We start from the raw sequence: 60,948 nt of genomic DNA, 5'->3' as shown, positions 1-60,948 counted from the left end.
TATCCATATGATTTATTTGCATCCAAAATGATTCTTTCATGTATGCCACGAAATAATACACAAAGATCTATTTCACATGTTTGATCACCACATTTCATGTGCCTAGACATGTATTAAATAGCTTGTAGACAGTCACATGGACACACCATTGTACAGGTTGTCTGCTCTGTTGTCTGCGTGCGGTATTCTAGACACATACAGACGGTAGCTGTCTAACCATTGTACATGCCCTTATGATGGTATGGTTTCAATATTAAAAATTGTAGTGTTATATTTCCAATTTTTAAGAATTGCAATAGCATAGTTCCAATTAATCCAAAATACAAATCTCTCTTCAAAAAATAGAGCACCCTTGAGCCTAGACCTGGGCATCCTCCGGGCCGGGTCGGGTTCGGATCGGGCCAAAAAAAGCCCGGTGTTTTTTCTAGCGGCCCGTGCCCGACCCGACCCGGTGGCCGGGCTGTAAAATTGAGCCCGCACCCGACCCGACAGCCAGTCGGGTCGGGTCGGGTTCGGGTCGGGTTCGGGTCGGGTCGGGCCGGGCCTATGTAAAATGTCGGGTTCCTTCGGGTTTTTCGGGTTTCGGGTCAAAATTTTTAGCCCGTGCCCGGCCCGTCAGTCATACCGGGTCAAAAAATTTGACCCGAGCCCGCCCATCAAACTCTTCGGGTCGGGTCGGGTCGGGCTATTTTCGGACGGGTTGGGTCGGGTCCGTCGGGTCGGGCAGCCCATGCCCAGGTCTACTTGAGCCAAACCCCGTAGAAACCCTAGGAAAGCCGGTTCCTCTATCAGCGGCGGCGCAGCATCCGCGAGGAACGATGGCCGGCTACCGCAGCCGGAGTCCGAGCCGAAGCTATAGCCCTCGGAGGCGATACAGCCGGAGCCCTCCTAGGCGCAAGCGCTACGACGACCCCCGTGACCGCTACCGCGGGGGTGGGGGCGGCGGTGGCGGAGCCCGGCGTGGGTACGGTCGGCCGTCGGCGCAGTCCGGTCTCCTCATCCGCAACATCTCCCTCACAACCAGGTGAGTTCTCTTTGTACCCCCGTGCCCCCGGGGTTATGTCTCCCTGTGACCTAGGGTTCGTGAGCCTCGGCGCTATCTGGTTTGGTCGATCTGTGGAGCCGTTAATCCCAATAACCTCTTTAAATTGTGTTGTTGCCGCATGCAAATACATCCAATTGATGAATTGATTCAGTTGTATGATCCATCGTCGTTTTGTTGCTCAGGACAGTTTAATTAGTCATCGACTCACTTTGTATCCAATGACCTGTAATGTGTTACTTGATGTTGATGGTCGCTATATACACAACAAAACAAATACAGTTTCTTGTTTCTTACAGATGATGTTCATTAGTTGAACGATGGTTCAATTGTTCGATTGTGATGACCGATTGTTTGGTTGTTTACTTGCTGATAAATGCTTGATTGAACCTCACTGCAATGGGCATAAATAATTAATGAGGTTGTTTACTGAAACATGCTAGGAGCCTAGGCGAGAAACAAGTCCATCAGTCATGACAGATGCTTTGGATTTTGGAAACCATTCACTAAGTGGTCTGCACAGTGCACATGATGGTGTGCATTCTTAGTTTGACATTGAATCAGTCCTTTTCAAGCCATTGTCTTCAAGCCTTTAACAGTTTGAGTTAATTGGGATTTTATTTGATGTATTGGGATGGGATTTCCAACCATTTTGGATTTTTAAGAAAATTGATTACTGTTGCAGTTATGGAGCTGGTGCTCATGATTACTGATACTATGATAGTTAAGGAACATATCTTGTAGTTATAAAATCCAATCCTTTCAGGTTTGTTCAACCATTGAACCATATTGGTCATCAGATCTATGAATTTCAAATGTTTCACCATCTTACTTAGAGGTTGCCAGCACCACCATGTACAATCCAGAACAGCTTGATGAACTGTTTTTTCTACTCATTTGCTGCAGGCCAGAAGATATTCGTGTTCCATTTGAGGAATTCAGCCCTGTAAAGGATGTCTATCTTCCAAGAAACTTCCACACCAGGTGAAAATAGCTTTATAAGTTCCTTCAATGTTTTGTTTAATCACATGTAAGTCTTTTCATTAAGGCTATAATAGTTGTGCATAGACAAACAATTTTTTTGGTATGACAAAATAGGTGAATTATGTGGGACACACCCATTAGGAAACTTAGACATTATACTACTTTTCAGAAGTTCATTCGAAGACTATTAGTTTGAACCATTTGGATGTAAATGGTAATATAGTATAAATGGATTCAAAACTCAATGAAAATGCCTTGTTATTTTTGTCGATAACGGTCCTGTATGATATCATGGTTGAGTTTGTGTTGTATATTCTCTCTTTGATAAACAGTTATTTTATGTGTCTTTGCCAGTTCTTTTTTAACTAGTGATTGAAATTAACAGCAAGCTGTTGGAACAATGAATTATCTTTTTCTGAATTACAATAAGTGTTGTCTTTCTTCATTCTTAGTCGATGTTCCAATTTTACAGAGAACTTCGTGGTTTTGGATTCGTGAAATTCCGATACCCTGAGGATGCTGCGGTGGCCAAGCAAGAGATGAATCATCAAGTTATAGGTGGCCGAGAGATTTCAATAGTTTATGCTGAAGAGAATAGAAAGACACCCCAAGAAATGCGCATGAGAACAAGAATAAGGTAAGTTCATCCTTTATACATTCTCTAGATTGGCCTTAGTGGTAGTAAATCTTAAACTTGTGTCGTGCTTCTGCTGTAGTGGTAGGTACATGGACAGAAGGTACACAAGGCGATCACTATCTAGATCTCCAAGGTCTCATTCTCACTGTAAGTATAAAGCATTTCGTAAATTTATATATTTACATTCTTCCATTTTATTGTAAAATGTAACATCCTTTTCCTGGCAGCTTATTCACCCACACCATCTCCGGATAGGCATGACTTCAGGTTTGAATTTAATTTCTAATTGAACTAGTATGTTAACAATCACTCTTATGGATCCTTTCAACGCCTCATTGTTGGCACATAAGGAACAATTGTATTTCTTGCCCCCCTCCTCCCCAAATAAAAAATGAAATAAAATAATAATAATAATAATAATAATAATAATAATAATAATAATAATAATAATAATAATAATAATAATAATAATAATAATAATAATAATAATAAGCTTGTTATGGACATACTGTTTATCATGACCAAACCATTAGGATTATATGCTACATTGGTTGCAGTGTTTCAGGTATTTTATTTTAGCATATCTAGGGTTTAAATTTTCTGAAATTTCCAGCACAAAGAAAGAGGGGGTCTCAGCTTGTGTAGAAGGTTTTGTTTTGAGGTTGATAAATCCATCAAGCCAAGCCATGTGGTTAAACACCTGTGATCTCATTGCTTTCGTGGTGGTTACTATATTCACTTGAATTTAGGTAAAGCAAGCAGGAAATAGAAATTATAGCCTCATTCGTAAACTATATGATGTTTTAGAAATCAGACCACCAAATTTAACAAGCATTTGAAGAAATATTTGGATTTCTTGGATGAAAATAATATCATTCGATCTGTCATGAAAAATGTTTTCATAACATAGTAACAATGATACAATGTCAGGCTGTTAATTGTTGTAAAAGCAATGGTCAAAGTTGCATAATGGAGACTCAATAAATTTAATTTACCTTGCTTGTTGAGTGGTTAATTAAGTTTTTTTGCTCCTTAGTCATTCTTACTACTTACGAGTGACTTTATGACTCAAGAATGACTGTTGCTCGTGCAGAATGGTAATTTCATTTTATAGCAAAATATAGCAACAATAACAAGATTAACAAACATAGCTTTCCTATGTTTACACTTGGGTGTGCATGTCATGTTCTTTTTTTTTTAGCAAGCATGCTATGTTTCATTAGCAATGTGGTTTGTTAGATTGTTTTATAATTGTTGATTGATCTAATAATATATGTTCTTGACATAAACTATGAATTTTGCTCAGAATTGTGTTGCTCTGGTTTTGCTTATTATCCAGTCAACAAAGAATATAGAGTCTAAAAGACTAAAAGACAACCATGATGTTTGGAGCATAAAGACCAAAGTGAAAGTACTAAGACCTCCAGAGTTGGAGAATGTGAAAGGGACTACTGTTAAAGATAAAGTGGTACTGTCACCCAGACTGTAAAGATAATCTTGGCTAAGAAACCTGGGGAAAGAGTTATTTTCAAGTGAGTTGATTCTGTTGAGCCAGCACCTTAATGCATTGCACATTGCATGTTTGGAACAAAGTCGGTAGCTTTTATTGATATGGGACAGGTAAAAAATTGATATCTTGCTTAATTCAGTTGTCCTGGGATAAAAGTGTTACTGTACAGTTGCTGTTGATAAGTGTTCAGTTATATAAAATTTAGTTTGCTGATGATTTTACTTTGTTCTTATACTTGCTAGGTATGATATGCTTTTGATGTACTGCACCTTTTGTCTCTTGCGTGTCATCAATACTCAGGAAGTTGAACTTTAACTATTTGTAGGGGCCGGGACAGCCGTGGCAATTACTTGCCTGGGGTTTCGTACTCTCCGCGTCCTCAGAATAACAGGCACTACAGGTCAGGTAGTCGATCTCCAAGCCCAGATGTGTGCAAACCTCAGATGTCACCAATCACCGATGGGCATGGACCAGCTGTTGTATCCAGGTCCACACCTCACTCTTAAATTAAATGTTGCCTTTTTTATCTGTTTTGTATTTTTTGTGTGATAATTTCATATTTACAAGATGGCGTTTCATTCAGCCCCAGATAATACGATGCTGTTTGGGATGCTCTGGAATGAAGGTGGGAGGATGGAAACTGCAGACAACGCCTTCTTTTGATCAATCTTCCCTAGAAGAGATCAGTAGGTTTTTAGTAAAACGTGCTTGTATGGGCGATGCTTTTTGTTGAAACAAGCTGTTCCCTTTGTGACCGGCTTTTGCGCTTTTCAAACTGATGGTACCCTAATGGAATTTTGTGATTTTTTTGCTTGAATGATATGTCATCAATTTGGCAAGGACATTTTACCTGTCGTAATAAATTACCCTGGCTGCAAGATCAATTATTGTTCGCTGCAGTGTCATGAAGGCATCTTGATAAATGATAACATTGGCTGAGAAAAGCTTTGAATGGAAGTATTGCCATTTGAGAGCAGGTATTATAACCAGCGGGGAGCCGGCGATATCCCAGGTGGCGGGGAGAGAAATCAAGAAAGAGAAGAAACCAGGCGTCTCGCGACGCGCCGGCTGAGAGCCGGCGGATGCGTGCGCTGCGTGCTCCCATTTGGAGAGCCGGCGCGTGCGCTGCGTGCTCCCATTTGCTACGCTTCTGTTGCGCTTGCAGTTTATTGGCCACATGCACTGGCCGCTTGCCGTCGCGGCTGCAGCAGCAATAAATGCAGGCCACGATGGCGTTTCATTTCGCCCGCTGTCAGCGCATCCATAAGCGTTGCTCTGAGGCTCTGTACTTAGGGTGATAAAATCGAGTTGAAACCGTCCTATGATCAGAAATGAGCTGGTGGAAGTGGTACCCGTAAAGTCTGTGAATTTCGTGCTTGACGGCGCTTTTTCCTCTAATGTGAACTGGGAAAACAAGCATCGTGGAGTTAACGGGGAACACTTTGAACACGATGATCTTCTGCGCTCGCGATCGAGCTAGCCCAGTGCTGACATTGTGACGTGCAGCGCAGTAATGTCGTTTGATACAGCTCCGGCTCCGGTTCTTGGGGGTTGGCTTCACCGGGTTTATTCATTTCGGGCACTGATTTTTGCCACAGTGAGCAAAGATTGTTAAAAATCAGAAGCGTTTTCAAACTGGTAGCCTTACCAAACGAGCCATTAATTTATTAATTACTATCGCTCGTTGTTTTTTTTATCAATCAAAGGGAGACCGGAACCTGAGCCCCCCCCCCCCCCCTAACTCGTGCAAATTTAACCTAAACTCCGAATTTTAATTCACTATCTCCGAGAAACAAAAGGAGAGCTCGCAATTCAAATCTTGAGAATTAACTTGAAATCTGAACCAACATACCGAAGATTTGGAGACCAATCGGCACTCCAATCAGGCCTAAAACCTCGTAAATGCCACGTCTCCCTGCTCAGGTGCCTAATCAGAAGAGGTTGCTTCGCCTTGTTTCCCCCGTCCGGCGGCGGTTCCTCTGACTGGATCGATCAGAATCACCGGCGGCGGTTCCCCGGCGAGGGCGAGGGGAGGAGGCGGCGGCGGGATGGAGGTGCCGTGGCTGCTGGTGGCCCACGGGTTGGTGACGGCGCTGGTGGTGGTGTCGTTCCTGTGCGGGCAGTGGCCCATCTTCGAGGGCACCTTCGTCCAGAGCATCAACCACTTCCTCACCTTCGGCGCTTACCACTACCTCCTGTACGTTTCTCGCGCCTCCCTCCTCCGCCTCCTTTCGCTCCTGCCCTCTGCTTAGCGAGTGAAGGGGTTGTTCGCGCACGCGCAGACGGTTCGTGCAGGTGGTGTGCGGCAACGGGGCCAGGGATCTCGTCCTCGGCGTCGAGCAGTACTGCTGCGACCGGCCCAACCCGATCCTGCAGGTACGTGGTAACCTCATTCAGTACTTGAATTGCCAGTGATTGGGGGGAAGTGTCTTGAATGGTCAATGATGGGGGAGAATTGTTCATGACGAAAAGGCATGTAGTAAAGAGTTTTAGGATTTTCGGTTTCAGTTGTGAAAGCTTGATGCTGCTTGATTATGGATAGCTGTCGAATTGTTGCTAGGAATCGTCGGTTAATCGATATGGGTTTGGTGATTGATGCTTTGTTTGGTAGCCCCGATGCTTGATTTAGCTCTGCAAATGCGGAGCTTTTTCTGAACCAGAATGTAGTTGATCGAGTATGTTTGGGTTTCGGTTAGTTACATGCTTAAGGTAAACCTGCTGCATTTTCCAAACATGCCGATTGAGGAAGGGATCCTATCTTCTTCAGGTTCTGTGAAATTGTTAAAGGTTTGTGTTACTCTGTTACTTCGCTGGTGCAGCTTGGATATGCGAGGTGTATGGCTTTATTTGGAGGTTAAGTTGGAGTGAACTAAACGTAGTTGAATGGGTGCACTGTTGAGCGGGGACATGCCAATCACAATTGGTCGATTGCAGCCGCCACACAAATGTGTGAAGCTGTGATATGTGAGTACATGGAGGAAGATCGTAAAAGGAGGGAGGTAAGAAAGAGCTATCAAATACAGGAGGAGCGGAGAGAAAAGGATTTGGAAGGCGGGTAAAGTGAGGACTGGAAGAAGAACAAGTCAGAATAGTGATATATGTTGCTTTCTGGCGTCACTTGGCATGTAAAAATGGCATGCTTGAACAGTCGATCTGAATTTGAACTCCTGCAATGAAATAGGCAGCACAGTGGTTATTACGAATGGACAAAACTTAAATATAATTCGCATAAACTTCAGTTCCCGCTTACATTTTGATTCCTTGTTTTCACTGAGTTTTTTTGTATTGACTATTCCACTAATATCTTTGGACACTTGAGCTGATACAAAGTACTTGACATAATGAGCTTGCAGTATTTCTCCTGATGTGTTTTCTGACTGCATATAACATTTAGAGTCTGCAGCAGCTCCAAATCAGTAGTTTGTGACTTCATTTCTTCTCTCAACTGCAGGTGTTTTATGTTGCCATAATTGGGGTCACATATTTTATATTTGTGCAGACATCTTTCAAGTATATTCCTGGGTATTATGTTAGTGGATGGCACAGGTAACTTGCAACTGCAATTACTAATTTGGGATAGTTTGCATTGTCTATTTCTAATGATGAGAGGTCTAATTGTGCAGATATTTGAGCATCGTTGCTGTTGCTGTTGGTGCTATACTCTTCGTGCTCACTAGCTTTTCTGATCCTGGGACCGTTACTGCTGAGAATGTCTCTCAATATGTATCTGCCTACCCATATGACAACATTATCTTTGTGGAGAAAGAATGCTCTACTTGCAAGATTCCTAGGTATAATTTACTAACACGTCAGCTAATTATTGCATGCTGAAGACAGTGGAGTAGTAATCTGTAAGATGATAATTAGCTGTTTACTTAAGTACAACTGTAGAATTTCACGGATGAGTTGCAATGAGTAATCCTACACATGTGCAACAGATAGAACTGATTTCTTTGAAGTCCTTTTGATTTTGTTAACACTCTAGGATAATAACTTCCATTCTCCTTTAAATATTCATCATGTCTGTTACCTTTATTTCATATCTTAAAAGTGATTCGTTAGCCATGTATATGCAGACCAGCCAGGGCAAAGCACTGCAGAATATGTGATAAATGTGTTGCTCGATTTGATCACCATTGCGGATGGATGGTACTTACACTTGCTGCTTGATGGTATTGCTTTTGCTTTGTTTATGTTCTGAATTTGTCCTTGTTGATACAGAATAATTGCATTGGGGAGAAAAATACTCGCTATTTTGTGGCCTTTTTGGTTTGGTGAGTCTTGCTCAGTTTTTTTTTCAGCCTACCTTATAAACTTTATATGGCCTAAATGGGAAATTTAAAGGCTCATACCATTTCTAACAGATAATTGTTTATGTTTTCATATGTTTACCTTCTGCCTGTCTTTTAGAGCCTAAATAAAAATTCCTAATTCAACATGATTTCCAATTAAAGCTTCTTTATGTTACTACGTACCTTCATTATGAGTACCAAATATCAAGCCAACTACAACTACCAACAATAGGACATCAACCAATGTCAAAAGACAAATAGGCGTCTCAAAATAGATATGCTATCTGACTTTGGCTTCAAGATTAACTTATAATAGGTTGGATCATTGGTTGAGAGTGTGAATGTATTCCTAGACCAGCTAAGTTCAAGTCCTCGTCAAGGCGAATTTGGGTGGCAATTTCTTCTTAATTAAAAAGTCACCTAGTTCCTCCTAGGGTTTCTTGTTCTGTTCTTTGTTTTTATGTGAAACGCTTAGCCTTCTAGAAATCTACTGCATAATTTTCCATTGTAGTGTGCAAAATGCAGTTGTTTAGATGTAGTGTTGATTACTGATCTATTTGTGCTGTAGCTTCATGGTTTTCATTCTAACTTATAGATCATCTTATCTTTGTATTGCCAAATCAATCAGGGAGATTTAGTCAGCACTTGACTATTCTGCCTAGCCAAACACTACAGCCTTTTTGTTATAGTCATAATTGTGTCAATTGTCTTAAGTAGGAAGCATGAAGCTACTTGATCATCAAAGTGACTCACTGACCTGAAATATTTAAAAAGTCTGTTATTGATGACTATCAAACATTTTTTTGACAGTCTTCTCATTTTCCCCTAGATGTTTTATTATTTACTTTGTCTTCCCTTTGATAACAGGCATTTTCTTCTATGTGTGTATGGCACAGTAGTCCTTTGCTTCATTCTTGCTGGTGAAATAAAAGAGAGGAAAGTCATCTACATTCTCACAGGTTACCAATGCCTTTTGAGAACTTGCTGCCTTGTTCAACATGAGCAACCTAACAAATCTGCAATAAAACTTAATCATTCACATATGAGAATTGAGTTCTCTTGCTGGAGGGTTAAACTCTCCTAATAGCGCTTCTTAGGAAATTGTTTGCCATCTTGCTAAGCCTCTGTAATTTCTGATTCGATTATGAATGACCTGCATTCACTGATAGAGGAATCTATATAAAGTACAAACTATGCTAAGTAACATGACTTATTTTAATGGACCTATATTTTCGCATTTGTATTGAACTGTTGTTGGATTTTGACAGCTTATTATGGTATTAAGAACTCATTCTCGGGATTATTTCCACATGTTGCACAGGTACAATAGAGGAACACATTGAATCCAATATTTTTTTTTCTGCTCTGCTGAATCTTTTCTTTTTACTCTGGTCAATTTTGCAGTGGTTGCTTGCTCTGCATAACACACAGATACTTCTGAGTGTATTTTTGGCTATACTAGCATTGCTTCTTGGTGGTTTCTGCGCGTATCATGCACATCTTTGTTTAACAAACACAACAACCAATGAGGTAAGAAAAAAATTGACAACTGAACCTAAACATTTGAACTTTGAAATTTAGTAAAAAAATTCTTTCTCAAGATGTACTCTTTGTGTCATGTTTAATGAAAACTCCACCCTTTCTTTGTTGTAGTCTTTAAATATTTCATTTCAAAGACTAGCTTCCCTTACTATCTAGACATGCCTTTTTGTTTTGGTGGACAAAGTATAACTTTCTAGTATTTCGAAAAAAAAAGTATAACTTCTAGTATTTCGAAAGAAAGTATAACTTTCTAGATGAAGCATATATCATTGTAGGCAGATTTTGTAAATAATCAGAATATCAGATGCCTCTCTCAAGGAGACATGAAGTGCTATACCAAGTGGGAAAATGAATTTAAATAAAACAAACAATAGTTTGAAGGATGTTTCTAATACAAGAAAACGCCTGTGGATTCTCCCCCACAATCTTCTTCAGTCATTCAAATGGCAAGACTACATCATGTGGATGAAAAAGGAGAATGAAGCAAAGGCAAATGCTGCTGCACTCAAGGCCAGCATGGGCTCAGCTAACAGCGATGCCCACAAAACTCCTCCAAGCAAATGGAGGGCATTCTTCGTAAGGTCCAGAAGACCGAGTGTGGAACCAGTTGTGAAAAACAACATATATGACCGAGGCATGATTAGAAATATGTTCGAGGTGATTGTCCCTTTGTCAGAGCGGAAGTCGTTTTCCCGAAGGAAATCAGACTGAGACCCACTGTTATAGCTGTTGTATCACCACACTGTTGTATATCCATGTAGAACTTGCAAAAACATTTTTTTTCATATCATAGAGGGAATACTTTCAGGATAATTTGCAGGACTGATGAGTTAGCATCAAAATATAGATAAGAAGTTTTGAGATTCCACTTGTCTGTAATATTTTGCCCTTCCTGAAACATCTGTAATCTGTCAGAACAATAGAGAGCACTTATTGCAACAAAATAGGATTACTGCATTCGAAAAAAAGAGAGGAAAAACTAGGGGTGCAAATGGGTGACCTATAGGTGCAGCTCCAACCCTCTTTAGTTTTAATATTTGTACTACTTCTCCAAAATGGGTCCATTTTGGAAAAGTAGTACAAATATTTAAACTAAAAGGCTTAGAGGTGCACCTAAGGGTCGTCTATTTGCACCTATAGCAAAAACTGTTGAATAGAAGATACTTGATTTTTGAAATCTCAAGACTGTGTTTGAACTTCGAAGTAAAATCAGATCGGTGGTAGGAAGAAAACCGTGTGCAACAATTGGTTACATAGCTGATTAGCTGTCAACGGTGAAACTTCCAATGCAGCACATCAATCACTGGTCGTGGTTCATGGAGAACATACTGAACTGTTCAAACTTGAAAATAAAATAAAAGTAATCAGTAAGTACTTTCACACGGCATCTGATTACTGCTCATTGCTGTTTTCTTGGAGTTTCAGAGATGGAGCTCAATTGCGAGCCACCAACGGTGGGCACCCATAAAACCCAGAAAATATATATCTATACAGAATCTAAAAGGTGGAAAATGAATGCCTCAATTTTTATCATCCACCCCTTCTGTAACCTCCTGCATATACAAACAACACTCCCGAAACCGCAACCCTCTTTATGCGCGGCGAAAAAAGAATGAAAACATATTTTTGAACCCTTTGCCAAAAGAAATTGGAACTATGACCCGTTTGGCCCTGATGTGAACTAGAAAACATCACTTGACATAGTCTGCGTCATCAAGAAACTGAGTATACTTTGTCCCGTTCAGCATCTCGCTCACATCCTCCCAGTTCTCGACGAGGTCCGGGAGGGGCCTGGTGTGGATCTTCACATGCTGGCTGGACAGTTTGGTCACCGGAACTCCGAGGAATTCCTGCACCCGGGACAATGCCTGCATAAATCACAAAAAAGCAATATGTGGTGTGAGTAATCTTGGAGCTAGTCAGAGGCTGAGAATGCCGTTTGTTTGTGATCACTACATTTTTGTCGCGGATCACATCCTCGTAATAGAGGATCATGTGGCGCGTTTTTCGGAAGTGGCCCAAGCAAGTTCTCATGGAATGTTCAGCGTTTCTGATGCTTGGGATCAGAGTTGACACGTCCATCTTTGGTTTGAATCTTGCGAGTATTTCAGCCTGCCCAAGCAAAAGGTACGGACAGGATGAAATACTTTTCAGAGAGAATCAGGTGAGGTAGTTTTCAGTAAGAGCAAAAGGATATCAGATAAGCCATCTTTTTTGCTAATACGATAGGTTCATTTTTTTTCTTTTATTGCATCATATTCATACCTCCTCTTTTGAGTGAACGTGTGATTTATGGATGCCATTCAATTGCTTTGTTCTTCTATCGTAGTTGTTAGCCAACACAGAGATAAGCCTCCGTAATGTATTCCTCCTGAAGAGAAGAATCACCATAGCCCCTTTGCTATTTAAATAATCAACAATGTCTTGATGGTGCTCCATGAGTCCCTGCAAAACATGGAATGAACTATCTTAATGCAGTCCAGTACTTTTATGCCTCATATCTAGCATTACTCAGGGCAAATGTATGATTAGTAGGTTTTGAAATTATCAAAATCCTTATTGCTAGGTTTCAGGTTTGGAGTCCAAAAACATAAATATAGTCAAAGACTCAAAGGTACATGATAGGACCTATCCTGTATTCCTGTGCCATTTCTGGGCTAACCCAACAATATGTACTTTAAAAGCAGCTCACTGAGCAACCTTCACACAGACCACAGTAAAGTGGGGAATGCAATGATATTTTACCTGATTTAGCATCCACTTCAATCCAAATGCTGCTGTGCATTCATTTTTTGCTGCACTAGTGAGCCAGTCCATGCTATACAATTTATCAAGAGTCCCCAAAATAGTCGAGATGTTTTCTCTTCTATCTCTCACTGAGAAGATTTCACCATTTGAGCTGACATTAGGGTGGCTGTTCAGCAAAGTCTCAAACCACCCACTTCCTGATCTTTGCATAGATACAATAACAAAGAAACGAACTGGGGTACAAGCGCATTCGCCCCTTTGAAACAGGAAATGAGTGCAGAAACAAGAATCAGAGAACATAACATACACGAATTATATGCGTAGAACATGGGAGAGGCCATCTAGCTTCAGAGGAAGTTACCTGTCATAAGTCGTAGGTTTTGGGAAGTGCAAATATCGCCTCTGCTCATGTGGAACTGCAGGTTTTCTGCAAATATTTTTTGTTTGTTCTTCTTCTTCGCTGTTCAATTCTTCTTCATTTTCGAAAGTTAACTGATTAAAGGAGAAGTAGCAGACATAGAAGCCGAATAATGCAATGAAGAAGACGAGGATTGATCGTAGAGGAAACACTGGACCTTTAGAACCTTTTAATGAGTAAACACTCTGCAAAAATGAGAAATAAATGATTAGTGATGTTAATTGTTAACAATAAGTGCAACGACGAAACAATATTGTATATATCTTACCATTCTGTCTTGCAATAGCATCTGCTAGATGCACTGTCTGCCTGTTTTCCCTACGTAGCATGTGAGCAAGAAATCGATGTGTCTGGTCTTCATTGGCAGCACACCTCACACCTTTTGCGAATTAGCTGTACTGCATAATCTGGATTTTTATGGAGTTTCAATGTTAGCCCCTGCGCAACGAGAAATATACAAATTTCGGGATGCAAGGGCACTCAGTCCAGGGGACAGAATAAACTAATTTCTTTCAACAAGATTGACCGGTTTTTTTTAATGAACAAATTGACCGGGTATTTAGCAGGTTTCAGAACATGTTCCTGCTGAAACATCTTAAAGCTTGTATGATTCTAGACTACCTAATGCAAAGTAAAGCAACCATAAACCGTGGGTCTAGTTTTCCGATGGCTGTGCAGGATTACTCTATCATGTCAGGTTTAGCTGCATAGAGACTGAAATAACGAGGCCCCCATGTGAACAAGAATCACACATGCCCCCCCCCCCCCCCCCCGCCGCTCGCCCAGGCGACTCGGGGGGCGACCCTCGCCGCCGCCCAACCTCCTCCTCCTCGCCGCCTCCGGTGGCCGCCACCGTCGCCGGCGACCGTCCGTGCGGCGGCGGCGGCCCGTGCCTGAGCCGAAGCCGGCTCAGCTCGTCGCCTCCCACTTCCCCTCTCTCTCCCCCGCCTCCCTCTCCCCGGCCTCAGACCTTGCCGTCGCCGCCGGCCCCAAACGCGTCGCCGCCGGCCACCGGGGCCAGATTCGGGCTCTCCCTCGTCGGATCTGGGCCCCCGCGGGCCAGATTTGGCCGTCCTAGGCCGCCTTCGCCGGTTGTCGCCGAGGGGCGCCGCCGCTTCGGGGCTCTTCCAGGCGCCGCGGCTGCCTTGTCCTCCTCCGCGGCTGCTTGCCGGGTTGGTGCCTCGCCGCTCCCCCGCTCCTCCTCCGCGGCCTCCTTGCCGTGTCTCAGGTGAGCGGCCGCGCCTCCAGGTCACCGCCGCTCGCTCTGGCCCGCGTGGCCGCGCCGCGGGGACGGGGTGGGGCCGCCGCCGCTCGCCCCGGTGCGCGCGGTCGCGTGGCCTTGCTGCTGGGGCTTGGGCGCTGGGGTGGCCGTCCGCTTCGGCCTCGCCGCACCCCTGGCCGGTCCTGCGTCTGCTGTTCGCCCTGCTCCGGTTGGCGCTTCCAGGCGTGCACCCCTCCTCGTGGGGACCGGAGTCTGCGCTCCCTCGCGGGCGCCGAGGGGAGCGTTCTTTGCTGCTGTTGGGCAGCCGTGGTCCGTCGTCGCCACCTGCTCCCTCCGGCCGGGGGACTGGCCGCCCTTTGGTGCTTCGCCTGGGCGTGGGGACGTGTCCTCGCTGCTCTCGGTGGCCATGTGGCCGTGGCTGCCGCTCCGCTCTGTGGCCGCGCCGCCGTTTGCTCTGTCGGCCATCGGCTCTGGGTTGGAAAGGGGCGGTGGCGAAAGTCTTGCATCCGCTTGCGGACCGATGACGACGACGCCCTCGGACGCCATTTACCTTCTTGAAGGCGTCATCTTTTTGCCCCTTTCCTACCTCTCCAGCGAGCTTTCCGGGTGAAAACCTAGATCATGTTGGTCGGACAACAACGGAGTCTGTGGCGTCGTTTCCTTCCTGGAGGCGTTGTCTTGGAAGCTTTGTTGGTGGCGGTCCTTTGTTCTCTTCGGAGAGCTTCTGCTCCTGCACCTGCCTTCGCTTCATCTCATATGCATCGTCCGGGTCGCGCTTGGTCGTCAGCTTCTCTTCGCTGGCGGATGCTTTGCCGCCTTTTCGATCTAGCGGATGCTTTGCCGCTGTCGTCGCGTTGGTTGAAGTTCAGACGGATGCTTTGCCGCCGTGGTTGGTTGGTTGTTCGGGTGGATGCTTGGCCACCTTTGTTAGGTCGTAGACCTTTGCCCCTGGACGGTGTTTGTTTCTGCTAGCGGGTTCAGTTGTAGAGCTATGGCTTGGGGTGTGGGTTGTGCCATTTGTCCTCTCTGTGTTGCTTTGCTGCTGTCTGTGTTGTCATTGTGTTTGTGTGTGCGTTTTTTTAGTGTTTCTCTAGTTTTAGTCATTTGTGCTCTTGTGTTGATCAAGCTCTGTTTAGTCACATCAAGATTGTGTTTGTAACTGCTTTCTTCTTAATAAAAAACGTGCTCAGGCATGGTCGCAAAAAATGAGGCCCCCATGTACAAACTGTCAACGAAGGAAACAAGGAAATGCAGTTCATTTTAGCGTAGGATTCGCTGGAGGACTCGGCGAAATGGTGTAAAGGGTTGTTTGGTTCCAGGGGCTAAACTTTAGACTATGTCACATCCAAGAGAATCTTGATTTTTTTAATATTAAATAAAATCTGATTACAAAACTAACTGCAGAGCCCTAGGGCTAAATTGCGAGATGACTCTAATGAGATATATGAATCCATAATTAGCGGATGGTTACTATAGCATCACTGTAGCAATCATGGATTAATTAGGCTTATTAGATTCATCTCGCAAATTAGCACTCATCTATCAAAAAGGTTTTATAAATAAAATTACTATTGATGTGACAGGGGCTAAAAAAACTGATAGAAACAAATAGGCCTAACTTTTTCTTCCCAGTCACTATCAGTCCCCATAACCGTAAGGCCGTACAGCTTTGTCGGTAAGAATCAGTGGCCTGTTTGGATGAGAGTAGCACAAGTAGCGCAACGAGTTAATCTTCAATGCATGAAGTACTAAATAAAATTTATTTGCAAAACTTTTTTAGGAATGGGTGTAACTTTTCGTGACGAATCTAATGACGGTAATTAATCGATGATTGGCTACAATAATACTACAGTAACTATCCTCTAATCGTGCGGTCAAAGACCTCATTAGATTCGTCTCGCAAAGTAGCGCAGAGGTTGTGAAGTTAGTTTTGTAAACTGACTTCATTTAATACTATTAATTAACCGTCAAAGTCTGTGCTACTTCTAGAGTAGCAGAGTAGCACAAACCAAACGCAGGCAGTAGTTGCTTCTGCCAAAGTTTTTCCTACTGGACAAGCAATATTTCAGATGATGGTGACAGGCTGACAGCCATTTTTTTTTCGAAAAGGATGACAGCTGCATGGACAAAAGTAGTTTAGGTCACTGAAAGAAAAAAGGAAAGACAAAACAAAATCTGGTACCATACTACGGGCTCGTTTGGCACCGCTCCACTGAGGTGCTTCAGGTTCGCGCTACAGTGTTGTGGCACTGTGCGCTACTTGTCGGTGTCCTGATCCGGTAGTCCGGACTCAACTAGTGATGATGTTGCGTGTTCCTCGTCCCAAATGGTTGATGCAGGAGGCAACACAGTCACGCACGGGTTTATCCTGGTTCCGGCCGCGGGGCCGTACGTCCAGTAAAGGGGTGTGCGAGAGCACTGTACTGTCTTGCACCGGGGGTGCCTGTAGTAGGGGGTACAAGCGAGGCGAGAGAGGGAGGGAAGCTCACAGGTCTCTGCTAGAGGAGGAGTTGATTGAGGCGAGTGCCAATATCGGGGCTCAAAAGAGCGTATGTGCTCTGTGAGTGGTGCTGAGTGTTGTATTTTGCCAGATCCCGAAGATAGAGCTCGCCTCCCCCCTTTTATAGACACAAGGAGGGGCGGTGTACATGCACAGGAGATTGCGGAAGTCGTCGTCTTCTCCCCGAATCGCGGGGGTGCAGTGGTCGAGCACTGTAGAAAGTATACTGCGGGGTATGGCGCCTGGCGTGGTAGTTGTCCTAGGCGTCGTCCTTGGCCTTGCGGAGATCGCGCCGGCGTCCTTGTAGCTCCAGCGGGCGGCGTGGTGGTTGCTGTAGGGGGTACCGTCCTCCAAGCGTGGCATGGCGACGTTCCGAGGGTCCTGCAGGCCAGGGTCTTGTCCTGGTCAAGGTCGGAGCCGCTTCCGAGGGTCGTGCTCATGCCGTTCGAGGGTTCCGCGGAGGGAAAAGTATGAAGGAGGTATGGGGAGTTGGCAGCACAGTGGCTGGAGTAGTGCCGAGCACGTCTTGCACTACGTCGCAGGTTCCCACAGTGTCGCCACAGCGTCCGGAATGACGGAGCAATGACTGGAGTTGGCGGACGGGACTCCGGTCATAGCCACTGCGCGGAGTGGCTGCCTGACGCCGTCTGACCTGGATGCTGCGGAGGAGAGGTTGGAATTTAATACCTCCGTATGGCGGGCGGGTGAGCGGAAGGGCCGTTTGTCCTTCCTGTCGAGGGGTGGCCTCAAGCGAGGCGGAGACGATCCGCTCCCCCGAGGGTAGGCTCCCTACCCTCGAGCAAGGCGGAGCCAGTCCGCTCTCTCGAGAGTAGGCTCGCTGCCCTCGAGCGGGGCGGAGACGCGGGTTGTTTGTCGAAGGCCTCGGCGGGAGGCGGAGATTGCCCCGCGGATTCGAGGGGGCTCGGTTGGGCCGTACTGTGTAGGTGGGCCGTGAATTGGACTTCTTTAAGTCCTTTCCTTTCCTTTGGATTGGAAGGGGGCTGTAGTCCTTCGTGGGCCGTGTTTTGCATTTTAAGGGTGATTTAGTCTCTTGATTAGGGTGCCCTTAATCATGGTACTCGACACTACTGTATTACGAAGCTAAACCAAAGCCCGAGGAGCTACAGCCAACAGCATGGGTGAAGAAGCTGGCGAAGCTAGGAATCATGGCTTCGCCGGCTTTGCACTACAGTATGCTACAGTGCTACTACAGTGGATGAAGCCGAAGCTGCGCCAAACGAGCCCTACCATTACAACAAGTCATAGGCAAGGGCGGCGGATTGGGGCAGCATTGCGGAAATTTTGTCACGAGGTACTCGGTACCTTTATCGCAGCTGGATCAGAGATAAGACTTGGTAAAACGAAATGCACAAATTTTCTTCAGTGAATGCGTCGAATTCCTGTCGGACAACAGACGAAAGGACGGCGGAGAGCACGGTAGCAAACACGGAAATGGAGTCAGGAAGCAAGGCTCGAAACAACGGAAGGGTGCCAAGAATGCCGAAAAGCACTGATGATTCTTCAGAGGCAAAGGAATATGCTTGATGAACCAAAAGAAGAAGAAGAAGAAAAGGAGAGAAACGAAGTCAATTCTCAGGTTAGATAGAATCCTGGGAAATGCTGAAGCAACCCCAACCGGGAATCACCTGATCGGGGGTGCTGAAAGAGTAGCACAGCAGGCAGGACAGGAGACGAAACGACGGACTCGGGCAGCAGCTGGTCGATTCGTTGCAGGTTCAGAGAAATTCAGACTACGGGTACGGGAGAGAAAATATAGCCAGACCAAGAACGCCCCCAGATTAAACACCTAAACGCCCGCCCAGGCAAGACGGGAAGTCGAGACGCAGGTTATCGGTGAGAAGATCACGGATGATGGCCGGGACTTGGACTGCAGGCCATGGCCATGATCCAGGCATCCAGCACAAGCAAAGTTAGAACCGCGAGGGTCACCGACGGATCGGAGGGAGATGTGTCTTTGCTTAATTACCTGATGCAGTCCAGCTAGCCGCGTCGACGAAGCAGTCGACCCTTCCTCGACCTGCTGGAGCAGCAAGGAAGGCTTCTTCGCGAGCTTGGAACCCGAAAGTGCTGAGAGAGTGCTGCCTGCTGTCCGGGAAGAAGAAAAGAAAATAAGAGAAGAAGAGAGAGCGCGGAGAGGTGTGCGTGACAGCGACAAGCCGAAAGGAGCCGCAGCAGAAATTACATGAGAAGAGAGGAGGATCGTGCTTTCTGGATTGCTGCTGCTGTTGCAGCCAAACGCAAAGGTGGGTCTGCTGGTAACGGCTTCATCCATCTCCGAACTGCTTGCCGGCCCCGGCGTACCGCAGTGCTAAACTGCTAATACATGTCTACATCAAAATACCTACTTACCTGTCATCATGGGTTGATGTACCGGTATGTTAGCTGGGATTAGTGTAATGTTTTGTTCTTTTTTTTAAAAAAAATAGTGCAATGTTTCTCATGAACAAAATGACTAGTTACTGATCGATCGATATAATAAGCTTGAACAGGGTCGACCTCAAAGATGATGTTGTGGTAGCTTGTAGAGATGATGATCTATTAGCAGTAATGTTTAGTGGTAACATGTTAACGGCTCCGTACCTCTTGCATCGCGTGAGACACCAACCCCTGCGGTCACAAACAAAGTATGAATGCTCGGTGTGATTATGATAATCTGAGTCTCTCGGTCCCAAATTATTAGCCGTTTTAACTTTTCTAAATACACAGATTTTGTTATACATCAAGATATAACATATATGCATAGCAAAAATATATGTATTTAGAAAAGTCAAAACGACAAAATTTTTGTTATACAACAAGATATAACATACACGGAGGGAGTACTGTATACTAGCTGTAAATGCCGAAGCTTATTCCTGAGAAAAGTATACATAGTAACCTCCGGTCGAAGAAACGCCAACACTTTGATGACGCCGTGCTTCTTTTCTGCCCAAGCTTTTGTGCAAACAAAATGAACCAACTTGAAATAAACTCTATGAACGAGCGAGCGAACTTGGTTGTTCTAGAACGCGAGGAGTAGGACCAAAGCAACCAAGGACACAAGTTGTTCATATCTCCTGGTATTGCATTGGTAAAAATACTCATCCATTCATTCATTCATTCTGGTTGAATTGAATTGGAGCAGCAACGAGCTAGACGGACAGATGGTCACTCATCCAGTAGCTGCGTGCGGTGCTTCTCCTAATAATAATCCTGAGCATCTTCGTTCTTACGCAAACCGACAGGCGACAGCAGCAATTATTAGTGGCTGGCTCGCGTCTCGTGTTCAGTTTTGTCAAATCTCCTGCGCATCGCAGATAAATAAAAGGACGCACTGTCCATTTGCATCTCCTGCCGGCTGCCGCCGGGAGCCAAGTCCCCGACCCCCTGTTTCTCACACGTACTCCCTCCGGCGAACTCTGACAGCATACCTGAGGTTGAGGTACATCATTCAGGTTCTGCTACTACTAGTGCCAGAGCAGGTGGTCCCAACAAGCCCTTCTAAAAACGAGACTCCATCATGCGTAGTCCGTCGACAGCTTTTGCAGCAACGCAGGTTCCGTCCGTTTTAACCAAAATTACAGAAAAAATCCAACTTTCTTGGAGGGTGAAACTATTTTTATGTTTGACCAAAATTACAGAAAAAAATTTGTAGCACCAAATAGATATACTATGAAACTATATTTAAAATTAAGAATCTCATGATAGTTATTTGATATTATAAATGTTAGTATTTTCTTGTATAAATTTGGTTAAATTTGAAATATTTGACTCTTCAAAAAAATTGAAATAATTTACAATTCAGACGGAAAGAGTAGGTGTGATGTGCAGCTCCTAATTTCACCAATTTGGAAGCCCATTAGCTCATTTGTTAAGGAAAACAAAGTCTACATATGTTGTATACTAATATTGGGGCTGTTTGCAATTGTTTTGAGCTCCGAGGGCCTTTTTGCAAAGCTGCCACTAAGCCCCTTCCCTGGCTGCGAACTGAACAGGGTGGTTCTCATTCTATTCTTGAGAGTTAGGGTTAGAGAGTTGGGGGAGAAGAGAGGAGAGGTTTAGACCCACCAAATCCATTCAATAGGAAGTGAAATCCATGAGGGATTTGGAGCCTCCCCATCCTTGTTGGCTCCCACCTCTTGTATTGTTTCATCTCATAGTGATTTGCCTCGCCATCGCACGTGGTTTTTCCCCGCAAGGGGTTTCCACGTAAATCTGGTTGTCCACTCTTGATTCGGTATTTTTTCTTGCTATTTGTGTTGGTTAAGTCACCATCTTGCTTGCTATTGATCCATACCCTCAAGTGGTTGCTTGTATGTATAAGTTAGCATGAGAAGCATGTGTTCTTTGGTATGTTGATTTGTGATGATGGGATTGATATTCTAGTGAGCTATTGCTGCAAGTATTTTGTTGGTTGATGCATTTGACAGTTTGTGCTTGCAAGATTTGATGCTATGTGCTGTTTTAGTTCCTGCACACAAAGTGTTCGGTGAAATGTTTGTGATAGATTAGCTTGCTGTTTTGAATATTCCGCTGCTCCATTGTTATCACAGTAGGGAACAAGGGAGCATCACCAGAGGTAGGGTGGTGAAAGCAAAGGTCCAACAAGAAATTATGGAGGAATCATATCGTCGCGAAGTGGATGGTCATCATGTAATCAGGGGTTTTTTTTCCCGACCGGTCCGGTCAAACCACCGCCCTCTGGTAGCGGTTTACCAGACCGGTTTGACCGAAAACCGGTGGAAACCGGTTGAATTCAAAACCAAATTAAAAATCACATGTGTAATCGGTTCCGACCGGTATAACGACCGGTTTACCGGTCGCCATATGCGGTGGGCCTTAATGGGCCAGCCCATTTTTTTCTTTTTCTTTTTTGATTTAACTTCAAATCCCCGCAAACTATACTAAATGAACGAATTTTTGAAAAAATTTGACACCATTATATTCGTCGCACCTTGAAGTATTTTTAGGAAATTTTCATTTTTTGAATTCAAATTTGAATTTTGAATTTGGGCCGATTGGGTACTGGCCGAAACCGGAACCGGTCAAACCGGCCCGGACCGGTTCCCACCGGTTTTTTTAACCCTGCATGTAATGCGGTTTCTTTCCACCTACTAGATCAGGAAATCTATCATATACTAATAATAAGGCAGGGTGCGACAAGTGTGCTCCTCATCGGTTAGTTGCATGGTCAAAATCATCAACCGGATGCGACGAGAGCACAACCTTATGAGCTAGGCACAGGATCACGACGACGACATGAAGCCGTCCTCCAACTCGCTGCCAACACGATAACACAATTTTTGGGGCCAGCTTAAACCTCTGGGCACAACATCTATCCAAGAGCAGGATTATAATGTTTCTTATATCTATTCAGAGTCTCCCCTAAATTCTCTTATTTTCGGCTTAAGTAATAAGTTTTTGAAAAACTTAAACTAATAGTTAGGGACACACTTTTTAAGTTTTCTTGGACCATGGTAAATTGCTAATTTGATATTCGAACTTGAAAGCCGTACTGGTCAAATGACACCGTTGTTGCCTTTTGGATGCAGCAAAGCGCATCGATGCGGAGGCCGATGCAGAACGCGGGGTGCAGAAAATAATTCGCGGGCAACAAATGTAAGCTTACGCCACTATCTCAATGGAAGTATTATAGTAGTATAATAAATATTAAATATTATACTACATCAGCAAATTTGCTAACATAGCTGTCATTCATTTACGAGGAGAAAGGAGAAATTTCATAGGATGAGACTGGCCTTAGCGGAGCTACCAACGCCTTGGGGCACGATACTGGCAGCAGTATGTCCAACAGCCAAAGTTCACCAATGAATAAATATAACCAGTTTTCTTGTCTTGCATAAAATGGTTTGACGACAAAATTGGGCGACTTGCAGGGTTGGCACTGAAACAATGGCACAAAATATGAAAATGGACTAACATTCGAGGAGCTGTACACATGGATTCTACCTCAGCAAGACAAACTCCATAGCTTTCATCGTCTGTTAGATTTCTTGAAGGGTTTCGATCTTTTAGAGTGAGCATGGTCTTCTACCTCGTCGTCTTCATCTCCCACCTTTCTCCTCTTCTTGCGGCCACCGGAATCCTTCATTTTCTACATGGATAAACAATTACGATTCTGTGAGCCAGTTGTCATAGACTGTAACAGAAAACGTAGGAGCCAGGTAGCCATCCTTTTGAACAGATTTGCTAGCAGCAAGAATGGCGCAATAATCACACTGAGAATCGATATTGGTGTAGGAGGAGATACCGTTAGAGCTATTCTCTTTGCATCTGATATGGGCTCTTTAAGTATCATGATTTCATCTGGGTCCACCTTACACTGGTCAATTTTCTTGCCTGCAAAACATAGTCAATAAGAGCCAGGCTTTGGAAAGGTACCATCTCCAGTTATGCATGCAAATCGGCAAACAAAAAGTAAAGAGGGTGCAGGAAGGAAAACTGCTATTACCAAGTAGCTGCTCAATCAGCACAAACCATTGGGCTTCATACTGATTCACTAAAGATACAGCATATCCTGATCTCCCTGCACGTGCAGTCCTACCCACCCGATGAACATAATCCTATATGTGGAGCAACAAAAGATGTGTAATCATAGCATATCCAAATGTAAACATTGTAAGCTGTTGAAATAAAATCACTACATTTGAGGCAAGTACTGAAACGAACGGATGAGACCTTAGAATTCATTGGAATATCATAGTTGATGACCATATCGACTCCTTGAATGTCAAGACCACGACTTGCCACATCAGTGCAAATAAGGATATTGCAATCTTTCGCTTTGAACCTGTTTAAAGCACCCAACCTCTTATCCTGGCAAAGAAAAATAGAACAAAAAAGTTAGAGGGTAAAGGGAAGAAATAAAGAAGACATGTCACACCTCACAGAGGATTAACCAACTAAATGAAATAATCATCTAATTGTCTGTGTGTGACATTTAAGTGAAAGAAAGTAAACCTGACTCATTTGGCCACTGATAGACATAGCTTTCAAACCAAGATTCCTTAGCATGAGAGCAAGGAGCCTAGTAGATTCACAGGTGCGCACAAAGATCATGATCATGCTCTCTCGCCTCTCATTCAGAACATGAAGAAGATAACAATCCTGAAAATCACATACAAGAGGTAGATCAGAGACAAATGATGGGAATAGATACTCTGCTGTGAAGTTGAACAATATAGATCTACATAATAGGTTTTCAGAAATCTATACAGAAAAAATACAACAATGGCCAAGAAACTAAACAAAAAGAAGACACTACTTTTTAAGTACTCAAACATCGCAAATTGATATGATTCCAACATAATTAAACATATTATTTACAGTAGTCCATGGCAACACAAAAGATTGAGGGCATGGGTATAAATCACTTGAACTCAAGAAAATCATTTATACAGCAGACATCAGCAGTAGCAGCAACACATAGATGTGGGGCCAGATAAACCGACCTTGTAATCTGCAGGAACGAAATAGAACTCTTGTTTAAGTGAATCTACTGTAGAATATTTTGAGGCTGCTTCAACCTGTTCCCCAAAGAAAAAAAAAAGTTAATAAGAAAGCAGAGGAAAATGTGGACAGCTTCTTGCTTTTTAAATGCTTCGAGGGGCAAAGATAGAATGTCACCTTAGCAGGATTCCTGAGACAAGCCCGTTGCAGTTTATTTACCTAAGTTGTTGGAAAGGAAATTTCATTTAGTCGAACAAAATTTCAAAAACACAGTTTATAAAATTAGTCCACGATTATGCCAACTGATTGTACCAAAAAATCACGCTAGGAAAAAGATAATCACACAAGATAAAAGAAAATAAAGGCTTAGTGACATTTGGCAGGATAGATATGAGAGATCATCACTCTTTTATCTTCTCAGGCATTTTAAAGTGGTATCATACGATTGTGATTACCAACAGAAGCAGTGAACATGGCCGTATCAAGAATTTAATACTATCAAGACTTGCTTTCTGTTGTTTTATTAAAAAGTCTTGTAAATTAAGTAGTTTCATCACATAAACAAACCAAGTACAACACTATCCACAAACCTTTTTGGTCATGGTCGCTGAAAACAGGAAAGTTCTCCTGTCTTTAGGTATCTCTTTTAGAATGTCATCAAGGGCTTTCTCGAACTCCACATTAAGTAATTTATCAGCTTCATCCAATACCTAGCAATACAAAGGATAGATCTAATGTCAAAACAATTTCAGGCCTGCAACAATTCACAGTTTATAAATTAAGATATACGCTCCAATATATAAGGATCTTCATGTCTAAAATAAAACTTTAGTTCAGACTGATCCAGTTTTAGTTGACAGGCAAGGTACAGAATTAACTGAACCAGGATGAAGTTCATGCTATAATAAAATATGAGCCAATAACTTGGACAAATCATGGATATGAAATTTGGAACGAATTAAGTAAGATGACATGTTCTGACATTTTTTTTCAACGTATCCAGCAAGAATTACCAACATACAATATGGGATTGCTTACATAGAAAAAGTAGGTTCCAGCAACTTCAGCAAGTCAAAAGGTAAATAGATATTATTCAGCTAGATGGTTACAAAAGCTTGGGAGATGCAGTTTATCAGGTAGATAGAATAAGTATTTGTTTCTGCCCACAGTAGATGTTAGTGTAAATCACTAACACAACTAATACAATGTGTTTAATAATAATAAAACAGCATACATACCAAATACTTGATTTTCTTAAGGCTAAAACCTTTTGTATCTGCCAAATGGTCCAAAAGACGCCCAGGAGTTCCAACCTAAGTTTTGTAGGAAATATTATGAGAAGTACATTAGTTCACATGAAGACAAACAATATGCAAAATCGAATTGACTTCACAGAATATTCAGTGACAGAACTTTTGATGTCATGGAAGTGTGGAGGAGCCAAAGAGAATCAAAGCTTATATGTTTGTTGCTACTGGTTTATAAGGCATACTAAAAGCTCCAAGAGCTAAATCCAGCGGGAGAAACGGGATTTCATAAGGATGCCGATGCCATTGTGGTGGCTTTTCAGAAGTCATTTAATGTATAAGTTTCAACGTAATACATGTTGGAAACATACTGAGTAAAAAAATATTTTTTGCTATAAAAATGGGGCAAACGAAGGGCGGGCCTGGTGCAGCAGTAGAGCCTACCGTCTGTAACCGGAAGGTCCCGGGTTCGAGCCCCAGCCTCTGCACATTTGTGTGGGTAAGGCTTGGGGCTTAAAAACAACCCTTCCCCAGACCTCGCACAGTGCGGGAAGTCTACGGCACTGGGTACGCCCTTTTTATAAAAATGGGGCAAACAAACTTTAGGTCTTTAGCTTGGAAGAAGGTAGAGAAAATCATGGAATCTACAACACTAACCACAATATGAGGACGTTTTCCAATGGCTAACACCTGCTGCATCCGATCCACTCCACCAACAAGCTGGTGAAAAAAATAAAATGTCAGTAGAAACCAAAATATCCACAAGCCCACATAACAGGCATAAGAGATACAATATCTGCAGGGGGTATCTGAATGCATCTAATTTAATAATATAAGCACGTGACATGTTCAAAGAATCCTGAGAAGAAAGAAGTTACGATTATAGACATCAGACAGAGAAATAAGGTGGTCAACAAAGAATAATAAATTGGTAGCAAAATTGGCCCGGATAGCAATATACAGAAATAGCATCGAACTTGAGCGGCAATATTTAGAACGTCTGCTGATAGCACTGGTTCACCGTGTTTCACCCCAACATATAGAGCATTTGTTGTGTCACACAAGTCAGAAGCATACTTCATCAGATAGGAATGCTCTAACATTGATGAAGCATTTTAAGTGTATCAATGTGCAGCACACGCAATTTGCCACACTCAGACAACTGGAAACTCAAAAAAAAGAACACACTCGCTGGCAGCAATAACACTCACCACTACGCATCGCAAACCAATTGCTGATCCGAGCGCCTCAAACTGCTCCGCAATCTGAATCGCCAGCTCCCTGGGCCACACACCACAGTCGCATGGTCAGCAACCACGCACATTCCAAATCGGATAGTGCTCCGTTGCCGGCAAATGAAGATTTGAGGAAGCAAGCCGACCTCGTTGGTGACAGCACGCAGGCGAAGAAAGACTGCTGCACGTCGCGGTTCTCGAGCAGGTCCTGGATGATGGGCAGCGCGAACGCGCCCGTCTTCCCCGACCCCGTCTGCGCGAGCGCGATCAGGTCCTTCCCTGGGAGCGAAACCGGACCGGATTAAGAGAGCCTGCAACCGCGACCGATCGCCCGGCACAGCCCAAGCCAGCAGGTGGAAGGACGAGGGATGGTCGGCGGCACCTTGGAGGGCGTGGGGGGTGGCCTCGGCCTGGATCCTGGTGGGCTCCTTCCACCCCATGAGGTCGCACGCCTCCACCAGCTCCTTGCAGATGCCCAGCTCCGCGAACGACGACGCCAGGCGCGGCGCCGGCTCCTGCTTCTCGCCGGCCTCCGCGGCCAGATCCTCCTTCGCCATGGCTGGTTCGCGGGACCCGGCCGGCTGCCTGCGCGAGCGTGCGCGTGAGGCTTCAGAAGCGGGCCGCGGCGGCGGTGGCGGCGAATTTGCCGAGCTGCGCTGGGGGAGTTGCTGTGCAGGGAGGGAGGTACGGCTCGGCGGAGATGGAAACCCTAGCGAGCTGCCCAAATGGCGTGCCTCGGGCCGGGCCCAAATGGCCTCGGGCTTCTTGGGAATCTAACACTAATGTCTAATGGGCTGACCGGCCTGAGCAAGTGAGCAATCGGGCTGGTGCCATTGGACTCTCGATCTTTCGCAACGCGCGGAATCGTGCGCAAATCTTCTCATCCGTCCATGTCATCATCATCGCAGCGAGCGAGCGACCACCATCTGATGTCCTGATCCAGCTCCGGCATACTATGCCGGGGGAGATTACACCACGCCCGACACTGATTCAGGCATGGCGCGCACAGCAAGCCTCAGGGCTCAGGTCCTGCCCAACCAAAAACGAAAAAGAAAAGGGTACAGATACGTTTGCTGATTTTTTCTACTGCATCTCATAGGTGCAGGGAAGCAGTGGCGGAGCCAGAAATCACGGCAGGAAGGGCTGCTTCCTCTTCTTCCTCCTCTAGCCCCTCCCCTCCTTCTTCTTCCTTCTCAAATTTGTAGGAGGGGCTTAGGGGGGCTTCATGGAGATTACAGTGGTAGGGGGGTTTGAGCCCCTCTCGCCCCACCGCTGCCTCCGCCGCTGCAGGGAAGAAGATCAACGTCTGGTAGGGACGTAGGGTACATGCAGAAAAGGGCTAGATTTATATATGTGCTTTTATTGCGTGCGCGGCAGAATGTCATTCCCATCCACGCGACGTTCGTCAGCTCGAAAATCTTATACAAAAAGAAAAAACACAGTACCAGAGACGTAAATTCAAATAAGGTACGAGATTTACTTACACCGGATAAATGTTCAAATCCACCCAAATCTTTAATTTTTCTACTCTTCTATAAGTCTATAAAAACATCCGTTTAAACCCGCACGTACGTACGCCAACAAGATCAGTTGGCTCAATCCAATGATATATATGATGCGACCAAATTAAAATGTTCCGGCCGGCCTAGAACCGCCGGGGCAAAAAGCTAAGCCGGGCGCCGTACGTAGAAAGGGTACGTACGTAGTGGTTGGAGCCAGGTGACCCAACGCCTGCATGTTCTCGGATAACGACTGCCATTGTAAAACTTTCGGCGCTGATCAGATGCACAGAGCGCGTGACGTGGAGGTGCATGAGGCGACTTTAAACATGCTGCTAGCTTTGCTTGTTATGCAGTAGTTAACACACGCAAGCATGCGCCTGCGCGGCTCACGTATCCAATGCAAACCACAACCTCCGTGAAAATCCGTGTAAACCACGGCAAAAAAACCGTCTAAATTCACCAAAAAAATCACACATATAGTCATATAGATGATATGATGATACACAACCTTGTAAAATATCTTGTCCAAACTCGACTTCGTCTGTGAAATATAAAAATAACAAATTTCTAACAAATCATCTAGACAGCTTTCTGGTTTGAAATTTGTTGTTTTTATATCTCACAAACAAAGTTGTGTTTGGACAAGATATTTTACAAGATTGTGTATTATCATATTATCTATATGTGTGATTTTTTTGGTGAGTTTAGACGATTTTTTTGTCATAGTTTGCACGGATTTTCACAAAATTGTGGTTTCCACCAGATATGTTCCCATGATGTAATCGGCCGCCACTATACAAAAGATTAGTTACTCGCGCATGTTGCCCGTGCTTTGGCTCCGTTTGGATTAATTGTTTGTCAACTACAATTAATCCACCTATATCCTATCTACCCCACCATCTTGAAATATAAGATATTTTGCATATTTTGTTTTATGCTAAGTTAAAATAGTCTAAATTTGACCAAATTTATAAATAAAACTATTAGCATCTAACATATATCAAATAAGTCTACACAGAACCAAAATAATTGAAATCAGCACCACAGCGCTGGCATGCCGTCCCCAGCGGGCGGAGGCGCCCTCGGTTGCGGGCGCAGGTCGGCGTCGGACACCCGACGGCTGCGGGGGCGGGCCACGCAAGCCGAGCGAGCTGCAGCCATCCCCAGCGGCGGCCTCCACTACGGGCAAAGGCCAGACATCCCCGGCGGTGGGTACGCGTTGTGGACCGCCTCCGTCCGGGGTTGTCGGCGCCTATGCCGCTCTCCCAGGTTTGGGTCGGTCTATTGGTTCAGATGCACTGACGCAACTCTTCTTGATGCACCGCAGCGTAGAGCAGGAGTAGAGGTCGTCGTTTCCAGCGCCATCTTGTTCTGCCACTAGGGTCAAAGAGCGCCACCATGGATTGGTGCAGATGAGGGGATCCTCGCACCTCTTCTGCCACAAACAAGCAATGCCCTGCATCTAAAAAACATGCGGCCGCGGCGGCTGCCTGCGCCCACGCCCGCACCTCCACACGAAGGCGTCGTGCCTCGGCCGCGTAGGCGCGCGCGAGTGGAGGGAGCGGCCGGTGCGCACCAAGAATCAAGGGAGGAAGAGCCCGACCGACTATCCACGCCCTTAGGCGGACAGTCCGCAATACAAAATGTTCGGATATCGTACTACGGATAGTGTGCCAAAAGGTGCGGATAGTCCGCCACCTAACCGTAACCAAACAGTTGCTGACGGTTCGGATGTCCTAATATTCTGTACTGCGGACGATCCGCAAAGGGTGCACGGACAATCCGCCACCTAACTGAAACTGCAGACGGTCCTTGAACTGCGGATGGTCCGGCCTGTAGAGTTGGATAGTGCATCAGCTAACATTCAAACGTGACACTAAGTATACATATTATATGTGTTGTTTTTTGTGTCCGTAGCGTTAGTATGGGCCAACTTAGTAGTAAAGTATAAAAATATATTTCATAATAGATCTAATTATTATAATTTGGCATTTAAAATGTTATCACTCTTTTCTATAAAAAAATGATCAAATTTAGAATAGCTTGACTTCGCACAGACCAAAATACCTTACATTTCAGGACGGAATGAGTACAATATTTAAGTTAGGGAGAACAACTTGTTATTGGATTATTGGATTATCATAATCTATCATCTATGACGTGGATTGTTTTAATAGGCTATAATTTAGGATATGTTTGTTTCAGCTGACAGATTATAAGCTGGATTATACAATCTGCGGCGGGAAACAAAGCTCTCTCACACACAGAGCAAGTGTGTCCTTTGCTGACTCGTGCTGATCACTTCCTGTGACCAGCACACCGCCAGCAGCGCGGGTCGAATATTTGCTGTTTCAGGCAGGAATATTGTGGTGAAGCATGAGAGATTGCTACGCGTTGCTCGCTGGTCAAACCAGTCGTCGCTTCGTACGGTACATGTGCGCAAGCGCAACGCCAGGCTACTGAAAGAAAAAAAAATGGTCGAATCGCCTTGCCACGTCGGTAGTCGCCGCGCGCGTGGAACATGCATGCTGACACGGCCACCTGCATCAGAGTGTCTGATCTGATCGTCGATCGGTGGATGCTTTCTGATACTAAGATAATATTATTTTAAGCGATCGAGAGGATGCAAAATTTGGTGTTTCTTAATTGAAGTGCAAGCTCGAGTCCGTCTGGGTCAAAATCGCTTGCTTGCTTGCTCCAGAATGAATAAGAAAGTACGTATAATGAATTGGTTGATGACGTGGAGAGAGACGACAAAGGTAATGCTGCTGCTTGTGTAGTGGTTACATATCGTGCTTGCGCTAGCTGCTCGATCACTGATAATGGTCGGGATGATGCTAATGCAATCCGGCACTTTTGCACTCTACCCCCGATCCATGGACTAAACTTTAGATTTAAAATTTAGTCCATTAGATGATCCAAAGTTTCATCCCAACTAAGGTACGGTTTAGTCCATTAGTACATAGAATCAACTACCTAATTTGGATAAAAGATTAATTTCGCCCAGGTATATATTTCATATAGTTTCCCATCTAAAGTTTAATCCATAAATACAAATACACATTGATTAAAGTTTAGTTATCTGATGTTTAGTCATCCAAATTTTAGGCCAGACGATGATCCAAACGGAATCTAACTGTGTTCATGAAACTTCCACTAAGACTGACCTAATTGCGGTTGGGGTGGAGGCAAATCTGCCCCTCTGGTTAGGGTCCTGCATGCTTCCTCTAGGTCACCGGCGTCCTCTGGCTCGCTTGTGGCATCGGAGATCTCCTCTGGCTCGTCGGCGGTGCCTCTACTTTGCTTTGCCAAACTCCCGTCATGGAGACATGGACTGCCTATATACGACAAAGTTTATGTATTGCGGTTTCAAAAAGCTGGAGGTCACGTCGACGGGTTTGGTTTGTGGAGCTCCATGGCGTTCCTTCCCGGTCTCCTCTGCTCCAGCGGATCGGAGGGTGGCGCAGGCTTGGGAATGAGGCGATTACGACGATGGACTGCAGATTGTGTTTGGGGTCTTTGTAATTTTAACTTTCTCCAGGGGGTTGAATGTAATCTGCTGAGGATGAATACATCAATACATGGGCTTCCAGCCCCTTCCGCAAAAAAAGGGGCAGCTCTCCTTCCTCATCGACGTTGTCCAAAATTCCTCCGATCGGACAAGGAAAAAAAGAAAACAAGCGACGGATCAAGTCTCCTTGACTGACTCGTGTGCTCATCCCTTGCTGCCACCAGCCCACCACGCAATATTCGGCCAGTCCAGTTTTTGGTGGTGTATAAAATAAATAAATAATGAATTAAATAAATAGATAAATACTGTGAAGGAAGGATCACGTGCCCAGCACGAGCTGAGCATCCCGTGCCCAGCGTGCCCAGAACGCGTATTGTACCCATCATGCATGCTGCTGCATGCAGGCCAGCAGGGGTTTTGGGTCAGCGACCAGTCAAACGCTCAATATCGTTACAACCTACTGCTTCGTACGGTACATGTGCGCAATACTGTACTATATATATATTAATAATAATAATAATGCCAGGCTAGCAGCATGTACAGTACGGTGGGGGGGGGGAATTGGTTATTGCCGCGTCGATTGTCACGTGTAGCACGCTGACTGCCTGGATGATGCGTGTCTGTCGTCCGATCGTCGACGGAGGCTTCACTAGTACAAGGCGAGATAATGTATATACATAAAACATGCAACGAATTTGCGATGTTGATGCTTAATTACATCTAGCAAGGTCAAATAAAAAAATTTATATCTACCGAGGAAAGAACGAAGAGTTAACGTCAGTAGAAATTCCAGTTAAGAAAAATCCATACAATTAGTGTCAGTTGTCACGGCCTGCATTGTCACCCCTGACTTTGACTTTGTCACCCCTAGCGTGCTGCCGATGCCGCTGCTGCGTACTGGCACCCGCAGCTGTTGGCGCTTTACAAACAGTTGCACAAAAATTTTTTGGACACGACAAATCTGGCACGGTGAAAACAAACCACTCGTTTTCTTGAAATGAAATCGGAAGCATCAACGTGACCAGCGGTGAAATTACGGCCCCATTTGACCGGCCTCCCTCCAGCTCCGGCCCTATAGCGTCCTGTAGAGCGGAGCCGGAGGAGCAAGTAAATGCAGCTCCGACTGCTCCTTCCGCTGCCCCGGCAAATGTAGTATGGAGCTGGAGCTTTTTTTTCATCACTGTAGTGGCACAATAGTGCCCCTCCGAGCGGAGCCGCCATCCCAAAGAGGTTCTACCACTAGGCTATTTGTATGGCTTCAATAATTGAACTAATCATAATTCACTGTAGGATATTAAAATTTTCTCAATTATTTTTTTCTCCAAATGACTAAGCGTCATTCTTCTTCTTCATAAATCATTCTCAAGTGGCCGGCGATTTTTTCTTAAATAGTTTGGGCATTCCCCAAGAGGGAAAATTAATCGGCCTTGATAATTAGTAATTCATAATACTATCTGGAATGTCTCTATCGCAATTTTCAGATTCCTTCTACTCCTCCTTTTCTTGAAAAGGACGCTCGACTCGATCATCAGGGTGTAATTCCCATCACCGTTAAGCAAGTGAGAACCACTGCTAGTCAGGCAAAGTGCTCAGCAGGGTTGCGTGGGTTCGATGAAATCCTACGCGCAGGAAAAGACAAGCAAGTGCTCGGCAGCGCGCGGGAAAGGCGAGGCCCCTGCTGCCATAAGCGCACCATTGCCGGATGAAGCTGGGAGTGGTTCGGAGCAGTTGGGTGGTGTGTTGGAACGGTTGGCCTCGCCTTCCCTTTCCCTGCCCTGCTCCCTTCCTGCTATATCATCCCCACGCCTCCCCTGCCGCGCTAACCACCCCCACCGCGGCGACGCATCATCATCCACTCTCAATACCCACCTCAGCTCAGCTCATTCCTCCCAGGCTATCACCACCTGACCTGATCACACGCCCCGCAATCGCATACGACGACGACGAGGATGCCGCCGAGGCCGTGGCGACCGGTGCTGGCGTCGGCCACCAAGTGCTGCGCGGCGGAGGACGCCGCGGTGGCGCCCGACGGCCTGGCGCGCTGCCGCCCGCAGCAGTCGGAGCTCTCGCGCCGGCTCGCCTCCTTCCGGCGCCTCTCGTCGCTGGCCAACAGCCCGGCCTCTGCCGCCGCGGCGGGCGGCGGCAAGGACGGCGGCGAGGCGGAGGCGGGGGCGGCGGCCGGGGAGATGGCGGGCCCGCTGCAGCTGCAAGCGTTCGGGCTGGGCGAGCTCCGCGGCGTCACGCACGACTTCTCCGCCAGCTTCCTGCTGGGCGAGGGCGGCTTCGGCGCCGTGTACAAGGGCTTCGTCGACGCCGGCATGCGCCCGGGCCTCGCCGCGCAGCCCGTCGCCGTCAAGCAGCTCAACGCCGGGGGCTTCCAGGGCCACCGGGAGTGGCTCGCCGAGGTCATCTTCCTGGGCCAGTTCCGGCACCCGCACCTCGTCAGGCTGCTGGGCTACTGCTGCGAGGACGAGGAGCGCCTGCTCGTCTACGAGTTCATGCCGCGCGGCAGCCTCGAGAACCACCTCTTCAGGAGTACGTTGCTCGTAGCTCTGCTTCGTTTCTCTTCACCCTGCCTGCGATGGGAATTCAGAACTCACCATGCGTCCATCCATCATCGTCTGCTGCAGGGATCTCGGCGACGCTGCCGTGGGGCACTCGGATCAAGGTGGCCATCGGCGCCGCCAAGGGCCTCGCCTTCCTCCACGCCGCCAGCACGTCCGTCATCTACCGGGACTTCAAGGCCTCCAACATCCTGCTCGACTCGGTCGGTGTCCTGCCTAGTCCTATAGGCTCCTGCTGTACAATTATATTTGTTCTTCTTTTTTTCTTCCTCATCTCAAGTCTGAATTCTGAACCCAACAGAGAGAGACTGTTAGCAGAAATAAGATTCATCATTCGATGATGAGACAATATAATGAGCTCACATCCGATGATCATCCATCATCAGGACTTCACGGCGAAGCTGTCCGACTTCGGGCTCGCCAAGATGGGCCCCGAGGGCGAGGACACGCACGTGACGACGCGCGTGATGGGCACCCACGGCTACGCGGCGCCCGAGTACGTGCAGACAGGCCACCTCAACGTGAAGAGCGACGTGTACAGCTTCGGCGTCGTGCTCCTGGAGCTCCTCACGGGGCGGCGCGCCATGGAGAGCGTCCGCGGCCGGAGCGCGCACGCGGACCAGCAGGTGAAGCTCGTGGACTGGACCCGGCCCTACCTGAGCGGCGGCAGCCGGCGGCTGCGCTGCATCATGGACCAGCGCCTGGCGGGGCACTACTCCGTCAAGGGCGCGCGCGCCGTGGCGCAGCTGGCGGTGCAGTGCACGGCGCCGCAGCCGCGGGACCGGCCGCGCATGGCCGCCGTGGTGGAGGCGCTGGAGCGGCTGCAGGGGCTCAAGGACATGGCCGTCAGCGTGGGGCTCTGGCCCGCCGGCGCGCCCGTCGCGGGGAGGAACGCCATCTCCGCCAAGATCCGCGCCGAGCTCAAGGGCGCCGGCGCCAACGCCGGGTCGCGCCGGAGGAGCGCCTCCTCCAAGCTGCCATGACCAATCATTATTCGATCGCCCAGCTGCGTGCCGCGTCGCCGCCGCCGTCGTGGTGTACCGGAAGTGTGTGTGATCGAGTCGTATTGTGTGTGTGTGTGTGTGTGTGTGTGTGTGTGTGTGTGTGTGTGTGTGTGTGTGTGTGTGTGTGTGTGTGTGTGTGTGTGTGTGTGTGTGTGTGTGTGTGTGTGTGTGAATAGTGATGAAGATCGATGGTGGTGATGAGTCGAGCGCAAGTACAAGGAGCTAGCTAGCGACTAGTCCATTTTGTCTAGCTAGATGCCTCCGCACGAACGAGATCGTCGGCGAGGCAGATGATCGATCTCCACTGCCTTCGCGTTTCGTGTGCAATCAAATCATGAAGCGATCGCTATGGCGAAATCCCGATCAAAAAAACAAACAAACTTGGTTTCATGTAACATCCTAATTAACTAACATCCTAAATGACGATGACGATCGATGGCTACCTTAGCGACGACACTGCGCTGAAAGCATCCAAAGGAAAAGGATAGGAAAAAGTTTGCCATGGTTTGTTGGGTTGCTGCGGCCGCGTCTTCCGTCCAACTTTCCGCTGGACCGGAAGAAGCTTGAGATACCAAGCAACGATAAGGCCGGTACGGGACACTGGGGCGCCATCCTCGACGGCGACCCTGCCGCTACGGGACGCCGCCGTGTCCATCGACGGAGCCGTCATCGGGCATGTCAGTATGTCACTGTACAGGCATAGCCCGCCCGGTCTTCTGAAGACTTGGCCCGCTTCTAGTGCTCCCGAGCTTGCCGCTCTCCTTCCTTCCTTCTCTTCCAAATCCAACGGGATATGGCTCCGTTGTCAGTCTGATCCTTGGTGAACACGTGCAGCGACTGCCTGCGCAATGCTGAAATTCCAACCGACCGTAACTTTTCCCTCTAGCGATAAATTTCACCCATGTGCACGGGGCCCACGCGACATGAGTTATCTCCTTTTCCCTTCACTTTTTCTTCTCCATTTGCGACTGCTCCATGGCAGCCTCCCTTCCCTTCCTCTCTCCCGTTCCCCCTTCTCTTCCTTTGCTCCATATGGATCTTGGCGCGGCGGGGCCGGCCAGCCGGCGGCGGGAGGCACAGCGGGGCCTACGTGAAGCGCTACGGGGCCGGTGCTCGCCCCGGGCGCTCGTCCCCAGCGCCGACCGCGGCCAGATCTGTTTTTTTCCTTTTTTTGATGCAAAATTTTTTATAAATTTTTTCTGCCAAACTTTATTTTAGAATATACAAATTTTCCCCTTCAAATTTGTTTCAATTTATTTTTAAATTTTTTTATTAGGATGCGAAATTTTTTCTACCTCTCCCCAATTCTTTCTGAAACTTTTTTTTGCCTTCCTTAAATTTTCTTCTTGAAAATTTTACTATCTTGAATTTTTTTCTAAACTTTTTTAAATAAAAAAGGACAAAAAATTACTAAAAATAGAAAAAAAAAAGAGTGGTCAGAAAATCGACCGTAAGGATACCCTCCCTACGGTTGACCGTAAACTAGTGAAACCCGACCGCCTACGTGATGCTAAAGATTTGAATTCAATATCATCCGGGTGGTGAAGTAGAGATTAAGGGCAGCCCTCGTTCATACGATAGGAATAGGCAAAGGCAAAGGCAAATAGCTCAGTTCGAGAGAGGGAGGTAGAGTTCTATGCTTCCGAGTCCTCTAGTATTAATGAACAGATAGATCTGAGCGCGCGTACTTTGGTTTCTCAAGAAGTTCACTTTTAAGATCTCGAACAACTATATACGTTGCCACACAGGAATTTTTAGAAATAGCGGACCATATATATGTGAATGCGAGTTGCGAAAAGGATGAATTAGTTATCACAAATATGACACAAGTTCGTCTTTTTCTTTTGGCACTATATAACAGCACGTGCCCACAACTTTTAAAAATGGTACTGTATTACTATGTGTCTATATGACACAAGAGATGTTTATTGGGAAGTACCGAAGATGCTCTAAAGTACTACACCTTTTGCGAACTTTTCCAAAGAAGGTGGATCACGCATTCTTGCTGAATCGTGTTCAGGAAACGGCTGCCCGGGCGGTCGACGGCCGCGGCGGACCTTTCGCCGGCCGTCTCGACTTGCCTTGCCTTGCCTCACCCAAGCATGTCGGGCGTCTTCAAACGGTGGAGTCCGGACGGATGTGACTGGCTGGGAGATACGAATCGTGCCGTGCGGCGCCGGCGAGTCGGCGACCCAGCTGCGAGGAGACAAATTAATAGACAAACCGCGAGGCAGGAACAGGACTCCTCCGCCTGGGTCACAGTCCACGCGCGCGCCGGTCGTCGACCTCGACCCCCTATATATCCATCTGCGTCACGTACTCACGTCACGCTCGTTACACGCCGTGCGTCGCTAGCTCTCCCGAGGGCATCGAAGCGCTCGCTCCCCACATTCCTGGACGGAGGAGCTTCGTCAAAGATAGATACGGCCGATCCGAGCGCCAGAAAATTGTTTGATCGACTAGCTAGTACTGGTAGCTTTTGCGTTTCCCCCTCGATCCATTCCATTTGTGAATTGTGATGAAGGTTTCTTTCTCTCCATGGAGGCCGGAGCTTCTCGCTGGTGAAGCGAGGGGACCAGCTTGCGTTGCTGAACCGGGCACCTCCGCGTGCTCCTAGAACCGTTGCCAGTTCCTGGCGTGACCGTGGCCACGTTTCGCCATTTGTAAAAGTAAAAGAACTTGCTCCTTATTTTCCAGATGGAAGTGGAACTCCGAGTACAGATACTAAAAAAAAAGTCAAGCGACCACAGCAATGCTTAGCGTATATAAATTCTATACCGGGGTAACTTTAGGCTAGATAGTTTGTAGGACAATTAAGAAATAAGGATACTTCACATTTTAAAATTACCGAAAACCGTACTTACATCGGATGGTTCCCTTCACATTTTAAAATTAGACGAGATCTACCATTCCAACCATAGAAATTAGAGTTACACATAGACTACAATTGCATTTTCAAATCTGATCGTGCAGATTGTATCATTGGAGAAGACATAGACCCGCAGGCCGGTATTTGGGCTCACAACCAAGGCGGGTGGGGAACCTTTGGTCCCATACACATTACCTATCATTGCTTCAACATCAGCACTAACATATGTCCCCTATGTCGAACACAATTAGACGTGTACCGCGTCAAGCACAGATTACTGTTGCAGCTGCTAGCAACAGATCACAACGCTCGCAACTGAAAAAACACAGCACAGTGAGATAGAAAGACGGCGCCAAGGCGGTTAAAACTGTGCGCGCGGCGCCTTCTTTCTGAAACCTACAGCACGAGGAAGAGCAGAACAGCCCAGACTGAACGAGAAAACTAGAGGAACTGGTGCAAACACGCTGTGCACGCAAATGTACATCACTGCGCAGGTCGCGGGCCGACAGGAACCGTTGGATCCGCGGAGCACTACAGGTTCCTTTCACCAGGGAGTTTTGTCGCCTGGCCCAGCAAGGATGATCTGCAACCATTTCCACCAAGGTAAGGAAAACTGTAGCAGCAGTATAAGACCAAGAACATATGGCATAGTGCTCGGCGATGGCACATACATTGCAATCTATGGCGAATCGCCGAGCAAGCATTATGGCTGTGTTGCGTTCCCGAGCGGTCTCGAAGGCCAGCACCAAGCTGAGGTCGTTGCTGGGTTGCCAAAACATTGCCTGCGAGGCTGCTTCGCCACCACCTCTAACACCACATAACTGTAACAAAAGCAAGGTTTTTAAGGGCAGCAGAAGCTTCTCACTTCTCGACTTGGACTGGTAGCAGTATTGAACAACAGCAATAATATGCCAATACCAACTAATCCTTATAAGCAAAACATGACTACTATAGATGCAGGGCACTCGTGAACCATGAGTACTATATGTTCCAACCAACTGAACTGCCAGTAACAACCTTGAAAACCTTTGTATTAAACCTTAAAAGGCAGGCATGCTTTTAGCCATAATAGATGCATGCATCGATACATAGCACAATCCTTTTGCAGTCACCATCTAAACCCAGAAGAGAAGATTTGATATAATGTTACTCATGTACTGTACCATACCTGCATTGATGAGGAATAGAATTCCTTGGCAACTACTGACTTCCCTTTAGTAAGCCTCATTCGCAGCCTTCCGACATTGAGAACATGAACTGACTCTTTTGGCTGCTCAATGCCGTTCAATTGAAGCACAACAACCTGTCATGATATACAAAACAAGAGGCACCTAAGAAGTAAAAACACCCATTCAAGGTTGATGTATGGGATTTGATGTATGGCTAATAGTTGCAATGATGAGATTTGATGTATGGCTAGGTTACCAGCAGTGTTATTCAAATTAAGAGAGTACATGCTTAAGAGTAGTACATGTGCAGATTTTTTTTGAAAAAAAAAACTTTAAGCTAATATACTGGTTATGATGGTACGGACTACTTATCTGATAAATAGGAATACAGATTTCAAAAAATTGCAACCCCAACATGGCATATGTGCAAAAGAAATGCCATAAAGTGGCAAAGGATGGTGATCATACATTGAACTCAGTTTCAGGTTTCCTTACGAGTGTCTCCACATATTCCACCAATCCAGCATCTGCTAGCAATAATAAACATAATACGTCATGCAATAACCGAGACATACAGATAATATTCCTTGCCAAGTATGTTCAGTCAAACAAACCAGGGTCTACAGGCCCAGCTGTCTTTGCTACGGCAATTTCACCACCAACATCGATTTCAGCTTGCAAATAGCGTCCAACGTCATGTGGCTCTAGGGCATATACTGGTCTTGTGGCACCTAAAGAGGTACAATCACAAAAGATGTCAAAAGCACTGGCACTCTGAATTTAATGTGAAGATGAGAGAGAGACAGAGACAGAGCATTGATTCCACCTGAAATGATCTCTTTGTTGCTTTCTTTTGGGTGTATGCGGAACCACTGGATTGAAATATTTGACAAATCCATGTGAGTACCACTTAGAGCAACTATACGTAGCACTGAACCTAAGCATTGGAGACCCTCCAAATCAAATGATGGGGTGTCACTTTCCTTTAACCTTTTATGCAGTTCCAACTGCCAAAAACATATATTGAAATCAGTAATGTAACACAGGTTTATATTCTACCCGGGAAAAGATCAACCACTGAAAATATTTCAGATGTTGAAAATAGAAGAGGTTTGAGGTTGGTAGGCACTAAGGCACACAGACATAACAGCAGAACCATAGCCCACGCTGAATAAAAGAAGTGGTATGTATGCATCATGCATCTGAACAATATGGTGCCTTTGCACCCATTCGTGTTATACTAAATAATTTCCAGTACATTACACAATACAACTGACAAAATGTTGTATGATTTCAACTTTCATCCTTAAATATGAAATATATGCGGATATAACTGAAGCCAGCATTTGTAAAGATACCTCTTTCAAAAGATTAACACAATCTGTGGACTTCTCAGCAAATGTCTTACGTAAAATTCGTATTTCATTTTCCAGATCCATTGCCTAGAGAACAAAAAATGTATCATGTGATCAAATTGATGAAAAGAGTATACGAACCCCAATTGATTTACAGAATTCTACAGTAAGTATGATCATCCCTACCTTGCTGGGCTGATGCAACATTTTGATCCTCCGAGCTTCTCTAACTTCTTTCCTTAGTTCCTCCATGTCCTTCCAAACAGCAAATAGATGTCACATACACGTTCATAGTTGAAAATTGAATTAAAATAAATCATATATAAATTTGAAATGATGAAAACCTCTGAATGAACACATGTATATACAAAGGGAATAGCTTCTGAAAGTTCTGAATAAGAGCATGACACTAGGGATTTGAATAAGAATAGAAAAGGCAAATGGAAATGCATGTTCTAAGTCCACTATAGCTAATAATACAGCCATACATGATGAATTGAAACTATGGGAATTATCTTCCAGGTTATCCCAACCTGTACAGATGTGCTGAAATCAACTTTCATGTAACTAAATTTCAGAATGATGCATGCAATTGTCCAGAGAGATAAGCAAATCTTCAGAACTGATCATACTGTTTTATGTAGATAAAGCAATTAGTAAGGAATAACATATCGGTAATACAAGACAAGATGTATCAACAACTGTATTGAAACTTCACTTAAACTAGAGGCAGAAAATCAAGTTATGCATTAGCTTGTAGCAAGGAATGGTTACGAAAAATTTCCAAGTTTATCCACATACTTGCTTCCCGGTACTTTGGGACATCTTCTCGTGCTCCTGAACTGCTTGCTGAACTCTTTGGACAGCATTCTTAGCACTTTCTATCTCTGTATGAGCATTAGCTCTTTCTTCTTCAACAATTCTCTTTGCATCTTCAGAAGCCTATGAGCAAGATTAAAAACGAGCAAACTCTCACTCTCACACATGTAAACAAATAATAACATGAAAGAGTAGTAGTGGTAGCTAAACCCATAATGCTTGTATGCTTTTTATGCTGAGAGAAACGAATGCCAAAACACAATGTTTAAAATGAGCAGAAAATCAGATCCCACATAAGGTAGTCTGTGCTATGCTTGCATAGTAAATATATGATTGCTGAACCACTTTAAATTGCATTAAGTTAGGTGAAATTAAGGATTAGGATTACAATAAGATTCATTTTTTTTGCGGCAGCTCTTGAATAGAAATGGCTACAAAACAGCAAACTTGGAGATAAACATGTCGGTGGGGAACTATAAATGGTGCAATATGAATGAATCATGACAGTAAGAACTTTGGAATATTTCAAGTAAATAGATTTCAATTCCTGAAATTATTATCACTCACATTTAGATAAGTTATACAACAATGTGGAACACACCTGCTTTAATGATTTTGCTAATTTCGTGACCTCTTCTTTTTGCTGAAGCAACTCGGCTTCTCTTTTGGAGAGCTGAACTGCAAGGATCTCCACCTTCAGAACAGTACACCCCAAATCAAGTATCAAAATGAAATAGGAGCACCACGTCAGCATGTTGCTGGAAGTATCTAGATGAAAGTAATTCAATAGAATAGAGGAAATACCATTACACGATAAACTAGGCAATGTGGAGTACTTTTTTAAAGAAATGTATAATACTATACTTTTATGAAGATATGCTATTAGATATTAATCATGTCAAGGGGAAACACAAAGCTAATAAAAAGTCATTTGGCAAAGGATATGAAGAAACCAACCATAGATATAGACTCCTCGATTTCATCCTTAGTTTTGCCTGTCACCCGACCTCTCAGTGACTCTAATACACTCTTAAGATTCTTCAAAAGGATATCCCTCTCCAGCAAAGCTACTTGTCTCCATTTAACCTGTCAGTTTGTGAAAGTCAAGCAAAACATTTTGTGTTATATGTTTGGCCAGGCTTACAGTTATTGGCACACTGCACTAATCATGGAAAACATCAGCCAACGCACTACATGTTTGTATAATCACAGAAGCATGAAAACAGGTACATGTTATTGAATTAATTTAAATAACTGGAACATGATGCACTGAAATGTAAGGGTCTGAACCTCATTGGACAACAGTGTGGCAGTGTTGAGACCCTTCTCAAACTTCATCGCAAGTTCACGGACAGAGAGGCGCTGACGACGATCAAGTAGATCTGCAGTCTCCTTTGCAACAATCTCCTTGAGAGGTGGCATTTCTGGACCATCAGCCAGTTTGATCACTATACCATTTGAACCATTCTTGTAGGTAGGAAATTTATTTCTGATGATATTTGCTGGGCGTAATGGCCCTGGCCGTAGGGTCTCAGTCTGTGTCTTGGCCCCATAAAGAGTTGCAGCCTTCGTCATCTATGAATTACGTCGCAATCCTGATCCACGAAACAAAGCATTGTTACCGTGTAATTCACAATATATTCTGTATACATGTCATGCGGATAAACATGTCGTTTAATGATTTGTTTCCTCAAAAGCATGCCAAAAAGAAAAGAATAAAGACCGAACAGCAAAACTAGCACAATGGAATCCAAGAATGTAAAGGTGGGTGGATACAGGCTGGATGAGCAATAAAATAGGGATGGCCTAATTGTTTTTAGCATGTCACTGCAATAAAATAAACTTAAAACGAGCTTATTATTGAGATAACAAAGAAACCAGGAAACAAAAGGTCAAATTTAATCAGGAAAAAATCTGTAATGTCCCAACGCCTTTTTAACAATTAGCACCAAAAGAAAAATGAAAAGATATTAAGCACTCACAAAAAGAAGTCAAAAAAGGTTGATCATCTAGCAGCAAATATTTGGAGCATGAATGATTGCAGCCTGCAGGTGATTGGAAAAAGGGTTGCTGCATCGATCCATAAGCCTCCCATACTGTCTACAGAAACCCTTAACAGCAAATTTCAGTACTAAGATGAAATCAAGACCAGAGTGAAACCAGCCACTTTTGACATGGCTTTCTTGAAATCCACAAAAAGGACAGTTAGAGGACGGCAAGAATGCAACTTTAACAGTGAATAAGAAAAGCATTTGTGCTTTACAGTTGGGAGTGGGCCACCGTTGTTTGTTAGGAAAACAGCAAGTGCTTGGGACAGAACCAGACTGCTAGAGAGGTGGCTGAAAGCAGGGGAACGGCATCTAGGGACACAGAAGATCAGAATTTCCCGTTCCTACCTCATTTACTCCACATGCAGAAAGTCAAATAAATTACCAAATCAAGAATGCCATCTGAAGCTACACGGGGGTATATCAAACGTACAGGTAGATGAAATTACACACAGTGGCTGCTTCAGTTGTAAGGACCTTAGCTTTGAAAGAAATAGCAGTACACTACACTAGAGTATATGTGCATAACAAGTCATTGGAACTACCCTTGATTTGGCATCCCCTTGAGCTTTTCTTCTTGTTGTTGTTGTTGTTTTCTCAACAAAAAAACCTCTATCAGCAAGCGAAATGAAGCCAGTACGACCATTTTCCCTCTCTAGTACGCCAGAACAATTATTGGCGTAGACCCAAAGATAAGATCGTATCTTAGACCAAACAATACTTAAAATGAGAACATACGGAGTTTATTTTAGGTTACTCCTACTAGCCCCCAGAGTGCGAGTATTGCAACTTGCAGGCTGTGCAGGGGCCCATCAAGACTTCAAGAGCATAAACAAATGCACTCCAGCTGTATCACCGAGCTAATTCGGACTCCACACGGCATCCCATTTTATTTCACATCTCCGAGTCCCAGGACTAACCAACCCAACCGCTCCACGGAAATGCGAGCACAGGACGAGAAGAACATAGCGGGAGGTCGAGCAGAGCGTCCCGATGGTGAACAGAGGACGGGAAGAAACTCAACACACTACCAACGAACAGAGCGAAAAGATCCAAACTTTCCGCTCCCTGAGCAACGAGTGCGTGCACCAAACAGATCGCCAAGCCCAACAAAAGGCACGCCAAAATCCGCGGAGCGAAAGGGACGATGATTGATAGTTTGATACCGAGAAGTAACTAACCCTCTCGCGATGAGCGCGCCTTGGCCGCGGCTCGGCCGCCCTCCTCCAGCCAACAGAGCTCGAATCGAGTCGAAGGACCTCACGGCAGCAGCATGGAGAGAAACTGCCGGCCGCGGAATCGGCAGCTCTGCGCGCAGCAATGGTGGTCGCTCCGGCGAGAAACCTGCGGCGGGATTGGGGATCTTGCGGGGGCGAGGGCGGTGCGGGCCAGCGTGGGAGGAGGAGAGGTAGTTGCTTTTCTGCGCGGGTTCTGCTCGGTGCTCGGTGCTCGCGCCTCGCGCCTCGCGCTCTCTCTCTCCTCTCTCTTCTCTCTCTCTCACTCTGGTAGGGGAGCTAGGCTGGCTGTGGGAGCAGGGGAGGGCGGGTGGCATCTTTGTGCCATATTTGTTAGGAGTCAAATCTCAATTTCACAAAAAGACAAATGTCCGCATGAGTACTAAATGAATTCTATTTGTAAAACCTTTTCAGTGATGAGTGTAATTTTTCGAGACGAATCTAATGATTCAAGTTTCATCATAATTGGCTACAGTAATGCTACAGTGGCCGTGCTCAATTATTCACTAATCGTACGGTCAAATGCCTTATTAGTTAGAGTAACTGCTATAGTACCATAGTTGTTGAGATAATTTTATAATTAGACTTTATTTAATACTCTTAATTAGTGGTCAAAACATCGTTTCTCTCTCATGAAAACATTTTCACGCCTAAACCCAACATGGCCTTGAATGGCAATCTCGGTCCCGTGGCATCGCGCATCTCTTCTTTGCTAGGGCCACACTGCACAACGTGCATCTTTCTTTGTTGTTTCCTGGTTCACAAGGCAGGTCCATGGGTACAAAAAAAAGCTTATATTCTCGCTTTTATATGTTATATGCGTTTTACTTTACTTTATTTCATACTAAAGCTCCAAAATATTATGAGCTTCCGCTTCGTAACACTGACACTCGTGATATCCCTGTACTAATTATGTGGTGATCGTACAAGTTTCCAGTGAGCACTAACCAATGTTAAGTTGTGATGATTTTATAATTGAAGTTGATGAGTACTCCCTACATCCAAAAAATCAGTCTATTCAAAATTTATCTAAAAATAAATTATTTTATTCTATTTAGAAAGTGCATATGCATATAAGATTTAATTGCTGCCAAATATAGGTAATAAATAGAGGTAAACACGATCATACCTTTTTTATTAATTTGTATTAGAATTTCTAGAATAACTTGTATTTTATGAGAGAGAAGTATGTGTATTTTGACGGAGGGAGGGAGATGTGTTACCTCCCCTTGAATTTATCCTTTTTTACTCCTTTTGTGTATTTTTTGACACATACAAAATAGAATGGACAAAAGGACCAAGTTTGTCTATATTAATTGGAAATATGTATACCACTCTATGAATTCTTAATATAACATTTTCTAGAAATGATTATGAAGTGAATTTTCTTTTTTTTCCCTCAATGAACAGAAGCTTCATCGTTAGCCATGAAGATTTCAAGCATTTAAGTACCGAAGAAGGTGAGAAGGTGCTTCATTGGCCACCCACCCTGCTTCCCCTATAAGATGTACAAGAAACTAAGATGTACAAGAAACGTATGTAGCATACATATGCACTATTGCCTTACTACAAGAGCAAGAATTTAAATCACCTTAGATCGCTATATTTTCAGATTTATCCACACGATCAAAATCACCATATTAGATAGGGGATAAATATAGCTCAAATTGACTGTTTTGAAATGAAAAATCAATATGCAACTTCATATAGTCACAAAAGTCGATGACATAGCACCGTTGAGTTGAGTGTGAATGTTAAGAATTCCGATCCTAAACTAGAAATGGGTTTAGAGAGGCGTGAAAGGTTATTCTCAACTACAACATTTGCTATTTACTTTTTCCCCAAATATGATGTTCTTGCTATACTATTGCTAGGTATGGATACGGAGTTAATTTGAACGACGCTTTAGTTTTATGGAGGTTCAGCCATTCTCCAATTTTTATTAGCATCTGTTTATATTTCAAATAGTGCAATTAAAACGTGTGTTGCTTTCAATTCGCCGCGTATTAAACCTCTTCAACCCAAGAGAGCTTGACGCTTGCGTTCAACCGCTGGCAAACCTTCAGGCAGGACAAATACACGGATGCATTGTCCTGTTTATTGACGTATAGTCACGCAGTAACACGCAGGAAATGGAAACCTTTCGGCCACAGCTATGAGCTGCCAGCTAGCCCTAGCGGCTAGCGGGTACGCGGAACCGAGCACACCGGTCACCATGCAGACACGGTAAAAAGCAACTGGGCCCACGTACATCCGATGCGGCGACCCACTCTGCGGCCGGCCGGCCGGCCCCGACCCGATCCGCCGCGCGTCTCCGTCCGCGTCCCGGGGCCACGGCGACGGAGGGAGTCGAAGGAGAGGAGCGCCGTAGAGGATCCCTGGTCGGGGATCCCACGCGGCGACCGGGGCGGGCGGGTCCCGGCAGCAGCCAGCAGGCCGGTGCCGGCGTGCCGCTTATCCCGGCGCAGGCGGTCCCCACCTGGCGGGCGGTCGCCCTCCAACGACGACCGATCGCGGCCGCCGGCTACGCGCCACGGCAGATCGCGCCGCCCGCTGGTGGCGGGAAGGGGGCGGTTGACGGCGGCAGTCCGTTACAGACCGTTGCGGCGTTTTGCGCGGAACCCCCTGCGGTTGCTCGTTATTATCCTAGTAGGGACGCCCCTGGAGTGATGATAGAGGGCTAGAGGCCATTATATATATTGGCTCGAGCAGCTCACCAACCTACCAAACCCGGTGGATGAGCAGCCTATACAAGAAGGAAGCAGCGTATGAATACTCGCACGTTCCGTGTCGACTGTTGTGGGGTGTCGCGCTGATTATTCCGCGCCATTACCGGCGAGGAGAGGCCCATGCTAACCGTGACGCGGCACAGCACATGCTAATGCTACAGACGCCGAGGTTGTTCGAGCTGTTTCTTGTGCTCTTTGTCATCTCCCTTTGTCGCGTACGGTTGTTAGTACTACCTCCGACCTGATATATAAAGGGTAACTACTTTTTACTCAACTCCCATAATGGCCCCGTTTAGATCCAAAAACCCCCCCACAAAAACCAAACTTTCCATCACATCTCCATCACATCGAAACATTAAATGTAGCAAATGACTCATGCATGAAGTACTAAATATAGTTAAATAAAAAAAGTAATTGTATAGTTTTGATGTACGTTGCGAGACGAATCTTTTGAGCTTAGTTAGGTCATGGTAGGACAATATCTACCACAAACAAACGAAAAATGTTATAGTATACTACAGTGTTTTTTCAACAGTGCTACAGTGTTTTTGAGAGGAACTAAACACACAGCCAATATAAAGATTCGCTCTGGGACTAGCAGAACGCAGATCGAGAACCGTACCTCTCCCACTACCTGAATATTCATCGGGCTTCTTGCACTGCCGGCCGAAAAATCTATGTGGAATTTCTAGGCTTTAATTACCTTTTTTAACCTCAACTGACATCCTAATCCTAGCTGCTAGGTAGCTGCAGGAAATTGGCTTACCAAAAGGGTGCAATTTCCACTTTGAGTAGAAAGAAAAAAAAAAGAGGAGCTGCGTGAGGGGAGCAACCCATGAATTATTTGCAACACTCGCCATCGTTGCCGCTGGCTGCTGCAACTGCAGCGCGGTGGCGTGTCAGTGCTCCTTTTCAGTAACAGTGCAGTCATCACCAGCTGACTCCATATAGAGCATGCCTTGAGACGAAAGTAAGGGCACCATGACATGCATGACGGGGGTGCCCTAAGCTAGACCCCTAGCTAGCTAATGATGTACTGCGCGCACCGGTCGATCGGTGATTAATTAACACTTAACCACCGCGCGCACCCATCGGCCGGCCGTGTCCTCTCTCGCCTTTTTTAATCTCAGAGCGTGGAGCGCCAATGATGCAGCCGGCTGCGCCGCGCGCCCACCGGGCCGGGACGACACCATCATGGCTCGGAAAAAGGAACTCGTCTCGCTCGACCTCGATCGCCATGGATGGACGGAGGAATCGGTACGTACGCTGTGTCTGTGTGTATGTGTGTGTGGATATGGGAATGCCAAATGCGTGCTGTGCAGGTCGCCCCTTCCTTCGGGATGTGCCGCCATCGCGAACACGGCAGCTAAACATACACCCCTGCTGGCCGGGGGCCCAGAACGTACGATGACGTTACAGCGCCGCCCGTATGTAGTCCAGAACGTAGCTTCTCTCCTCTCTGCTGGTCCTGCAATTCTGCAGGAGAGATTTGCGCGGTGCTGTACCTGATACCCAAGCATTCGAGAGCTATATGGGCATACGGGGACAGCTCGGTTCCAAGTCTCTTTAATAAAAAAGAATCCAAGCTCAAGCTCTGTTCCCCTATGCCCACATCCTCAAGTCAGCAGCCACAAAACTCTGTTCACTTGGCTATAAAAAAAAATACTGCTGACTGGCTGGTGGCTGGTGCTGATTTAATGTGAGAGAAAAATATTACTGGTTAATTAACTGATAAGCTAAGCAGACATAGTAATCAATCTGGGAGGAGCAGGAGCTGCAACTCATTCATCGGCCGATCGATGGATCATCCATCCGAACCTGATCCAGGCATTCATGAGGTACAGCGGAGCATCTTTTAATTCGCAGGAATTAAATCTTTATAATTCGTTGTGGATATACTCCTATATATAACTTGATGCGTGGATGGATGGCAGCAATGTCGACCGTGTGGCCCAAGGAACGATGAATGCCTGGTCCAAGATCTCTCTGGAGTCTGGAGACACCCCAGAACACAATCATGCCAGCGCCCCGGCCTGACGACGCACTGCCTGCTGCCTGCTGCCTGCCTCGTGTGTTCCTCTGCATGCACTCCACGTACGCTTCTCTCCTCTCCTCTCCAAACATCGTGTTCGTTCTTGGGTTGTTCCCAAGGAAATAACCTATGCATGATTCTCCCTCTGAGAGTTGTTACAAACGGGATTATTCACCGTTTGTACGGTAAAGTCTACTGACTGTTCGTGCTCGCTCCACGCCGTAATCTGAAACCGAGCCTCTGTGCTGAACAGGGCAACTGCTCCACTTGTTCCGCATCATTTCCCGTCTTCACGAAACACGCACACATCATACACCTCCAGATACGAAGGAAAACACAAGACAAGACTAGGCAAAACCTAAAATACACCAGGGATGAAAATGGGATCCAAGTTGAATATTTTTTGTATTGCGTTTCATAAAAAAAAAGAACTAAAAACACTTAGAATAATGTGATGATGGGCGCCGTTTGGTTGCGTTGGGCCTCAGACTGACTGGTGAAATAACACGGATCTGTCTCTCTCTCTCATGTTTTTTACAGGTATAGCAAAAAGGCCGACCTACAATCCATGGGCCGGCCTATCTTGTCGAACTGGGCTGGCCACTTTAGAGCAGACGAGTATTGTGTGGGCTTCCGTCAGCCCAAGTATTATGCGGGCTTGCCTGATAGTACTAAAATTGGCTGGACCTCGGCCACGAATCGATGTTGCCTCGGGAATTTTCCTCCCTTTTCTCGTTCGCATCGAATCGCATCGCATCGTGGGGGGAAATCCCCCGGAATCCGGATTGGATTGGATTGGATTGCGGCATCCATTCCATTCGCATTCCCACTCACCGTCGCCATCGCGATCCGCCTCGCCGGCCCACCCCCACCCCGCACCGCCCCGTCCCGTCCCTATCGCTCTCCATCGTCGCCCTCCTCCACCTCCACCTCCGCCTCTAGCTCTCTCCTCCGGTTCTCCCCCCACAGCTTGGCGTAGACAGGCAGACAGATACAGCGGCGCCGTTACCAAGAGAGACAGATCGCGCTGCCCAAGAAAAGAAGCCGCGCGACGGCGCGAGCTCCCTTCCCTCGACGGATCGATCGCCCGGTTGCGGCACTAACGTCTCGCGGTTCCGTTGGATTGGACCTGGAACCGCGAGATCAAGAAAACGCCTAGCATTAAATTCCGAGACTAAAAAAAGAAACCAACATTGATTGACTGCAATTTTGAAGAAAGGGGAGAGCAGCTTAGATTTGATCGGCGGCGGCCGATCTTGGCTCGGATGGCGCCGCCGCCGTCGCTGGACTACTGGCGGGGCTTCTTCAGCGGCGCGCGGGCGAGCATCTTCGACGCCATCGACGCCGCCATCCGGCTCGCCGCCGCCGACCACCCCGACGCCCTCCGCGCGCGCCGCGACGCCATCGCCGAGCGTCTCTACACCGCGCTTATCGCCCTTCCGCCGCCGGAGGCGCCGTGGCTCCCTACCACGGGCCAGCCGGCGCCCAGCCTCTGCAGCTCCGACCGCGCTGAGGTCGTCACCGACGACGGCGGCGCCGCGCCACCGAACCACAGCGATGACGCCATCATCGCCGAGGCGTTCCGCGTCAAGGCTGCTCTCTCTAATGCCCAAGAAAAGGTCCTCCCTTGCTCCTTGCGTCCCCATCGGCCACCGCGGCAACGCCGGTTCTTCTACTTACTTCCTGATGTTGGCATTAGCCTTTTCTGATCGACTCTGTTGATTTTGCTTTGCTGTGCGTTATACTCTCTTGCAGTCGGAGGCCGAGTTGCTCGAGCTGCTTCAGAGGCTGCGCCAGCTGGAATTCACGGTGCAGGCCATCATGGTGAGCCGTGATGAAACTGCCGCCGCATGTGCTTCATCAACTATCCGTTCTTTCTTTGTTCATATGTCTCGATTGATCATATAGGCTACTGAGATTGGAATGGCGGTGAAACCGCTGAGAAAGCATGCCTCAAAGCAGATTCGGCAACTCGTCCGATCGCTCATTGAGTAAGCTGCTTGTGCTTTTCCATGCTAACTGTGTCTATTTCTTCATATGGCCTGGCCATCATTTCAGGTGCTAGTGTGCTCCTGTGCAGCTTTCTAGTATTCTCATGTTTGATGTTATATATGCTCCACTGGAAATTGTAGGGGTTGGAAGGCTAAGGTTAATGAGTGGGTTAATGATGGAGGTCCCATTGTAGGTAAAGAATGCAAGATCAATGTTCTTTTCACTGCCCCGTTCTTCCTGTTCTGCTCTTGGTCAATATGGTCTTTGCTGAAACAATTTACAGATCACACACCGCAATCAGTGGATGCTTCTTGCCTGGATCAGGAAGAAGGGGGTCTGCCTTCCCCTCCAATGGACGAGGCTGCCCTGTTTGCGACACCGTGCACTTCGATCCAGCTATCTGAGGTATCAGACATTGAAACCTCTGTTGTTGTTTTTACTTCATCTAGCATGGTTACAGTTGTTCTGACAAATCTGGACCCTTTCTTGGTGCTGGAAACCTGCTTTGGTTTCGAAGTTCTTCGATGAAATGGATGATGATGGAAGTGAGTAATCACACTTCCTCGATCGCATGCTGCAGCAGCTCTTGGTTACACATCGCATTGATCTGACTCCTGCCGTGTAAACTTTTATGCAGACATTAGAAGTGAGGTCAACGAGCACAGGCAGTGCAATAAGCCAAACCAAGAGTCAATCAAGAAGTCACCTATGGGCCAATGGTACGACCCAGAGCAGAATTGGAAGCTAGACCCATCTTCTGTGAAGCAATCGCAACCGAATGAGCCATTCAACTGGCAAACAAAGCAACAATCTAATCCAGGAGCACAAGGGAAGCCGGCAAGCGCAGCATTTGGTCCTGGAAGACCTCAGATGATGCGTTTGGAGACGCAATGCTCTGAAATGAGGCCAAAGCAGCAAGAGCAGGATGTCTCGGTGGCCCAAAGGAGGCTGAAACCAACTATGCCTAAGGTAAGCACGATGCATTGTGAGCAACTTCGCTCTTGTTTGATGTGTGAAGTGCTCTTGGTCTAAACTATTTCACTGTTGGTGTGGCAGCCATCGCCTCGGCACGATGAAAATTCTGTTCGAGCAAAGCTAGAGCTTGCAAAGGAAGCCAAGCTCGAAGCTACAAAGCGCAAGCTTCAAGAGGGTTACCAAGAATTCAACAATGGTATGTCTTCTCTCCGATTTTAATTACTTCTTTGCAGGACCATAATTTTCTTACAGCAATAGACAGCCTTAAACCAGAACAGTGTATAGTTTCTTTTTTTCCCCGACAACTAATGTGTAGAACACTTTGTTTCTTGATTGATCATTGTGATCCGTTATGATCCCAACCTTGCAAAAGATGAGTCTTGACCGCCCAGTTTGACGCAATCAATCGCAGCGAAGAAGCAGAGGACGGTACAGATGGTGGATCCGCAAGACCTGCCAAAGCAAGGGAGCCGAAACCCGGCGCTCAGCGGCAAGGTGAGGAACAGCAGCAACAACATCCGGAATCGGCTGGGCATCCGTCGCTGATCAAACCCACCCATGGTGGTCTTCCTAATTTTGGATACCCACCACCATCACCATTCACCCATCCCTCACCCTTGCCACCGCCAGTTGCTGCCTTGAACCTGGATGCATCAGTGGAAGTGTTTCTTAGTTCTGGTCCAGTACTGTATACGTGCATAAGTTAACATCGGTAAGGCTTCACTGTGGAGGCGGGAAGAGTCGCCCCAGGGATATTTACATGTGTACTACTGCTGCGGCCCTAACATGTTGGGTCATGGGTCATCGTAACTCTTAAGTGGCTCGTTTGCCAAACCTGTAGAGATAAACGTGACATTGCATATATACAGTGATACTATTTGTAGAGAGCTGCCTTATAGCAACAGTGGTTGTGTCTTCCCTTTGGCCTGGATGCAAATAAAATGCTCACACGCTAATGGCCTGCGCGGTCATTTGGTTTAGTAAGGATTAAGGATGGTGCTTGCGTGCACACAAAACGGTCGCGTGTTTTTCTTCCTTGCACTGGTCGGAGCGAGTCTCGACTCGGCAGCGAGAACAGGTCCGTTTCTAATGTTCCAGAACCGATCGAGTGAAGCGCCGATGCTGTTTGACCGGGGCAGCGGTTGGTAGTAGCAGCTTCCATGTGATGCTCTGATGTGAACGCCAGGGACCATGCAGTAGCAGCTTCCGGAGCTGGCATTATTGGTCACTGTCGAGTGACCGTGCGACACGGCGTGAACCAGCGAGCTGACGGAGTGGTCGTCGGCTCGTGGCGCCAGCACGCGGCAGGCGGAGAGCTTCTGGCTGTGTCACCGCGAGACACGTCGTGGCGTGCGTCGGGGGGTGGCCTTGCCTTTGCCTTTTGCTCGCTGGTGTCCCGGGGGCCGTGACCCGGTGCCGCCGCACCCAATCCAAGCAGAACCTGTGCTGGGGCCTTGGTGATGTTCTGCGCCCTGCGATTCTCTTCTCCACCGTGCGCGGCGCGCCCTTGGCTGAATGATTCGCTCCGTTCGGCTGCATGTGATGCTGATTTATTATAAAAGAATACTGTTGATTGTTTGCAGTAACTCATAGCTGGTACTAATTTGGTATGAGAGAAAAACACTGCTGGATCCTCCTCTTTAGTCAATCAGTGTGCTCACTCTCTTTCCTATCCACCGGCTGGCACGGTATCTCGCTCGGGCCCTCTCGACTGCCTTCACATTTTTTTTCCTGCCCCTTCTCTTGTTGACATTCCCAGAGGCCCGCTCAGCAAGCTTTTGGCGATTTCCTACCAACGAGATCAAAATTAGGGCTGTGCAAGCAGGCAAGCCACCAGCAGCAGCCAGGCAATGAGCAGCGAAGAGTACGTGCCTAACAAACTGATGACGGCAAAACACACGTACGCTGACCGATTCTCTCAGCTGTGAGCAGCAAGAGCTGTGCGGTTGAGGAACCAAGCGATGGATTTTGATGTGATCCTGATCCACCGGCACCACCGCAGCAGCTTGATCGTGGCCTGACAAGAGGAGAGGGTGTGAGCTCCAGACGCGACAGCGAGTGGACCAGGACACCAGGTCGTCGTCAGCAGCCACCGATGATCAAGGTCGTCGTCAGCAGCCACCGATGATCAATCAAGGCCACTCCCATTTCCAAGAGGACGACGGCCAAAACAGCTTCGCGTCGGCAAGCTCGCGTGTTCACGGCTCACCTCCGTTCGTCTGAAATCTGTTCATCACCACCTACCTGGGAGGCGCGCCGGCAGTGGCAGTACGCTGATGCCTGACACGCGACAAGAGCATGGGGAGTTTTTCTTTCTTGATGGAAGAGGGAAGAGCACGCAGCAGAGTGAATAAGCTTCTTTTTGCTGGTGATCACACTAGGCGGCCCCTCAAAAAATCACACTAGACTGCCTGCTAATTAATAATTATGCCGTGATAAACCACGAGCGAGGCACCCCTCTTCCCTGAAACGCACTTTTGTGCTGGTGATGTGATCTTGCGATGCGATCGAAAGGAAGACCATGATCGAAAGTAATCACAAGCAAAAAGCTTGGGCTACCTAGACCACCATGAGATGAGGTGATGTGAGAAAGAACACAGTGACACTAGCACCTAGTAGTAGGCAGTAGCCAACTACTACTACAGTACTACGTACGTACAGGTACCAAGGTGGTGAGCAGTAGCCAGGCTATCGTCAGTCGTCACTAGTGGGATCGAGGCTGTCTGGATAGTGGATAGGCCGATAGGGCGCACCGTGTAGGCACTCCAATCCTCTTCTCGTTCGTGTGCCGGCGGCGTCCGGGACCCCACACTTTGACTTGATGTCAGTACACAGTACTCAGCGGCGGCTGGTGGGTGGTGGCGCTGTTGGAAATAAAATATTTGTGATCTTCACGGTTAAGGAAGCGTTTAAACTATTTAAACGTGATTAAGGAAATCTAATGATAAAACCCTAATGGGCTCTGATCAGCAGGCCCACTAGGCCTATTTCCAGAGGCTGGCCCCAGCCCCACAGTGCCTATAAATATAAGATCGTGGTTAGCACCTTAATCACCCATTCATCTCAATCTAAAACCCTAGCCACCGCTAGTCTGATCGCTAAGGGCACTGGAGGGGTTTAGAAGGCCAAGTACTCCCGTTGGCGCCCGAAGGACGCCGATTCGCTGCTGCATCTCTTACACCGACAAGAACGCCCACTTCTTCTACGGATCAGGCATAAATGGCTGCTGCTACGCTGGTATAATGTTTACCATTTATTCCGCATTAGATTGATTTGTCATGAACTATGTTATGTTAAGATCTTGGGTAACGTGCCACTAATATTAAGTTTTGGCAATTCTAACAATCGGTATCAGGAGCCATCTTAACCTAGTCATGCACGGTCAACTTTAAGCCATGTTTATGCCTCTATTTTTCGTCGGTTTAAGATGCATATGAACTGTGCAGATTAGATCTTATTGCACAGTTAAGGTTTGAATCACGGTTTAGATGCAATTAGCTCCTGCAGAATGACTTTTATGTGTTAATCATGCTTGATTAGATATAAATCATGGTTAATTAAGTTTCTGATCACGAGATTAGATCTAATCTAATTCGGTTTAGGTCAAGTTTAAGATTAATCTTGATCTGTTAATGCTAAGTGTCTCGGATTAGATGCAAATCATTAATGTTTATGCTAATTCATGGTTAGACTGAGACAATTTCATGATTAAGTTGAGTAATTAAGGTTAGGGTTTAAGATTGCTTATTGTTTTCCCCAAATTTATGTCACTGTTAAGTTAATTTCCCCAAATTAGATCCAAATTCATGAGATTAGATGCATCAGTCAGCAATTAGAAGAAGGGGAGTCAAATTTCAGATCGCATAAGAAAATCCCAAATCTCATGATGAACCCTAACCCTAGGTGAGCATCAGTGGCTTACCTGTTACCTACCTCAGTTTCACCATGCCGTGCGCATCAGGCGCGTACTAGTCTGGCCAAATTACACCGTGAGGAGCCCTCGACGGTCGTACATGCGATTAGTACGCACGCACCCACCCACCGGCGAGGGGCCCTGCACGGCGCACGGCCAAGACCGGCGGCCGGGGACCCGCGCGCATGAGGATTCGCGCACAGGCGGCGGCGGCGGCGGGGTCCTGACCCGCAGCGCCCCTGCCCAACCGGTTCGTCCCAACCCGCTGCGCACCTGCGAAGGAGGCGCGAGGCGCGGGCGCCCGCTGCGTGAGGAGCAGCGGCGGCCGCACCACCAGGCGCATGATGCGGGGCCCGCGCACCGCGCGTGAGGCGGCGACAGCGGCCTGCCCAACGCGGCTCGGCCCGCACGCGGTGCGCGGCAGCCAGCAGCACGCTGCCGGGCCCGTGGCCCACGCGGGCACGTGGTGCGGAGGCTCCCAGCAGGCGATGCCCCATGAGGAGGTGGCGCGCGGCCGAGGCTCCGAACCCCAGCGGTCCCGGCCTGCACCATCGCCATGACGAAGCAGCGCGGAGCAAAGGCTCCGGCGGCGGCGGCTGCTCAGGGAGTGAGGAGAAAAGGGAAAGTGAAGAGATTAGGGCACCCTCCGACATACCGATTCCCTTATATATGAAAGCACATCAGTTTTCGGCCATCCGATCTTAACAAATGTTTGAGATTTGCTCCGCATTAGGGTTCGCGGACGGGCCGAGCTGGGCCAGTGGCGCGCCTAACGGGTCGCGCGCTACTGGGCCGAGCTGAGTGCGCGCATTTGGGCCGTGCGGTTTGGGGAGTTCACAGGCCATTTTAGTTTTTCGGTCTGTTTAATGAGTTTTGAGCCAAGTTTGACGTTTAAAACCTTTATCTTTGCTAATTCTTATGTTTTAAGCTTAATTTTAATTGTTGTTATGTTTAAAGGTTTTAATTATTTCTGTTGCACTTATTATTACCAGCATTATGTTAATTAATTTCCATGAGTTATGTAAATACTTTTAATCATGTTTTAGTTGCATTTATTCGCTGAAAATTATGATCATCCACCATAAGCAATTAAGATGCACTCTATTTAAATGGAACCATCGGGAAGTTTATTTAGAGCACTTCTAATTAATTCTGACCATCATTGATTTAATTATGAGTTTTAATGATAAATTTCGTTTGTTTTTCCCATCGGTGATGCAAATTGAAATTTATGTACGATTTTAATCAGACCATCGTAGGGTTAATTTCATACTTCTTATGCGCATCTTAATTGTGAGTTTAATGAAGTTATTGTTCTCATGATTTTCAGTGAACACTGTGACGGGCTACCTGAAATCCATTGAGCCCCTGAATGGCACCATCTATCCAAGCTGGTATAAAGATGTTAATGTTGCCATTCCTGTATGTGAGTATGATCTCGTCTTACGTCAAAACAAGCCAGCAGAGCCCGCTGATCCCAATGGTGATCGTACTGCCATTGAGAAGTGGGAGAGATTAGACAGGATGGCCAACATGATCATTAAGAACACGATCACTCCGGCCATCTGTGGTGCTATTCCTGATAAGGACCAGGATGGTAATGATCTGAGCGCTAAGGCATACCTTGCCAAGGTGGAGGAGAACTTTAAGAGTTCTTCCAAGACTTATACTAGCACCCTGATCATGAAGATGCTGATTTCACAGTATGATGGGCAAAGTGGAATCAGGGAGCACATTATGAGCATGTGCGACATGGCAAATAAGCTGAAGACACTAGATATGGCTATCTCTGATGGTTTTCTGGTGCACTTCATCATGACTTCTCTGCCAGTACAGTACAGTCCCTTCAAAATAAGCTACAACACTCAGAAGGCGACTTGGAGCATGGCTGAGCTCATTAGCTACTGTGTTGAGGAAGAAGAAATGCAGAAAGCTGAAAGGATGAAGGTTGCTGTCAACATGGTAAGCGAGCGCTTTGGGCGTGTTAGCATGAGCAACACTCCTAAGCATCAGGCTGAGTCTGGCAGCAGCAAACAGCATAAGAGAAAGTTTAAGGGCCATAAGAGCAAGGCCGTGTCACATAAGAAGACCTCTAATGAGAGGCTGTGCAAGTTCTGCAAGTCACCTAAATATGAGCAGAAGGATTGCCATGGATTTAAGGAGTGGCTTAAGAACAAAGGTACAATTACTGATTATGTATCTTTTATTGATGAATCATTCTTAGTGAATTTTTCTCCTAATACTTGGTGGATTGACTCAGGTGCCACTGTGCACATTTTCAATTCACTGCAGGTATTCAGTTCGATCCGAACTATAAGAGAGGGGGACCGAAGCCTAAGAGTGGCTAATGGCAATGAAGTGAAGGTTGAAGGCATTGGGAGCTTCGATTTGGAGTTACCAGGCGGCTTCAACCTTAGTTTGCATGATGTTCTTTATGTTCCTAGTCTGAAGAGAAATCTTATTTCTGTTTCGCGTTTAGATAAGTCGGGACATATTTGTGAGTTTGGCAACTCCGTGTGCAACATTAAATTTCATAATTTAAGTGTGGACCTTGGTCATTTGCTATACGATCTTTATTTGCTCTCTCTTGATAATGTTTATTCTGCAATGAATGTGGATGATGTATCGCATAAACGTAAGCATGATGATGAGATTTCTTCGAAATTGTGGCATTGTCGTTTGGGCCACATTTCGAGGGGGAGAATTGAGCGTCTCATAAGAGAAGAGATACTCCATTCATTAGATCTCTCAGAATTAGATCAACAATGCGTTGATTGTATTAAGGGGAAATTCGCTAAGACAATTAAGAAAGGAGCTACTCGGAGTTCGGGCCTATTAGAAAAAATTCATACTGATATTTGTGGCACGTTCCCAGTAAAGTCTGTTGATGGTTTTGACTCGTTCATTACTTTCACAGATGACTTCTTTCGTTATGGTTATATTTACCCCATTCATGATCGATCTGAGTCATTAGATAAATTCAAAATATTCAAGGCTAAAGTGGAAAATCAGCATAATGTCACTATTAAATTAGTGAGATCGGATCGAGGTGGTGAATATTATGGGAGACATGCTCCATTCGGCCAAGTACCTGGACCATTCGCTAAGTATCTTGAAGAGAATGGTATAAAGGCCCTGTACAGTATGCCGGGCGAACCACAGTAAAACGGAGTTGCTGAGCGTCGTAATCGTACACTAATGGACATGGTACATAGCATGCTTAGTTATTCTACTTTGTCTGTGGAGCTGTGGATGGAAGCATTAAAAACAGCTGCACACATACTTAATCGTGTTCCTTCCAAATCCGTGCCAAAAACACCTCATGAGTTGTGGTTTGGGAAGAAACCATCGCTTAATTATTTGTGTGTGTGGGGCTATCCAGCCGAAGCTAAGTTATTTAATCCACAGCAAAAGAAATTAGATGATAAGACGGTGAGCTGCTATTTCATCGGATACCCTGATAAGTCTAAGGGATACCGATTCTACTGTCCTGATCGTTTCACTAAGTTCGTTGAGACCAGGCAGGCTATATTCCTAGAGGATGCAGGAATCAGTGGGAGCTTTACGAGGAGGGAAATTAATCTTGAAGAAATACGGGCCGAGCTTCCCATCCCGGTGATTCAAGAAACAGTAACACCTCAGTTAGTGCCGCTGTTTGTTCCTTCCGTTCAGAGTACACCATCTGTTCATATTACGCATCCTGTTCAGAGTACTAGCGCTGCTATGCCTGTTGAAGTAGCTACTCAACCTGCGAGCGAACAACAAACTGAGCAAATGGCGCCTAATGCAGAAGTTGAGAACCCTGTCGAGGTGCATCAGACTGCACCTCAACCAGCACCTCAGCCTGTTGAACCATTAAGAAGATCACAGCGGGCTAGGAAACAGACAGTTTTCCCTGATTATGAGACATACTTAAGTGAAAACATGTATGATATTGGGAAAGCTGATGATCCTAACTCGTTTAGAGAGGCAGTATCATGTGAGAACTCTGGCAAATGGGTTGAGGCCATGGGAGAAGAGCTTAAGTCCATGAGTTCCAATGATGTTTGGGATCTGGTAGATATTTCTAATGGAGTCAAACCAGTAGGCTGTAAATGGGTCTACAAGACTAAACGTGATTCTAAAGGGAATGTCAAACGATTCAAAGCAAGGCTTGTAGCCAAATGTTTTACACAAAAGGAAGGGGTTGATTATAATGAAACTTTCTCCCCTGTGTCTAAGATTCATTCAGAATCGTTATGGCGCTAGTAGCTCATTATGACTTAGATCTACATCAGATGGATGTCAAAACTGCGTTCCTTAATGGTGACTTGGATGAGACCATCTTCATGGCACAACCGGAAGGTTTTGTTGTGAAGGGCAAGGAACATTTAGGATGCAGACT

At 46.1% G+C, this 60,948-nt stretch overlaps 7 protein-coding genes across 17 annotated transcripts; 4 read left to right on the top strand and 3 right to left on the bottom strand.

The window, feature by feature from the left end:
* The first annotated feature begins 230 nt into the window (after window positions 1-230).
* LOC120691546 (serine/arginine-rich SC35-like splicing factor SCL28) lies at window positions 231-5,057 on the top strand. Of its 9 annotated transcripts, none has more exons than XR_005682286.1 (8): window positions 231-351; window positions 744-1,024; window positions 1,949-2,026; window positions 2,499-2,663; window positions 2,740-2,810; window positions 2,891-2,930; window positions 3,970-4,195; window positions 4,499-4,645. XR_005682286.1 is itself a non-coding variant. In XM_039974637.1 (8 exons), exons 2-8 carry the CDS (start codon window positions 819-821, stop codon window positions 4,764-4,766), a joined length of 732 nt encoding a protein of 243 aa, XP_039830571.1. In that variant the 5' UTR covers window positions 243-351; window positions 744-818; the 3' UTR covers window positions 4,767-5,057. The 9 variants fall into 9 exon arrangements, 4 of the variants coding, with proteins under 4 accessions (XP_039830569.1, XP_039830571.1, XP_039830570.1 ...); XR_005682285.1 differs by having other exon boundaries at window positions 3,970-4,283; window positions 4,499-4,644; XR_005682288.1 differs by having other exon boundaries at window positions 242-351; window positions 2,743-2,810.
* Window positions 5,058-5,989: 932 nt separating this feature from the next.
* On the top strand, window positions 5,990-10,951 carry LOC120690837 (probable protein S-acyltransferase 17). Its single transcript, XM_039973678.1, has 10 exons — window positions 5,990-6,370; window positions 6,456-6,549; window positions 7,625-7,719; window positions 7,797-7,964; window positions 8,250-8,322; window positions 8,395-8,447; window positions 9,333-9,424; window positions 9,734-9,786; window positions 9,870-9,995; window positions 10,443-10,951. Exons 1-10 carry the CDS (start codon window positions 6,222-6,224, stop codon window positions 10,716-10,718), a joined length of 1,179 nt encoding a protein of 392 aa, XP_039829612.1. The 5' UTR covers window positions 5,990-6,221; the 3' UTR covers window positions 10,719-10,951.
* A 406-nt stretch (window positions 10,952-11,357) lies between these two features.
* On the bottom strand, window positions 11,358-19,126 carry LOC120693158 (nodulation protein H-like). Its single transcript, XM_039976565.1, has 7 exons — window positions 18,883-19,126; window positions 13,442-13,580; window positions 13,117-13,358; window positions 12,753-13,011; window positions 12,273-12,452; window positions 11,964-12,119; window positions 11,358-11,875 (listed from the first exon to the last, which is right to left on the bottom strand). The coding sequence occupies exons 2-7, from the start codon at window positions 13,460-13,462 to the stop codon at window positions 11,699-11,701; spliced, it is 1,035 nt and encodes a 344-aa protein (XP_039832499.1). The 5' UTR covers window positions 13,463-13,580; window positions 18,883-19,126; the 3' UTR covers window positions 11,358-11,698.
* Window positions 19,127-22,551: 3,425 nt separating this feature from the next.
* LOC120691237 (DEAD-box ATP-dependent RNA helicase 10-like) lies at window positions 22,552-27,537 on the bottom strand. The gene is made up of 14 exons (XM_039974261.1): window positions 27,230-27,537; window positions 26,994-27,126; window positions 26,824-26,893; window positions 26,270-26,332; window positions 25,604-25,678; window positions 24,956-25,075; window positions 24,543-24,584; window positions 24,368-24,442; window positions 23,877-24,023; window positions 23,595-23,732; window positions 23,368-23,479; window positions 23,167-23,255; window positions 22,866-23,010; window positions 22,552-22,800 (listed from the first exon to the last, which is right to left on the bottom strand). Exons 1-13 carry the CDS (start codon window positions 27,402-27,404, stop codon window positions 22,891-22,893), a joined length of 1,359 nt encoding a protein of 452 aa, XP_039830195.1. The 5' UTR covers window positions 27,405-27,537; the 3' UTR covers window positions 22,552-22,800; window positions 22,866-22,890.
* Window positions 27,538-33,659: 6,122 nt separating this feature from the next.
* On the top strand, window positions 33,660-35,777 carry LOC120692664 (probable serine/threonine-protein kinase PBL15). Its single transcript, XM_039976038.1, has 3 exons — window positions 33,660-34,395; window positions 34,491-34,627; window positions 34,811-35,777. The coding sequence occupies exons 1-3, from the start codon at window positions 33,810-33,812 to the stop codon at window positions 35,405-35,407; spliced, it is 1,320 nt and encodes a 439-aa protein (XP_039831972.1). The 5' UTR covers window positions 33,660-33,809; the 3' UTR covers window positions 35,408-35,777.
* Window positions 35,778-38,358: 2,581 nt separating this feature from the next.
* On the bottom strand, window positions 38,359-45,216 carry LOC120691135 (stomatal closure-related actin-binding protein 1-like). 3 transcript variants are annotated; one of them, XM_039974118.1, is made up of 13 exons: window positions 44,870-45,216; window positions 42,931-43,235; window positions 42,598-42,726; window positions 42,242-42,334; window positions 41,623-41,763; window positions 41,008-41,076; window positions 40,825-40,908; window positions 40,293-40,473; window positions 40,081-40,197; window positions 39,935-39,993; window positions 39,466-39,600; window positions 38,969-39,118; window positions 38,359-38,880 (listed from the first exon to the last, which is right to left on the bottom strand). In XM_039974118.1, the coding sequence occupies exons 2-13, from the start codon at window positions 43,213-43,215 to the stop codon at window positions 38,842-38,844; spliced, it is 1,482 nt and encodes a 493-aa protein (XP_039830052.1). In that variant the 5' UTR covers window positions 43,216-43,235; window positions 44,870-45,216; the 3' UTR covers window positions 38,359-38,841. The 3 variants fall into 3 exon arrangements, with proteins under 3 accessions (XP_039830052.1, XP_039830053.1, XP_039830054.1); XM_039974119.1 differs by having other exon boundaries at window positions 44,855-45,181; XM_039974120.1 differs by lacking the exon at window positions 44,870-45,216 and adding an exon at window positions 43,623-44,255.
* A 5,338-nt stretch (window positions 45,217-50,554) lies between these two features.
* On the top strand, window positions 50,555-53,588 carry LOC120691593 (probable mediator of RNA polymerase II transcription subunit 26b). Its single transcript, XM_039974694.1, has 9 exons — window positions 50,555-51,303; window positions 51,440-51,508; window positions 51,593-51,675; window positions 51,817-51,869; window positions 51,960-52,081; window positions 52,194-52,221; window positions 52,314-52,645; window positions 52,733-52,847; window positions 53,064-53,588. The coding sequence occupies exons 1-9, from the start codon at window positions 50,950-50,952 to the stop codon at window positions 53,195-53,197; spliced, it is 1,290 nt and encodes a 429-aa protein (XP_039830628.1). The 5' UTR covers window positions 50,555-50,949; the 3' UTR covers window positions 53,198-53,588.
* Window positions 53,589-60,948: the final 7,360 nt, after the last annotated feature.

The sequence above is a fragment of the Panicum virgatum genome, chromosome 9N (assembly GCF_016808335.1).
Source record: "Panicum virgatum strain AP13 chromosome 9N, P.virgatum_v5, whole genome shotgun sequence".
Lineage (NCBI taxonomy): Eukaryota > Viridiplantae > Streptophyta > Magnoliopsida > Poales > Poaceae > Panicum > Panicum virgatum.
Note: the sequence above shows the minus strand (reverse complement) of the source record. Positions and strands in the feature narration are given on the sequence as shown.

Excerpts from the sequence above, each read along its gene's own strand:
- LOC120691546 (XM_039974635.1), top strand. The coding sequence starts at position 819 with ATGGCCGGCTACCGCAGCCGGAGTCCGAGCCGAAGCTATAGCCCTCGG. Across the intron at positions 2,664-2,739 it reads CGCATGAGAACAAGAATAAG|TAGTGGTAGGTACATGGACA; the intron begins GTAAGTTCATCC and ends GTGCTTCTGCTG. Across the intron at positions 2,931-4,498 it reads CCGGATAGGCATGACTTCAG|GGGCCGGGACAGCCGTGGCA; the intron begins GTTTGAATTTAA and ends AACTATTTGTAG.
- LOC120690837 (XM_039973678.1), top strand. The coding sequence starts at position 6,222 with ATGGAGGTGCCGTGGCTGCTGGTGGCCCACGGGTTGGTGACGGCGCTG. Across the intron at positions 6,371-6,455 it reads GGCGCTTACCACTACCTCCT|ACGGTTCGTGCAGGTGGTGT; the intron begins GTACGTTTCTCG and ends GCGCACGCGCAG. Across the intron at positions 6,550-7,624 it reads GGCCCAACCCGATCCTGCAG|GTGTTTTATGTTGCCATAAT; the intron begins GTACGTGGTAAC and ends TCTCAACTGCAG.
- LOC120693158 (XM_039976565.1), bottom strand. The coding sequence starts at position 13,462 with ATGCTATTGCAAGACAGAATG. Across the intron at positions 13,359-13,441 it reads TGCTATTGCAAGACAGAATG|AGTGTTTACTCATTAAAAGG; the intron begins GTAAGATATATA and ends TCATTTTTGCAG. Across the intron at positions 12,453-12,752 it reads TGAAGTGGATGCTAAATCAG|GGACTCATGGAGCACCATCA; the intron begins GTAAAATATCAT and ends CATGTTTTGCAG.
- LOC120691237 (XM_039974261.1), bottom strand. The coding sequence starts at position 27,404 with ATGGCGAAGGAGGATCTGGCCGCGGAGGCCGGCGAGAAGCAGGAGCCG. Across the intron at positions 27,127-27,229 it reads CACCCCCCACGCCCTCCAAG|GGAAGGACCTGATCGCGCTC; the intron begins GTGCCGCCGACC and ends TTTCGCTCCCAG. Across the intron at positions 24,585-24,955 it reads CAGCGACCATGACCAAAAAG|GTAAATAAACTGCAACGGGC; the intron begins GTTTGTGGATAG and ends CCAACAACTTAG.
- LOC120692664 (XM_039976038.1), top strand. The coding sequence starts at position 33,810 with ATGCCGCCGAGGCCGTGGCGACCGGTGCTGGCGTCGGCCACCAAGTGC. Across the intron at positions 34,396-34,490 it reads CGAGAACCACCTCTTCAGGA|GGATCTCGGCGACGCTGCCG; the intron begins GTACGTTGCTCG and ends CGTCTGCTGCAG. Across the intron at positions 34,628-34,810 it reads CCAACATCCTGCTCGACTCG|GACTTCACGGCGAAGCTGTC; the intron begins GTCGGTGTCCTG and ends ATCCATCATCAG.
- LOC120691135 (XM_039974118.1), bottom strand. The coding sequence starts at position 43,215 with ATGACGAAGGCTGCAACTCTTTATGGGGCCAAGACACAGACTGAGACC. Across the intron at positions 40,909-41,007 it reads TGTTGCATCAGCCCAGCAAG|GCAATGGATCTGGAAAATGA; the intron begins GTAGGGATGATC and ends TTTGTTCTCTAG. Across the intron at positions 40,474-40,824 it reads GTGTTAATCTTTTGAAAGAG|TTGGAACTGCATAAAAGGTT; the intron begins GTATCTTTACAA and ends TGTTTTTGGCAG.
- LOC120691593 (XM_039974694.1), top strand. The coding sequence starts at position 50,950 with ATGGCGCCGCCGCCGTCGCTGGACTACTGGCGGGGCTTCTTCAGCGGC. Across the intron at positions 51,509-51,592 it reads TCACGGTGCAGGCCATCATG|GCTACTGAGATTGGAATGGC; the intron begins GTGAGCCGTGAT and ends TTGATCATATAG. Across the intron at positions 52,082-52,193 it reads CTTCGATCCAGCTATCTGAG|TTCTTCGATGAAATGGATGA; the intron begins GTATCAGACATT and ends TTGGTTTCGAAG.